The 72,089-nt window shown below is 34.9% G+C and overlaps 6 protein-coding genes across 12 annotated transcripts; 4 read left to right on the top strand and 2 right to left on the bottom strand.

Moving 5' to 3' along the window:
- The first annotated feature begins 15,597 nt into the window (after positions 1-15,597).
- Positions 15,598-19,956, top strand: LOC145031646 (structural maintenance of chromosomes protein). Its single transcript, XM_078980246.1, has 18 exons — positions 15,598-15,906; positions 16,464-16,685; positions 16,758-16,853; positions 16,935-16,987; positions 17,079-17,175; positions 17,250-17,323; positions 17,425-17,542; positions 17,623-17,733; positions 17,815-17,891; positions 17,967-18,033; positions 18,126-18,191; positions 18,279-18,386; positions 18,476-18,606; positions 18,722-18,788; positions 18,930-18,997; positions 19,083-19,182; positions 19,268-19,338; positions 19,411-19,956. The coding sequence occupies exons 1-18, from the start codon at positions 15,757-15,759 to the stop codon at positions 19,781-19,783; spliced, it is 2,049 nt and encodes a 682-aa protein (XP_078836372.1). The 5' UTR covers positions 15,598-15,756; the 3' UTR covers positions 19,784-19,956.
- A 3,557-nt stretch (positions 19,957-23,513) lies between these two features.
- LOC145031645 (ATP-dependent RNA helicase) lies at positions 23,514-26,583 on the bottom strand. Its single transcript, XM_078980244.1, has 2 exons — positions 24,101-26,583; positions 23,514-23,851 (listed from the first exon to the last, which is right to left on the bottom strand). The coding sequence occupies exons 1-2, from the start codon at positions 26,353-26,355 to the stop codon at positions 23,800-23,802; spliced, it is 2,307 nt and encodes a 768-aa protein (XP_078836370.1). The 5' UTR covers positions 26,356-26,583; the 3' UTR covers positions 23,514-23,799.
- A 2,137-nt stretch (positions 26,584-28,720) lies between these two features.
- On the bottom strand, positions 28,721-29,797 carry LOC145031644 (carbon-sulfur lyase). The gene is made up of 2 exons (XM_078980243.1): positions 29,663-29,797; positions 28,721-29,560 (listed from the first exon to the last, which is right to left on the bottom strand). Exon 2 carries the CDS (start codon positions 29,368-29,370, stop codon positions 28,963-28,965), a length of 408 nt encoding a protein of 135 aa, XP_078836369.1. The 5' UTR covers positions 29,371-29,560; positions 29,663-29,797; the 3' UTR covers positions 28,721-28,962.
- A 10,274-nt stretch (positions 29,798-40,071) lies between these two features.
- LOC145031642 (uridine kinase-like protein 4) lies at positions 40,072-41,803 on the top strand. 5 transcript variants are annotated; one of them, XM_078980240.1, is made up of 7 exons: positions 40,078-40,211; positions 40,299-40,392; positions 40,729-40,798; positions 40,911-41,003; positions 41,095-41,191; positions 41,274-41,347; positions 41,565-41,803. In XM_078980240.1, the coding sequence occupies exons 1-7, from the start codon at positions 40,106-40,108 to the stop codon at positions 41,673-41,675; spliced, it is 645 nt and encodes a 214-aa protein (XP_078836366.1). In that variant the 5' UTR covers positions 40,078-40,105; the 3' UTR covers positions 41,676-41,803. The 5 variants fall into 5 exon arrangements, with proteins under 5 accessions (XP_078836365.1, XP_078836368.1, XP_078836366.1 ...); XM_078980239.1 differs by having other exon boundaries at positions 40,072-40,392; positions 41,095-41,151; positions 41,274-41,330; XM_078980242.1 differs by having other exon boundaries at positions 40,072-40,392; positions 41,095-41,151; positions 41,565-41,622.
- Positions 41,804-43,310: 1,507 nt separating this feature from the next.
- Positions 43,311-49,957, top strand: LOC145031641 (potassium channel SKOR-like). The gene is made up of 13 exons (XM_078980237.1): positions 43,311-43,921; positions 45,883-46,107; positions 46,257-46,320; positions 46,480-46,819; positions 46,920-47,215; positions 47,299-47,379; positions 47,473-47,571; positions 47,656-47,877; positions 47,987-48,175; positions 48,261-48,336; positions 48,436-48,730; positions 48,841-48,962; positions 49,479-49,957. Exons 1-13 carry the CDS (start codon positions 43,674-43,676, stop codon positions 49,730-49,732), a joined length of 2,511 nt encoding a protein of 836 aa, XP_078836363.1. The 5' UTR covers positions 43,311-43,673; the 3' UTR covers positions 49,733-49,957.
- Positions 49,958-57,119: 7,162 nt separating this feature from the next.
- On the top strand, positions 57,120-61,849 carry LOC145031640 (potassium channel SKOR-like). Of its 3 annotated transcripts, none has more exons than XM_078980234.1 (11): positions 57,120-57,750; positions 58,795-59,019; positions 59,093-59,156; positions 59,257-59,596; positions 59,675-59,970; positions 60,053-60,232; positions 60,306-60,527; positions 60,600-60,788; positions 60,870-60,945; positions 61,021-61,315; positions 61,403-61,849. In XM_078980234.1, the coding sequence occupies exons 1-11, from the start codon at positions 57,461-57,463 to the stop codon at positions 61,770-61,772; spliced, it is 2,547 nt and encodes an 848-aa protein (XP_078836360.1). In that variant the 5' UTR covers positions 57,120-57,460; the 3' UTR covers positions 61,773-61,849. The 3 variants fall into 3 exon arrangements, with proteins under 3 accessions (XP_078836360.1, XP_078836361.1, XP_078836362.1); XM_078980236.1 differs by having other exon boundaries at positions 57,612-57,750; positions 58,780-59,019; XM_078980235.1 differs by lacking the exon at positions 58,795-59,019.
- The last annotated feature ends 10,240 nt before the right edge of the window (positions 61,850-72,089 follow it).

The raw sequence follows: 72,089 nt of genomic DNA, 5'->3' as shown, positions 1-72,089 counted from the left end.
CCTAAAGTGGGGAGAATTGTAACGCCTGTGTTTCTGGGCTTGCCATTTTTAGCAATGTAATAGTCTAGGTTAACCTTTGTAACCCGTTTTGAAATAATAGAAGTGTATTATTTGAGTATTATGTGTTTTGTGCTTAATTGCTTAATTATGTGGTTTGATTAATTAAAAATAAAAATAAGCGTCAAAATTTAAGCGTAAAATAAACTTGATATCTTTAGATAATGTTGTAGTAGTTGAAACAAGGTTTCCGAAGATATAAAGAATGCCGAAATCCGAGTTATAACGAGGAAGTTATGACCTGTCGAAGTTTCGCGACAGAACCGGCAACGCTGAATAACGTAAAAAGTGAAATTTACATTGGAGCGATATTTAGCCTTAGTGATCTAAACGATAAAAAGTTAGGCGAGAACGGACGTCAAACGAAGAAGTTATGAATTTATAACGAAATTTTATGTCCCGGACTATTAAAAATAAATAATAAAAATAAAGTCAAAATTAGCCGACGGAGTCTAAACGAAAGTTCTAGAGCGTAGTCTCACCTTCGCGTGGATATAAATAACATCGAAAACGGAGTTGGTATGAAGAAGATATGAATTTCCGAAGTTTATTAAATAATTAATAATTAAATTTAATTATTAAATCCGACCTTATCCGAAGGCGAGTCACCGGGCTCATCCGGAGTACGCCCCGCCTACAGCGAAGAGTGTCGACACTTCGGATGACGCATGCAGTGACGATTTCGGAGGCATGTACGCCCCGCGTCCTGGGAGGTTCCAGCCTCTTATAAATAAGATGCGAGGGGTCCGGGCATAATTGCTCATTTCTCCTCCATTTCGTGCCGAAGCTCTGCATTTTTACCCCCGAAGCCCCGGTAATGTTCCTGAGTCCCGAAGCAAGTCCCGAGATCCCGAAGATCCCGAGAGGTGCGGTTTCCGAGTCGAAGCTCTGCCCGCGAGAAGTTCGATTTTTGTAGAGATCTTCCAGATCTGCTGACGATTACACTTTTGCAAGTCGTAGTGCTGTCCGATCATCTTCTGATCAAGTGAGTGTATACTATCTTTCATAAACACGATAATAATACAAGTATGGTTTGAGTGTATTAAGTATATTGCTGTTTATATGTGTGAATGTGTTGTTACTTTCTTCTAACGCATAATTATGAAGTATTTTATACGAGATACGTGTTATGTGTATATTTTGTTGTTATGTGTGTGAATGTATATTCACTTTCTTTTATCTTATAGATTTGATTATTTCTCTATGAAATACGTATTATGTGTGTGTGTCTCATCTGTTATGTGGAAAATTTATTGATTTAGCATGCTATACATGTTTTGAAACTATGTATAAAAATGTATGTTTTATCTACTAATATGTTGGGTAGAACATGGGTAGATAGTTGGTGTGTAATAAACAGATGAGAGGTCTCGATGTTGTTTTGATCCAGTCATCTAGCGGAATTTAGATGACGACCACAGACTTTTCTAGACAGTCCCGTGGAACGCTAGCAGACTCATAACTTGTAGGTGTTAATGAACTTGGGTGTTCATTCGCTATATTGCATCCCCCTCATGGTTGCCTTATTTGACTTATATTGCTGAGGAACCCCCGAAGCATGTGTTGTCACCCCGATGAAATATTCTTAGACTAGGTCCCTTGTGTTAGTTATTTTAGGGACATAAAGTGAGAATAACGGGAACGGGTAATTGGGTTATTGTTGGTTGATAATAATAAATTTAATTATTTATTGTGGGTTGAAAATCCTATACGTTCACCAAGCTCCCAAGCCTGACCCACTCAGTTTTATTTGTATTATAGGAAGTGGCGCAAGGGCGTAAGATGGATGAACCATCAAGTTGTTTGTTTACAAGTTTGTATATGTATATATTTGTTGAATGACTTGTAATGTTATCGTTTATGCTTATTGGTCTATATCGGAACATGACACCCCGAGTTTTGATTATATAATGAAAATACATTTCTTTTATGAAATGCTTTGGTAAACATTGTTTTATCATGTTTTGTTTTTGGGAACAAATTCCGCAACCCTTTCAAATCAAAAGGATTTACTCTGAAATTACTTTAAAAACATAAATGAAAATCGGTCTTTTCTGGCCGAGATTTTGGGGATGTCACAGGTGGAAGGAACATGATATGAATACATCTGAGACCTTCAAAAATAAGCAAATCGGACGATCATATCGGTGTTGATCTTAATGATGATCATGATGACATTGAAGAAATTGAAGCTCCTCGTCATCCCATGAGAAGGGACGAAGCAAAAGCAAGAGGAAAAGGAAAATCAAAAGCGATGTCTTTGAATTCGTCGGTCGGAACTGGGCGGTCAACAAAATGAGGAAATTATGGCACAAATGGCACAATTACATACAACTTTGGAGAAACATATGGCGGAAATCGTTCGACCCACGAAATATTTGTTGGTAATGCAAGACGTTAGACACCTCAACCCCAAAGATCAAGAAGCGGTGAAGGCGGTCAAGGTGTCGATTTGGGAAAAGTGGAATCTTAAATGCAACTGAAATTTTGATGTTTTATTTTTCTAATTATTTTTAATTTTATGTTTTTTCTAGATTTTCCGGAATGCAGTTTTTTAAATTTCATGTTGTTTTAATTTTCTAGGATTTCAAATGAAATTTATATTTTATTTAACTAACATGATTGTAGTTTTTTTTAAATCTTTTTTTTTTAAATTAAAAAAAAAATCATAGGCAAATTCATCACCTCACCATGGCTATTGGCAAAATTTAGCAAAAATGATAAAATCTTACGTGACACCTATATGACATTCCTTTACCATTGGCAAAAAAATCATCATACCCTTTAGTCTAAGAGGGAAATACCTTCTACCTAGGGAAGGAGCCTCACAATTGTTCATTGGGAAGGTGTAACATCCGAAAAATACAACCAATTTAAATTTTTCAAAACAACCCGATTTTCATTAAAATGTTTACAAAAAGGTTTTCAATACAAATCATTAGAGTATTCCCAGAATCACATTGCTACAAAATCATGAGGAGCGGTACGATCGCGCCTTCGCCTTGCCACGGTCTCCTGAAGAACCTGAAAAACATTAAACCACAACTGTAAGCCCGAAAGCTTAGTGAGATACCCCCAAGATACCAACCACGCATACGCCCTTCCAAGCTGCGACCTTCCGGTCCAAAACATATAAAACATACATAACAGAACAGAACATAGAACAGTCATGCATATCGGGTCTACCGTGTGACTGGTCCGCTGTATCGGGCCTTCAGTCCATCGGATCCATCCTCCAGGTCTAGTTATGTCCTTCGAGTCTACAGTGGGGTTGGTCCGCCCGCATCGGGCCTTCAACCCACCTGGTCCACTCTCTGAGTCTACAGTGTGACTGGTCCGCCCGCATCGGGCCTTCAGTCGGCCTGGTCCACTCTCCGAGCATCAGCACGTTTGGTCCGCCCTTGTGGGGCCTACAGCGTATTTGGACCGCTCGCTGGGCCTTCGGAACAACCGGTCCGCCCTGGGTATCTTGGCCTACAGCACAAAGCAGGACCCGCCTCAACCCATCTCCAGTCCAAACAACCATGTGCACAAAACATACAATCATATAACAGTCATAGTCAACAAACCGAGCAAGCAGATCACCTAGCATATCATTACCCTAACCAGGTTACCGACCTAACCGGTCACTAGCATAGCATCACTCTGTATATCGGGAAACTGACCTTAACAAGGTCTCCTAGCATGTACCATCCTAGCTACCAGGATGCAGACACATCGATCAATAACATAATAACCATATCCGAATCTCAATCCAATAAAGGGCCGGCCTTGGTGCCTTAGACCCTGTTGATAAAGTGAGGATAACTCACCTCGAAACTGTCGGCTGAAAGGATGAGATCCCGCTGCTCCGAACTCTGACACGAACTCCTCCCCTGAACATCAAAACATACAACTCAATAAATACCCTTAATTACCAAAATACCCCTGGAAGACAACTGGTCAACCTTGGATAAGTCAAAGTCAACCCCTGACTGACCCTACTCGCCGAGTCAACCTGATGACTCGCCGAGTCCACATGCTCAGAACTTCCTTCACTCAGCGACCCAACTCGCCGAGTCACCCCAAGACTCGTCGAGTCCAAGGCTATCTTCAACCTACTCGCCGAGTTGTTCTTCCAACTCGTCGAGTTCCAGGCCATCTTCAAGCAACTCGTCGAGTCGCCCCATGTGACTCGACGAGTACCACCGGTCTGAATCCATACAGAAGCATCTCAGGCCATGCAATTTATCCAAAACGTAGATCCAACCTCCTACAATCCATCCATCACGTAAAGTGGCAAACTTTACGTGAATCTAAAGAGATCTAAGCCTTATTCACCTTAGAACCAAGGTTTGGGACATGGTGGCTTTACTAAGCACTCAAACACAGGAACTTTAATGCACTCTAGGCCTTCAATATTCCAGATCTGAGGTAGAAACCTCAGATCTATCCTCCAAACTCCAAAACATTCCAAGACATACTCCCCACAAACCCCAAAATGATGAAACTAGGAATGCACAGCCTAAGGACGAAGGTATTACCTCCAAAAGATGCCTCAATAGCAGCCAAACTCGAATCCAAGCAAAGCCCTTTGATCCAAGCCACTTCTCCTTCAAGAATTTCTTCAACCAACACCTTTCCAAGCTCTAATTTGCTCCACAAATGAACTCTCCACGGATTTAGGGTTTCTGGAACTCAAGGGGGGAATAAGGGAGGCTGTGGAGGGGTATTATGCTCTTTATATAGGGCTCAACCCCGAAAATTAGGGTTTTCTCCATACAGCACCTACTCGCTGAGTCCATCTTTGGACTCGCCGAGTAGGCCACTTGACACGCGACCATAGCCGCGACCTGACTAGCCGAGTCTATCCATAGACTCGCCGAGTCACCCTCTAAAACTTACATTTTTAGCCCTTCAACTCTACTCTTGCGATTCCGGGATGTTACAGAAGGAACACAAAGTTGAAACTTTTGTCTTAGGAAGGAACGAACATCCTCAATAGAATAAATCAGATCGGTTGGACCGAATGGTATTGGTTGAACTGAGTCGATATGACATGACCGAATAGTATTGTTTGGACCTAGTTGGTATGACATGACCAAACTATATTAGCAATAGCATCTGACATGACGGGACCGAAAGTGTTGGATTAGTGTTAGAGTGATTCAGCAAGATTGCAGGAGCGAAGGGCTAGGTCATAAATACCCGTGTTTTGGCAGCTCTTGGAATGTCCAGATTTAATAATATGACAGGCAATGACTTTGGATCTTCAAAGCGGGTCAATTCGATTAAGATTTGTTTAACCGTACCCGTCATATATGTAGTTACGAAGTGTTCATCATTTGACTTCTAAATGTAATATTTTTAAATGTAATATTTAATTTTTATATACATAATTAAAGAACATAACAATTGATCCTTTGACCAATTATTTATATATAGTAAAAGCCATTAATATTTTTTAAAATGAACATGAATTTCAAAATATTATACAGTTTTGAGAATCTAAAACTATTTTATTTGAAAAGTAGTTCCAAAATGTATGGATATTTTCGAAATGACAGTATTTCTGAATACCATTTGTAATGGTTTCTCGATAATCCAGAAAATATTTTTGAAATATTAGTATTTTTGAAGTACTATAATCTATAATTTTCGAGTGTTCTATTATTTATTTAAATAGGTAAACCTAAATTGTGATAGAAAAATAATTTTAAGGTAGTGTCTTTAAGACAAAAGTACTTAAACATAAGGAAATACAAGCATTACTTAAAAAATGATACGTAAGAGCAATCACTTGTCATCTAATTTTTCCCTCTATAATTATGGATATCCATACGATAATTTTGTTTTTTCCCCATGCCATAACTGTGTGGTGCGTTTTTTTACTGACGGCAAACCGACATGGACACTATTACCGGCGGTGAACACGGCCTTTTTTTTTTTTTTTTTTTCCCGACGGTTGATACCACTGGTATGTTTGCACTACTAGGCTTACCATTAAAATGAAATAATGAATTAATTAGGCGGTTTTATTTGAAATTCATGTCTATTATGCTGAAAGTAAAACAATGCCATTGCAATATACTTATACATTTCTTTTACAATTCTATAGAATATATACATAAAAACAATCGGATATCTCAATATATTATTATTATGGAATCTTAAATGAAATTTTGAGTAAAACTAAATATGTATACATTATTATTTGGAATAATTAAATTTTATATATTAATACAATATAAAAGCTATTATTTAGGATAAATACTTAATATTTATGTTTACAAGTATTAAAAGTAATTGAAATTTATTTTTTTGTTTTATGTGATATTAATATTTTTGAATTTAAAAAAAAAAAAGGAAAAAATCATAGGTAAAACCATCACCGTACCTTAGTTCATAGGTAAAAATTATAAAAAATGTAAAAGTGTAACACCCCAACTTCCGGGTATAAAGTTTAAAGTTTTTATATTCATTATTAGAGACTTACTCGACGAGTTGGTTGCCCTAACTCGTCGAGTAGAGACCGATCAAGCCGTGTGGTTGGAACCTACTCAACGAGTTGGAGGACCCAACTTAACGAGTAGAGGTTTTGCATGAAAACCCTAATTTTTAGGGTTTGCACACTATTTAAAGGACCTTAAGTCCTTTCCCCCAGCCACCCTTGCCACTTTCACGTCTAGAGAGCAAACCCTAAGCGAACTAAACCCTATTTGAGTGTGTGTAAGGCTAAAAGAGTGTGTTTGTTGCATTTCTTAAAGGAGGCTTGAAGATTTGGAGGCTTGGAACGGGAAGAAGCTTATAGATCCAACATCTACATCAGGTTGGCACTCATTTGGAGGTAAAAAGTTTTTACCTTCACTTTCCATTTGTAATATACACGTTCAGTTATCGTGTTTTATAATGAATAATAATATGAAATATTTTATGAATTCGAGTATTAAGTTCTAACAGATAGTTTTTACTCGAAATGAAGTAAAATTATGTTTAAAATCATTCAGAATGTTTTGGAAGTCTTATGAAATTCCGAACAAAAGTCAAATATTGAAATTTAATGAAAATAAAAATTTTGAAATAAGTATAATTTTATAATTGAAAGTTGTAAAGAATCTCGTTAGAAATATTTAGGCGAAAACCTCATTGAAATCCGAGTTATAACGAAGAAGTTATGACCAATTTAAGATCCGCGACAAAACCGACAAACACTATTTAGCGTAAAAAGTGAGTTTTCGATAAACTACTTTTTGGCTTTAGTGATCTAAACGAAAGTCATATTATTCGTTAAACCGATAATTTTCATAAAAATAACGTCTAAATCTGACTTCGTATGAGAAAGTTATGATTTTTCTAAGTTTCAAAATAGCAGTAGACAACTAAAAACTTGAAATAAAGATCGAGTATTTTTAGCCGACACAACCTAAACGAGAATTGAAGGTCTTATCAATAGTAGTACAACGGTAAAAAGACAGACGAAAACGGACGTCGGATGAAGAAGCTATGAATTTTTAACGGATTTTCATATCCCGGTCTGTTAAAAATAATAATATTAAAAATAAAGTCAAAATTAGCCTACGAAGTCTAAACGAAAGTTGTAGAGCATAATTCCACCTACGCGTGCAAATAAAGAACGTAAAAAATGGATCTCGTATGCGAAAGTTATGCATTTTTGACGACAGGGGAACAACAAAACCGAGAAATCTCGCATAGATAAGGTCAAAATTCGGACACGTCACTCGGGTCCTCGCAGCTTGCCGCGTGTCGCAACCCCTCGCACCCGAAGGCATGGCCCAATCCGAGACTACCGCATGTCCAACGTGTGTTGCATCCGAGACTCCGACGCGTGTAGCTTGCGAACGTCCGATGCCTGGCCCTTCCCTCCTCGCATGCGAGCCACGTGCTCCCCCCTTCGGCCGAACCTTGCACTATAAATAGGGATGTGCGAACCCTCCCAGCTAATGTTAGAAATTCTCACATTTTTCACCCCTAAACCTTTATTTTTGCTATTTCAACTTCCCTAAAGCCCCAAGATCATACCAAACACCCGAAAAACATTCCAAAGTACCCGAAGACCCCGCAAAATTTATCTTTTCGGTTTTGAAGCTCAACCCTCGCAAGGCCCGGTTTTCAATAAAGCTTCCGGTTTTCATCAAAGAAACTTATTTATTAGAACGCAATGCTGCCCAAATTACTATTTTAACCTCCGGTTAATTCACGGTGAGTTCAATATATAGGAACAATTGTATGTTATGTGTTATATGTGCTATGTGCTTTTCCGTGTTATTATATCGTGTTATTATTTCATGCTATTATGGTAGCAAAGTTGTACCTCTGACCATGTGATCAGTGAAAGAACTTAGATTCACGATGGTATTAGTATGTAGCCTCTGGCCGTGTAGAGCATGCCTCATAAGAGAATGACTTCTACCCCTATGGCATTGGCAGAAGGTTAGATAGGGCTAAAATCCTGAAATCTACCAAAATGTTTAATCATAAATTGTATGTTTTCTGTGCCACTTGGGCTGAAGTCTTATTGATGTATATCAATTTGAAATTGTTGTATCTCATTGATTGTATATCTTTGAATCAAATCATTGATTGATATGGAAAAGTTTGTCACATGATTCACATATGCCTTTGTTGTTCCTTGTTCCTCTTTGCTTCTTCCATATTGAAGTATATATATGGCATAACGTTACATTATATCTACTATTGAACTCACTAAGCATCACCACTTATCCCTTTCAGTGTTTAACACTTGCAGGTAATAAGGATCAAGTATAGGCCAATAAGGATCCAATATAGGCATATACTATTAGAAGATTTTGAATAGATAATACTAATACTTTTGTAATAAGTGTTCATGTATGTATAAAACTATAATATCTTGGGTAGTTATGTAATAAATATAATATTTTGTAATAGTCTTAATAGTCTGTTTGTATCCAGTCTTTGTAATCAAACTATCAATGTATAAATTATTGTTTATAGATATGCATGTAGCATGTTTTGGAGTAATATGATGTAGATCAATTTTAGAGAGGGGTTCTCTCAATCATATGAAAGTGTGGGTCTTTCAATCATGGTATCAGAGCAGTAGTTTAAGTGAACTAAATTCCACTGATTGGTATTTAGACTTAAATCGTCAGAAGTTCAATATATGAACAGATTCATTGTAAGTATATGGATACAAACCATAGGAAAGACTTAAGTAAAGTATTAGGTAATTATAAATATAATATTTTGTAATAGTTTTGTTGCAATGAATTCGAAAATGATCCAGTATGGGCGGTCTGTCAGGGAGCCAGACCATCTCAAGACTTTAGACTTTAGATTTGTGATCATATTGCAAGGAGTTCGTTTATCTTCTAGTTTCAGGACCCTGCGAAGGTTGGATACGGTTTCCTTGGAAAGAGTTGGGGTATGCTGGTAGTTGTGGCCATGTAGTTCAAGTTGTCTGCCGTGTAAGGAATGATAAGAAACGATTTTGAGGACGAAATCAAATTTAAGTGGGGGAGAGTTGTAACATCCCGTTTTAAATAAATGATTAAATAATAAACCCGAAACCCTAAGAAGTAATTATTATTATTATTTTATATTATTATTGTCCAAAATCAAATAATAATTAGTGGGATGTTGGTTTTGGGAAACCAAATGACAAGATTTGAATCTCCGGGGGTGAAAGTGTAATGTCGGGATTTATTTTGAAAAGGATTTCAGAAATCGGGATGTATTTGGTATCATTCGGACTTAGTTTGTAAGGATTTTTAAAAGACAGGGAATAAAGGAGTAAATTTCAGAATCAAGTTGAAAAGACTCTTATGGGGAGGGACCAAATGTGTTAATATACACATGTTTGATGGTGGACACGGGTTGAACCCGTCACCTTCTTTCAGCTTACATATATATTCATAATACACCCCATACAAACCCTAACCCTAATTGAGATGGCAACCGCCACCACCCTCCTTCTCCAACTCTGGCGCCGCACCACCATCCGTTCCTCTTGTGTTTCTGACCAATGAAGATAAACGGTGCCGCCCATCGAATCCAACCGCCGGTGCAACCACGGCAGCGACGAAGAGTCTCACGTGACGTCAGTTTTGTGGGTCGCCTGACCATTTAGCGTCGCTGCTATCGTCGCGGTCAACCTTTCTCCATCTCCTTCTTTCTGTCACCGTCTGTAGCCGCTTGTGACATCGTCGGTGCTGTTTCAGCGATCCTTGTCTTCAACTATATTCCACAGCAGGTGGTTGCCACTTTTGCGTCGAAACCATTGAAGAGGTGACTGTTACCATCGTCGTCGGTCGTAGCGTCGTTGTTGCTGTCGTGGCTGACTGTTCTAACGAGATGGCGGCAACACTTGTGCCTTGTGATGCAGATGCTCTGGCGTGTGGGTTTTCGGTTGAGTAAAAAGCCATGAAGAACTACCATGGCAGTCGACCAAGGTGGCAGCCTCCGAAGACGAAGTTATTACCGCTGTTGCCCACCTTATTGTGTCACCATTCGCCGTCGTATGCCACCAGGTGGGTGGCTGGACTCCTTCTACGAATAGAAGAGTGTGTGTGTGGGTGATGCATGGCCGGAAAGCACAAGAGGGCCACCACAACCACCGTGAGGTGGTGGATAGCACCTCCGACCACCACCTGTCGCCACAGAGCGGCTGTATGTGTAGCTTAGCTTAGTGTGTGTGTTATTTGAGATTTACATTGTAAAATTGTAATAGGGTAGGAATAATCAAAAGAAAAACTCAAAAACCACCACCATAGGGTGGTGGCTGCCGCCTCCATGTTGGGTGGTGGTGTGCTTAGTTGTGTTTGGATTACTTTTGGAGTACTTGGACACAATTGGACTAGAACCCTAACCACCACCACGAGGTGGTGGCCGCCGTTGACCACCACTACTCGAGGTGGTAGTGGGTGGTGCCCGACTAATGAAACCCTAATAGGCCCAATAAATCCCTAATTGATCTAAAAGCCTAACCATGTGACTAATTGACTAGTATTGGGTAGGGAACCCTAATTAGGGTTTGGAAAACCCTAATTTTGGGGATTGATCGGGGCATGCACGAGAATTATTTAATAAACCTAAAATATTAATTAATAATTATTTGCAATTAACCTAAGGCAATATTGGACTTAATGGATTAAGTCCTTAATAGTTTAAGTAGGAACACTTAACCCTAATCGTTATTTCATGTGAAAACACTAATTTCACTTAGGCCTTCCTATTGGGATTTGGTGATTGGACTATTGATGGGCTATCCAAGAACAAGTAAACAAACCAAAATAATTGGATGAGCTTTAGGATAAGGTCCATGTGAAGGACTTGGGCCTAATTTGGAAAATTGGGCCATAGATGGGCCATAATTTGGGCCTTGATGATTATGAAATATTGGGCCATTTGAATACCAAGAGTTTGGACACGGATGGGCCTTGGGGAAAAACCATGTAGATGTTTGGGCCCAATTTGGAAAATTAGGCCATATGATGGGCTTTGACTCATAGTTGACCATTGGGTCTTTGGAGTGTGAGTTGGACCGTGGGATTGGGACCCAATTATTAATTGGGTATTGTTTAATGTTGGTAGTTCGGGAATCTGTCAACCAACAGCTGGAGTTTTATCCGCAGGACTTTCAGCAGTGTCGGGTGAGTTACCCTCATCGTACTAAGGGGTCTAAGGCACCAATGTCGGCCCATTAGGTATGATATCCTAGTAGTAGGTGATATGTTGAGTATGGGTTAGTTATACATGCTAGTGCTATGCTAGTTTGGTAGATTTGTAGGACTACCTGTGTTACTATCTGATTACCTGTATGTGCATTAGTTATGGTATATATCGACATATTATGTGGGTTGGGTTGAGGTTATACTGCTCTGTGTGGTAGCCAACAAACCCTAGAGTATTACAAATACGAGTTGAGGGCAGGGCGGGGCATGCCAAACTCATACTAGGACTTGGGAGCATTCCAGATATGAGCTGAGGGCTGGGTAGGGAATGTCAGATTCTTACTGTGGGCTCGAGAGCATTCCACATACGAGTTGAGGGCCAAGTAGGGCATACTAGACTCGTACTGTAGGCTCGGTGGCAATCTAGATGTGACATGTGGGCCCGGAAGGCAAGCCAGACTCACACTATGGGCCTAGGGGTAATCCAGTCTGTAAAGCTATGGACCTAGTACATGTTGTTATTCGTATATATGTTGTTTTTAGTGTATTGATATTTTGGGGGAACTCACTAAGCTTTGTGCTTACAGTTTCACTTTTGGTTTTAGGTACCTCAGAGGATCGCGGGAAGGCAAAGGCGTGATCGTACAACTCCTCACATTTTATTACTATTTTTCTAGGAGAATCTGATATTAAACTATTTTGAAAACATTTTGTAATAACTAATGGCTTTTGAATGTTTGAAATTTTTTTAAATTGGCCTGATTTTTATGGGTGTTACAAAAACTGATGGTTTGGGCCTTTCATAAATTAAGGATTTAAGTTTGGAAGGTTTTAAGGCAAAGGATAGTTGATAAGAGTGTAGTGCTTCTCAGTACCTTTCCGAGCAAATAAAGAATGTTTAAAACGATTTGGGATGTGGAAGTTATGGCCAGAAGAAGTTATGAATACTTTAGGTTAAGCTGAGTATGTTGGGTGTACTGGGCATTTACTAGGCGTATTGGGCAGGAGTGATCGTGGATGACCAGCCTGGTACGGTGGGCATACCAGGAGTACGCTGACGTACACGACCCAGACTCAAACCCTAATTTTGGGTCTTGGACCTTATTTAAAGTCCTTAACTCATTCCTAATCCTTCTTATCTTCAGCCTCCATCCTCTCTAACCTTAAATTCGAAACTTTAGCCTCATTTGAAAGATTATTGAGCCTTTGAGGGATTTTGGTGGGTTTTTGATGCATTTGAAAGACGAAGAAATCATTGGAGAAGTGTTGGTTGTCTTGGAGCTTGTAGATCCAGGCCTTGTTCACCTTGATCTAGCTTCTGTAGGTATAAAGTTTTAATCTTGAGATTCTCTCATGTAGATCTAGTTTAGGTTATAATTTGTCATGTTTTGGTCCCATGGTTGTGGTTCTTGTGAGTAGAAGTTGCTCCAAAGCCTTTGAGCCTCATTTTTGTTCTTATTGAGGCCATTAACTCATAAAAAATAGATCTTGATGAGTATTATCCTTCCATGCATGAGCTAGTGACCTTTTGATGAAGTTATGAATCTAGGGCTTTGGTTTGGACCCCATTAATCCATGAAAAGTCATAAAGTCAGTAACTTTATAACTTAAGACATCCCTTAGAGGTTAGATTTGTGTTTTGAACGATTTGGTCTGAAGCATTAAGAGCTTGGAGTATAGATTGGACATCAACATTGTATGTTTGGCGTACCAGGTTAGTAGGCGGGGCGTACGCACCTGAATGGATTTCGGGCCATTTTTGGGCCTTAAGTCATTTTGGGGTTGGGTCTTACTTTATTGGGCCAAATATAAGAAGGGTAAAATAGTCTTTTACCCATTTGTATGAGAAGATATGAATTAGACATTAGATTTGGAAATTATCTTAATCATTGATTAAGGATATTTTGGATGTGTTCAATGTGAGGATCCCGGTAGCAGTAGCGTGTGTGTGTTTCGGTTATCTCAGATTGAGGTGAGTCTCCTCACTATATCCATGGGTCGAAGGCACCAATGTCGGCCTACTAGGATCTGTTATATGTTAGTTGTCTTTGTGACTCTTGCATGGTATGTTGGGCTAAGCCCATTATATGTTGGGCTAGGCCAATTGTATGACGAGCTAGGCCCATGGTAGGAAGGTTTAGGCCCAAATGTATGTTAGGCTAGGCCCATTGGTTAGGAAAGGCTAGGCCCATTATTATAGGTTGGGCCCAATGTGAGGGTCAGGCCCAATGATATGCATGGTATGCATGTATGCCTGTTTGCTATATGTATATGAGGTAAAATAGACTCGGAGGTAAAATAGACCCAGTACGGCCTTGAGTTGACGTATATGTATGGTATGTTGTATTTTGGGGAACTCACTAAGCTTTGTGCTTACAGTTTTATGGTTATGGTTTCAGGTACTTCTAGTACGAAAGGGAAGAGCCTAGCTTGATTACAACACATCCACCCATGTTTCCGCACTTTATGATTTTAGGATTGTACTCTGATAATTATTTTTACTTTGACGTACTTCTGAATGGTTGATAAGAAGAAATGATGTTTTGGGTTGAATTAAAAATGAAACTTATACCTTGTGAAGAGTGGGATGTTACACTAACATAACAGGCAACCAATCCTAGTCTCTACAGTCAATACAATATTGTCGAAAAAAGAGTACACCATGGTATCTTCTTGGATATCTTGACAAATCTCCTCCATGATCACAACAAATATGTAAGGGCTAAGCGTCGATCCATGGTAAACATGATTTCCAAAGGGAATGACTATGTTGCCTACTTTAGTATGTACATGTATCTTCAGACTGGAAATACATGTTGCAAATAGATATTCCATAACTCTCATATACCTATCTAGCTTCCAAATTCCTCCATACTGCATCATTTGGGACACTATCATGTACGTTCTCCAAGTCAATGAACAATATTTGGAGCTCCTTATTTATTTCTCTATATTTATCCAAAAGGCATAAATGTAGTCATTTTGTCGTGAGTTGTCGACCTCCTATGCATGAAGTCAGTTGGTTTTCATATACTGTTGTTTCCTTCCTTACACTACCTTCCATTATTCTCTCTCTCTCTCTCTCTCTCTCTCTCTCTCTCTCTCTCTCAGCTTCATGTCATAAACTAAGTAGTTTAATACCTCTATAGTTGTTGCAACATTATACATCATCTTTGTTCTTATATATCGATATCACACATTTTGATATTTATTTGTATGGAATCTTGGATACCTTTAGGATGATGTTAAAAGATTCGCCAACCACTGTACGCTTTTGTTCGATAAACACAACCACATTATGACAAGGATTTGATATGGACCAACGACTTTGTCTTTACCTATCCTCCTTAATGCCCTTTTCACTTCCTTGCTTTTAATCTCCAAGTTGGGACAATCATTGAACAATTGTCAACACCTTTAAATCTCCTCCATATTTCAATCCTTCACCAAGGTAGCCTCATTAAGTATAGAATGTAATTAATAAATCTCATTTCCTTTACTATCCCTATATGTCACTAGAACTCAACAATTCTCATCCTTAATAAACATCATGTTATTTATGTATGTTTTCAAAGTCTTTATGGCTTTAGAAAGCTTCAGTCCCCTTATTTTGTATCCCATCTATTCTACATCTCTATGTCCCTCTCGTTTGACCTCATTGTATATTTCCTTCGCTCCCTCTTTTCCCGTATCCTCACTACTCAATATAAACTCCTTAAAAGATACTCTTTCTTCTACCCTTTAAGTTATGTCCAATTCATTACATATCGACATGAATGAACTAAAAGTGTAAAGGAAAAAAATCAATAGGTCAAAAGTGAGACAAAATTATAGTTAAGGGACTGAACCTGTATTTTACTGTTTCTCACTCCCCCAATTCAAGTCTTCACCGACGGCCTGGTTGCGTTCCATAGTCGTTGATCACGAAACACAAACAACTGTCCGAAACCAAAACCCTTCACACCCTAGAAATCGACACTCTACCAGTTCCAATCTCAGCATCTCCCAAACGCTCTGTGGCAGTGAAAACGAATCGCCGTCATTAGCAATGTCCTGGTTGAGATCTGCCGTCAACAAGGCCGTGGAGGTCGGGAACAAGAACAACCTTACTCGCACCGTCAAGAATTACGCTGATACGGTGGTCCAACATGCCGGTCAAGCGGTTGCCGAGGGCGCTAAAATCTTCCAAGACCGAATCGTAACGCTCTTCCTTAGCTTCTAAATCTCCCTTTGGTATTTTTAGCAATTTCTCGGTTTTTAATATCTTTGCATTTAAAGAACTTGGCAATCGGAGTGTTTGTTTGCCGAATTGGTATAGACTTATTGTCATCTAGTTGCTGAAATAAGTCAAATTTTGGATAGTCAAAACTGTTCTATTTAAAGCTAATTTGATTAGGTTTCAAATTTGTTTTGTATGCGATTAAGATGGAATCACATTTGGTAAACATCTATCGCATGTCATTGTAGAATCATGCTACAACAAAATGAAATCGTAATCATTTCCAGGGACATTTGAAAATACTCTTGGATTAAAGTTTCTTAAGTTGGCTAAAGAGGAAACAGGGTTTTCTTTACTGTGTTGGATGCTTTAAGAAAGTGAATAAATTGGAATCAATTATCAAATAGAAAACTGATTGGCTGGACCCATTGAGTTCCATTTGGGCTTAAATAGTGGTATATAAGCCATTAAGCATATAAGGACCTGTTATTCTCTAGCTACTTCTTTCAATTTTATGATGAAGCTAAGCATTACAGGGAGCTCGAAGTTTCAAAAGCTTTAAACTGACTGTTAAAAGATTGGAAGAAGCATCGATTTCTGTCAGAGGTCCAGAAAGGATACACTTAATGAGAAGATGGCTTGCTGCTCTGAAAGAAACTGATAAACTATCAGGTGGTTCTTTTGAAGATGATGAGAAGAATCTTGAACAAAATCATCATCCTGAAGAACTAAAAGACAATCAGAAAAAGCCATCTCTAGTGAGTAAATTTACCTTTTTTTTTGTACCTTTCCCTCTTGTCACCATAACATTAACACCTTCCAATTTACAGGTTCTGTATTATGACTCTGATATGGTGGGAGATCCAATGAACTTTCGCGATGTTTTTCTCTATAGTCAAGCTTTGGAGGGCATCACAATATCTATGGTAACAACAAATGTTTTCTGTTATATCTATTGACATTTGTTTGTCTTTCTCATGAACTAAAATCAAGATTCCAATTCATAGATTCTTGAACCACCAAGTGAGGAAGAGGTTTCTCTACTTCTGGAATTTTTCGGGTGAGATATTACATATTTTATATATTATATTTTACATAATCTCTTAGCTTTACTTCAAATTTACAACTTATGCTCATTCCCATGTTTGTAGTTGCTGTCTTACTGGAGGAAAAGAAGTTCATAATGCCATAGTCAGCAGCATTCAAGATTTGGCAAAAGCTTTTTCAAGCTACAAAGATGAAGTTTTGGTACTACATGTATAAAATATCTTCAACTTTTATAAGCTTAAGGTTGACTTTTTTTTTCACTTTTTTCCTTGTAGGTCAAACGTGAGGAGTTACTGCAGTTTGCACAAGGTGCAATCACTGGGCTAAAAGTCAATGCTGAGCTTCGAAGGTAATAAGTCAAAATGTTTGTTTTATGATTTATCACATAGTTGCATATATGGTGAGTTATATAATTATATTCCCTTATTGCCCTTCATATGGAATTCACAGAATAGATGCTGAAGCCTCTATACTGAAGGAGAAGCTTGAAGGAATGGAAGCAGGTGGAGAACTTATTGGTGATGGATATGAAACAGCCTCCAAAGAAGCAACCATTGCTACAATAGAGGTGAAGAACCTTGTCTTTTTTTGTTAAAGATTTATAATTTATAATCAAAATCTAATTTTTTTTAATTTTTGTATTAGTAGGCTTTGAAGAAGGCTCTAGCCCATATTCGAGTTTGTTCTAAACTAGAAGGCCTTCTACTGAAAAAGAAGTTGCTTTATGGTGGAGAAACTCCTGAAATCCATGATCAAAAAGTAGCTTTTTTTTTTAATCATTTGATTCTTATTTTTTTTTTTCAGAAATGTTTTGGCTAAAATTTTTTGATTCCAAACAAGGTGGATAAATTGAAAGTGTTAGCTGAGTCTCTTGTTAGCTCCTCCACAAAAGCTGAGAAGCGTATTTCTGATAACAGGTATTTATTTATTTATTTATTTTTTTATACATTAATATGTTCTTAATTATGTTATTTTGATTACAACTTTTGCAGAGTTCAGAAAGAGGAGGCTTTAAATTTCCGTGTGTCTAAAGCTGGTGAAGTTAGTGAATTGGAGAAGGTATTTTTCAGTTGAAAATATTTTCTTCATTTTATATAATATAAATATATTGTTTAATATCTGTTTCTCTCACTATTTTGATTCTGTTGTAGGAGTTAGCTGCTGAGGTGGCAGGTCTTGAGAAACAAAGAAACGATCTTGAAGCTGAATTAAAAAGGGTTTGTATATCTATTTAATCTATATGAATGATTTGTTATGGTAATTAAAATAAGTAATAAATATAATAAGTTTGACTTATGTTTTAGGTCAACATATCATTGGCAGCTGCTAATGGACGCCTCCAAAATGTCAGGGAAGAAAGGGATCAATTTTATGAAGCTAATGATCAGCTTGTTGCTCACTTGAAAACAAAGGTTGTTTTTTTGTTTTTTATTTCCATTGTCATTTTAATCAATTCTACATTTTTTTTCTCTTAAATAAACTTTATTTTCTTATTATATAGGAAGATGAGCTAGTGAAATCCATAGGATCATGTAAACAAGAAGTCAATGTTCTAAACACTTGGGTCAACTTTTTAGAAGACACATGGGTTCTTCAACGTGCAAATACAGAAACTAAAGAGAAGCAAATCAGGTACATTTTTTGATTTTCCATCATTGAAAAATGAAAATCTTTATTTATATTTTATAAATATTATTTCTTGAAACATTTTATAATGATGTGTACTTTTTCAATCTAATTTCTCAAGCGATGATTTGGAAAAACATGAGAGTTATTTTGTGGATTTGGTCACTAAGTTGCTTTCGGCTTATGAGGTATATATATTTTTTTATGTATATATATATATATATATATATATATATATATATATATATATATATATATATATAATTTTTTAGTTTTAACAATTGTGAAATTTATCACTAATATTTTTTGTTTATTTTTGTTGTGTGCAGGAAGGATTGAAGCCTTCTGTTGATCGTATCGAGAAATATGTCAAAAACTTGAAGAGCTTAAGTGAAGGGTAAATTATAAATTAATAATTATATATATAGTTTTTAAATTTTTTATGATATGGTTATTCAATTATTTTAATTTTCTTTTTACAGGTCAAATAAAGATAAACCATCTAATGTGGATAAAGAAGATTCCAAAGTTATAAATCCTCGAAGAAGTCTAGAGGAGGAATACCTGGACTATGAAGCCAAGGTATCGAAAAATAATAATTTGTTTTTTTTTTTTTTTTAAAGAATTAATACGATTTATATTTTTCGTGATATTATTTTTATTTCAGATAATTACAACATTTAGTGTGGTGGATAACATGAAAGAACAATTCTATACTCAACAAGGGAAAACTTCAAGGTATAATATTAATAAAGTTCCCAATCCCATTTAAATTGTAATAAGATAGTAAGTATATTAATTTTGTTGCAGGATAGAAAATGCAAAAGTTAAGGAACTTTTTGACAATATTGAAAAGTTGAGGGTGAAATTTGATTCAATTGAGAGACCCAATCTAGAAATGGAGAATCCAGAGGAGATATTAGAAGAAGCTGAAACAAGCAGCAAGGAAACTGAAAGTACATTGCCTTCAAAGGAAAAAACTGAACCACAGACACAGACGAATGAGAAGGTGAAGGTGAAGTCGCCAAGTGGAAAGAGTGATTCCGGAAGTGGTGAGGGGATGGACGCACAGTCGGAATTGGAAAGGTTGGAATCGGAATTCGGGAAGGTGAATCGGGAGTACACGGAGGAAGAGATAGGTGATTGGGAATTTGATGAGCTTGAAAAGGAATTAAGCAAATAGAATGTTTTTAGGTTTACAATAATAATAATAAAAGCATACAGTTAAAAGAAAGATTTGAGTTTGTTTTTGTTTTTGTTTTGTTTGTATATACATAACTGGAATTTGGATTACGTTGGTTGCATCTTTTTCCATGTAATTTATGAATTGACTAAAGAAGCTTTTGTACAGTGTAACATAGCGTCAGTCATAGCTTATATATGTCATGGTTGATTAATGCTTATAAGTAGATAAAATGTGTAAAGTTTTACACAAATATAAGGGAAAACGATACTCAATAGTAACAAACATTGACAATCGCTCTGTTTATGTGCACTAAACTATATTTCAATGCCGAGGTAGATCAATCAAGTTGTGTACCCATACCCATGAAGCTAAGTGAGAGAGGGAGACCTAATGATTCTGCATTTTTGAAACACTCGATTTCCATTTTGGTTATAGGTGTAACCAACTCACTATTAAAGATATGCTAGAAATAAGAAAAATGATAACGACTTAAAAAAATAACATATTTTTCGATTTGTACACATTTGGTCGCTGAGTTTTTATTTTTGTTCATATTTGCTCCTTCAATTTGTTTAATTGTACACATTCAGTCCTTATGACCGGTTAATCTTTGCAAACAGAAAAAAATGACTTAATAGGGTAATATATTTTTCTCTTTGTACATATTTAGTCATTAATATTTTTTTTTGCACATTTAGTCATTAATATTTTTTTATTGCAAAATTAGTCTGTTTAAAGATATGACAAAAATAAGAAAAACGATAATAACTTAAAAGAATAATATACTTTTTGATTGTACACACTTGATCGCTGAGTTTTTTTTGTCCGCATTTGCCCCTTCAACTTGTTTAATTGTACACATTCAATCATTATGACCGACTACTTTTTGCAAGCAGGAAAAAATAACTTAATATGGTAATATATTTTTCTCTTTGTACAGATTTAGTCATTAATATTTTTTTTTGCACATTTAGTCATTAATATTTTTTTGTTGCAAAATAAGTATGCTTTTGTACATATTCAATACTTTTGACTAGTTTCTTTAAGTTTTTTCTCACAGTATCCTACGTGGGATAATCATTAATGATTTGTTCATGACTGTTGATGCTTATTGCCACCATGTCCTCAACCGCTTCGTTTGCTCTTGATGTAATTTGTTACTACTTCACTTGATAAAAATGGCAAACTGCAGAGAATAGCAACATACTTTTCTCTTGCTTCCAATATGGACAATGTATTTTATTTTGATCCATAATAACATGAATATACTATTTTACCCATAATGACAATGTGCTTATATATTTTTACCCATAATAATGCTACTTTATCCTTTACCAATAATGATAGGGAAAATGTTACTGTGGCACATATAAGTTTCGTCAATTGTACGATTTGGTCACTAAAGTAATTTTCTTGCGTAATAGGTCCCTAAAATATCATTTTACCAGGGGAATTATGAGATTTGATTCCGGTTTCATCGGTTATATTTAATTTATGTGGCTTTTTTTTTTTTAAATAAAAAATTAAAACGTGGCTTTTTTTATTTTCTCTTAAATATTGAACCCTGTATTAAAAAGTTCCATGGTCAACGAATTAAAAATTTCCATGGTCAACGAATTAGTTCGTCATTGTTGTGGTCTCTAGGATTCCAGTACAGATTAAATTCATCGGTGTTGCTTTGTTTAGGGATTTTGCTTCCATTTTTACTTGAAGTGTCTGTACTTTCCAATGAGTGAACAGGTCACCATTAGTTTGAGATCTTCGGAAAGCCTTGATTCATGTGATAAATTGAATTGTAATTCATGAGAATTGTGATACTCATCATATCCATTCGTGTACTTCATCCTAAGCTCCATAGTTATCTCCAGTGAAAAAAAAAGTTTCTCACGTTTGCATCTTTGTCTCTGTCTACAAACTACATTCATAAAAAAGGAATGTCAAGTGTGCATCTTTAACTCTGTCTAAGACCTACACCCACAAAAAAACCATATCATTTTTTCAATGCGTGGACGGTATTCTTTTAGATGAGGGTGGTTTGGAGTTTCTAGAATAAAGGGAAAGTCAAAATAGGAAACAATGCTACAATCGAAAGTAGGAGGAGGAACAGTGGGAGTCTACCTGTGGGTTGGTAGTGTTCATCGAGAAATCAGAAGAGGAAGAGTTAGACGGGTGAGGGTTATCAGAGGAAAGGGAGCTACATATACTTATGGTTAGTAAGGGGAAGATGAAGGAAAGAGATCAACCACAAACATAGAAGTCCCCTTATGGATTGAGCCACCGACAATCGAGATAGGAAGGGCTAGTAGCTCACGAAGAAGAGAGGATGAGATGTAAAAGAATAGGCGTACGATAGGTCGTTGAACGACCAAATATATAATTTTATTAGAAGTGTAAAGATGACGTGGAATATATTTCTCTCAAAAAGTAATTATTAAATGACACGTACTCAAAACAACCGGCAAACCTTTTAAAATTGGGAAAAATGGCTTCATTAACAGGTCAAATATGACTTTAGTGTGCTATTGCGCAAGAAAATTACTTTAGTTATCAAATCGGACAATTGACGAAACTTTAGTCTGCTACAGTGTCATTTTCCCATAATGATAACATACTAACATTTCACTACCAATATGAGTAACTTATTTTGTTTCTTACATATGGCTATTATTGATAAAGAAATGTAAGTGTGTTGCTATTATGGGTTATATATATATATATATATATATATATATATATATATATATATATATATATATATATATATATATATATATATATATATATATATATATATATATATATATCTTTACTATCTTATAAAAGAAATCTAACTATTTCTAAAAATAGATTGATTATAATAATAATATTTTTTTAAGACGTCCAAATGATGAAGCTGATAGTACAACTAGCCATTAATAAAATAATATTAAATTTTAACCACATTTTGAATTCAAATATTTATCATCAAATCTCCTTATATTTCTCAGCAATTTGATATGGTTCCCTCAAATCCCGGATTCATTCAAATTTTGAACCCTTTTCGATATCCTTAAATTTAGCATGTTAATTTAAATATCCCTCCAATCACAGATACCTCTTTGTTCCCTCGTCTGCTATAAAGCCCACCGTCTAGGAATAAAAAATGACTTCATCTCCCAAATAACACCATAGTTTGATTATTTTGTCTTCGACATGTACTTTCTTTTGTAACATAACATTTTTGTAGAGGAAACATATCACCGAAAAAATTTACACACCCCGCCGCTTTGCGCGGGTACGCTGCTAGTGTGTGTATATATATATATATATATATATATATATATATATATATATATATATATATATATATATATATATATATATATATATATATATATATATACACACATTGCTATTATAGATTTATGGGTAAAGAAATGTAGATAGATTGCCATCATCTGACACAAATAAAGTACCTTGCCAGCATTGGTAAGAGTAAAACACATTTCTTTTTTAGCAATCTGCTGCATTAAAAATAGAATGCAACTTAAATTAACTCATTCAGATAAATGGATCAAATATCACCCCTTCTAAATATTGCTGTAAATATGAATTGCATTGTCAAGGAGCCAAAATATCATATTCAAGAACTGCATTTCATTCGTTATATTTTTAGAGCAAACTATAACAAACGGAAAGGCAACATTTTTACATGCTTTTCCTGATCAATTTAACTTTTGAATTACCATTTAGTGTAAAAAATTGCAATTCTATACCCATTCAAGATTTGTAATTGCTTTCATAGCACAAAGTATTCTTGATAACTTTTCGCATTTTGGGGTGTTACAAACAAATATCTAAATCTACCAAAATTTAACAAGAATAACTATAAAATTGTAAACATCACATCATATCTCATTTTAACACTAAGCCCATTCCAATAACTAATTTCACAATAACTAACACTACAAGAAAATAAAAAATAAAGTTTTAGATCTTATATGAATCATCACCTCACTTCTTTTGTCCATATCTTATACAGTTACCTTCTCTACAGACCCTGAATTTTCTTTTTCTTGTCTTTTCCTGCACCAAAATCACACAAGTTACAAATTAAACCCAAAAGCAATCATGATAACAAAAAACAGTAAGTTACACTTTTGGTCCCTGGGTATAACTGATTTTTTCAATCTTGGTCCCAAACTATAGTCAAGAAACTTGAAACCGGGACTAAAAAGAGGACGAATATTGCAAAAGAAAACTTTCCGGTACCAAACTTTAGTAAATCAACAAAACCCAGGGACTAAAAACGTAATTTACTCCAAAACAACTTACTTCTCTTGCATCTTAACCATAGATCTCGGCCTCTGATACCCCTCCTCCCTATCCTCCCCTTTCTTCCCTTGATTCCTTGATTCCGGTTTCCAATCCGCCTTAATCAGCGATTCCCCCAACAACTCCGCAATATCCGATGCCATTCCTTCCGCCTTCTTCACATACGGAAAACTCTCCTCCTTAAAATGATTCGATAACCACAAATACATTGACACAACTTGATGCTTACTTTCCAAATCCAACAACTCCATATCATTTCTAGCAGAAAACTTAGGAACCCCCATAGCCAAACTCACAGGAACATTCATAGCATACGATTGAGCAAATCTCAACAAATGATACATCGCTTTCGGGTCCCGTATATTCACAGGGGCAAAACAGAAATTAAACCGATCTTCCAAAGATAACCCTTCAACTTTCTCCAACATGTTAGCAACTTTCTTTATATGATCATGTTTACATAAAAAGTAACACCCATCTAATCGACAATTCTCACTGAATTTTTGTAAAAGTTGTGAAAAGGTGATGTCGGAAATTTGTCCTGCGAATAATTCGACTTGTTCGAAAAACGGGAAGAGGCCTACTTTGGTAATTTCATCGAAATTTTTTTGTAAACATTCGATTAAGTAATCTAAATCATCTAAATGTAGAGTTGTTGTAAGTCCATCTGGATATATACTTCCTCTTCGACCCGCCCGCCCGGCTATTTGCTTCACTTGTGAAGGTGGGACCGGGACGATTTTGTCCCCGTTGTATTTTGAAAGAGAGTAGAAAACGATTCTTCTTATGTTTAAATTTAACCCCATTCCAACTGCATCACTTGCTACTAATATATCATACTCATTACCTTGTTCATTGAAAAGATTAGCTTGATGTCTACGTGTCTCTGGTGGCAATGCTCCGTAAATAACACAACATTTATGGGTTGTATGTTTTTCGATTGCTAATTTCACTTCGAAAATCTCACGTCTTGAAAATGCAACTACACAATCACCTGAACGAACGTTTTTTATGTCGCCTAATAAGGTTTTGGCTTCAACTACTAATGGTTTGAATCTTTCATAATGGTTTTCGATTAATTCGTCTCCTGTTTCTTTACAGATTTTTCTTACAATTGATAGAACACTTGGGTCTCCACATAGATGGATTTCATCAGCTTGTAAACCTAATAAAGCGCGTGTCCATGCGTATCCTCTGTATAAATCCGACATCATTTGGATTTCATCTATCACTGCTACTTCGTATAATTCTTCTGTGGACACCATTTCTACAGTGCAAGCAGTGTGATTTCCAAATGGGACATACTTCTTTTCTTGACCTGTGAGAAGGCTACAGTAGACACCTAGTGAGTTTACTTTATCGAAAACTTCCATGGCTAGAAGGCGTAGAGGGCTACAATAGATACCCTTTTTTGCTTCCATGAATCTTTGTAATGCGTTGTAGGTTTTACCACTGTTGGTTGGGCCACAATGGTAGATGATTTTGCGTTTGATGGCTCTAGCGAATGGGAACCAGGTTTCGGGTTTTGTTAAGTCTGCAGAGGCAATCATGCTTCTGAACTTTTTGATTTCATCTGGATGCTGTTCTAGAGCGTATTCAACGAAGATTGGGAAAAGAAATTTGTCGGATTCAGTACCAGGGCCCAGAGATAACAAGTGATCGACGATATCACGATCACATTTCTTGAAGAAAAAGTTTCGGAATTGATGAGCTGCTGTTGGGAAAAAGGATGCACCGATGTAGATAGCTAGAGCTTGGTTTGAAGCCCAACCAGATCTTGCAAAGCAGCGGAAGATTTCTGAAAGTTCCTCGCATTCTTCTAGCCCTAACTTTATCGAAATGGGGGCATCACAAAGCCGACGGTAAATTTCTTCAGGATCGAGAGCTGAAACATGTTTAGATCCCTCGTTTGTTGACGGAGATACTTGATCTTTGATTTTGTTGTCGTCACCATGTTCTGATGCAATAGGCTCTGTAGATTGTAAACTAGAACTAGAATTTACAAATTCATTGGGTGTACAATACAATCTCTTGTTGAAATTAAGAACCCTAAAATCTAAACCGGAAGAGGAAGAGGAACATTTATTGAGCTGGGTTCTTTCAGGGTGAGTGAAACCAACCGATTGGTGCATTTGCATCGATGGATTATGAAATTCATTGCAAGATAAAGTAAACCGATTAGAAGATGAGATATATCTGACCTTAAATTGTGAAGAACAATTGCGGAGAAGGCGTGTTGCAGGATTTCTTGCCATTGCGATTAAAGAGCAATAGCATTACATAATAAGCACAACCGAAGAATGAAGATAGATACTGAGATACATAATATACGAAGATAATGAGAAATCAAAATTGTGGTGAATTGAGAAAGAAGTGAAATGGAGGGAAAGGAATGGTTACTACTAGAACCCTAGAAGGATGTAAATGGGTCGGTTAACTAAAACCCTAATGCAACCACAACCGTTGGCGTATCGGCAATAGTGGTGATGTGATGACTGTTTTCTAAAATTGAAACTACACATTCTTTTTTAAGGATTAAAATTTGTTAATGTTTTTAAATTTAATTGAATTTAGTTTTATTATGCATTTAATAAAAGATTATATAGATAATAGATTCTTCTTATGAGTTTCTTGAGCCCTTCAATTTTTGTTTCTGGTTATTTGTATTCCTTCTATTGTTTTATTTGGCTATGTTTTGGATATTTTGATGAAATAATCGGAGAAATTAGTGGATCTATATTATAATGGTATTTTTCCAAGTGAGAAACTTGAAACAAATTACAAAAAGTAGTTTAACATTATGGAGTTATACCAGTCAGACCAAGTAATGTAATTGAACTTAGAACTATTTCTAATCCAATCGAAAGTATTAGGGTTGATACCATTCATCGTGAGCATAACAGCCCATATTTCATTTATGAATACAATAGAATTACGTGATTTTCAAATCAATCATAAGGCTGTGTAAGCTAAGGACAACTTTAACTTCAGAATAATTTTACTGCCATCATTCGAATACAACAAATCCGTTAGCTCACTACAAGAACTAGGTTGTCTTGGAAGATCGAGGACAACGACACCAACCACTTCCAGATCATCAAGGCAAAGTGACATGAAAAGAAAATGTGATTGATGCATTCCTCCACAACTCGACAAAAGGGAAAAAAAGTGGATGAGACTGTGATACCACGTATAATCAGATTTGAAAAAATAGAGATCGTGTTCTTGAAAGTATGTCAAACAAAACATTTAGTTTTGATCGATAACACCCCACTGACATCATAAATACGTCTCCACCTTTCTGAACCTACTGCACAAGTGGAAGCATTCAAGCTATTGACCAGGGCCGACAACCAGTTAGATTCATGACCTCTTCTTGGTTGTTCCGTCCACTCAACTATATTGATCCACTAAATCAACCCATATCTTGTATAATTCACTTGCATTGTTGTTGGTTTTTAAGTAACAAATACTTCTCCTAAATTGATCTCACATGAAATATAAATAATACCAAATGACTTATAACCGAGTGGTATCTAATGTTGCATGATATCTAGGGTTGTAAACGAACTGGACGTTCAACGAATTATTCGTGAACCGTTCGACGGGAACTTCATTTATGTTTGTTTATTTAATAAATGAACAAACATGAATACAAATTCTCGTTCGTTTAGTTAAACGAACGAACATGAACAATTGTCTCGTTCGTTTAATTATGTTCGTGAACGTTCGTTTATGTTCGTTCATATAAGTTCATTTTATCTTCATATATGTTTAATTGTGTTTTATATTACTATATTATATGTCAATTTATGTTAATATATGTTTGTTTATCTTTGTTCGTTTATTATGTTCACGAACATAAACGAACGAACATGAACAATGTAATTTGTTAAACAAACGAACATAAACAAGAAAACTCATTCGTTTAACCATTCATGTTCATTCATTTGTTTGGTTAACTTAAATGAACGAACATAAATAAACCTCGTTCGTATTCATTCAGGTCGTTTACATGGTATCCCTCAATCAAACGGTTGTGATAAAAAAAAAAAAGAGATATAAATCCTCCTTAATAAATGAAGGTTTTTTTGAAACATGTTAATCTTTCATGAGTTTTGTGATATTTTTGAAATAAATATTATCCAGTTATCAATTTTTTATTTGTTTTAATTTTTAAATTTAAAGTCATAATACAAATATCATATATATGATATTAATTGTATTAAATACGTTTCTTCCTTTCATATTTTAAAGTTATACATTAAAAAAATATTTTCTGTTTATATTTTAATTTAATATTTTTTTTTTAAATCAACCTATGTAATACACAGATCTCACACCTAGTAGATTGAATCAATACCCGATATATTTAAGGTACAATACAAAGAACTCTAGATTTATATATATTGAAATTTAATTATCCTTTATACATATCCAAAATTACGAGTATCCAATTTAAAACAACTTCTATTATACTTTTGTAGTTAACAAAAAGAAAAAGAAAAAAAAAAAAACAATTTAAACAAAAACGTATTATGGTATTATCATTATTCTTGTTCCATTGTTTTCGTAATGCATTTGATATTCGATGATGTCTATTGTTTTCAAGCATAAACATCACATGAAACCTTAATGTATTTCCATTTAATATATCAAAAACATAATAGCTTTTGGTAATAAAATAGTTTTGATAGGGAAAACAAGTAATCAAAATTAATACATTCAAAGTTAACCATAAGAGAGATTTTAACAACATTCATCGAGTGATTAACATGATAACACACTGTGCTTGATCCATATGCATCAACCACAACTCATATTTCAAAAAGATACTAATTAAGTCTCTTTAGATTTCAATCTTACTCCTTAGAACACGAAGAAATGCCAGTTGACTTGTGTGAATTCTCCCAATTAAGTCCATCAAAAAGCTTAATCTCCACATGAATTAGGGTTCCAGGATCAACACACTTGTATGTTATCGCTATTCCATCTGGGTTTGACCTTGGCCTATAAAACGAAGTTATGCCACACACTTTACAAAACATGTGTTTTGCTGTGTGTGTCCCAAAAGTGTATGTCGTAAGAAACTTTTCAGAGTCCCCCAAAAGCTCAAATCTTTCAGAAGGAACAATGAAGTGAGTGTTTCCTCTCATGGCACAATCGGAGCAGTTGCACTGCCACGCTACAACAGTCGCCGGAGATTGAACTCTCCACCTCACATTTCTACAGTGGCATCCACCATTGTGTGTCACCATCTCCGGATTCATCCTGTTGCAGGTTATATCTCTGTTCTCTACTATTTAGGCGATTTAATCTGCAATTATAGAGAAGAACTAGGAACGAAGGTAGTCGTTTACAGATCTTCAATCAAGATATGTGCTGCGATTGGTGATTGTCGATCAATTAGGGTTTCGATTCTGATGCCCTTTGTATCAACTGAAACCCTTATTGTGAATACTTGTAGAAAGATAAAAAGGAATTTCGGTGTTCAATATGTAGTGATTATTCTTCAAAATAGATCGATGCAGAACTGGAGGTGAAGGTTTAAAAGAAAGTTACCAGATTTTCTTCTAGCAGACAAATCCCAAAGAGACGTGTTCAACATCGACCAGATTGAGATGGCATGTCTTGGATGTCTTAAACAATTAAAATCAAAAGCAAAAACAAAATTCCATTTTTGAGCAAAATATTATTGAAGGCTTTGTTGTTTTTTGGGTTGATTATTAAAATACCACATGTTTTTGTTCTATGTTGAAAAATGATTAAATTTTTATAAGTTTAATGAAATGATATATTATTTCCAAATGATACCATTTTAAAGCAAAGAGGTATATGAAATGTAATTATTTTATTTTGCATCAGAAATATAGGAATAATAATTCTTTCTCCTGGCTCATTAGCATATATATATATATATATATATATATATATATATACTAGCAACGTTTTAGGGTCATGCTAAGCACGGCCCACGAAGGGTAATTTGGGAATTTCCTGATTTTCTAAATGTTGTGGAGCAAAAAAGTGAAAGCTAATTCCAATACTCTAAGCTCATTAATATATATATATATATATATATATATATATATATATATATATATATATATATATATATATATATATATATACTAGCAACGTTTTAGGGTCATGCTAAGCACGACCCACGAAGGGTAATTTGGGAATTTCCTGATTTTCTAAATGTCGTGGAGCAAAAAAGTGAAAGCTAATTCCAATACTCTAATAGAACGAATGAAAGAAGAATGTTATAAAAAAAAGACAAAATTGCAAAAATGGTCCCTGTGGTATGCAATTTTTTGGGGTTTTAGTCCAAACCATGACTTTTTTGGATTGGTGGTTCTTTTGAGGTAGTTTGCTTGTGATTTTGGTCCTTCAATAAATTGAAAAGACTAAATTGCCCTTATTATATTTATTTTCCACTTTTTTTTTTCTATAAATATTTATATATAAAAAATAAAAATAGGGGGCCCACTCTCTCTCTCTCTCTCCCCCCTTGATCTTGCAGCTATAACAAAAGCAGCTTCATCAGGGATTCAGCTTCATAAGTAACTCTCCCTGTTTCTTCATCAACATCAGGAATCGCTGTCCCTGTTTCTTCATCAACATCAGGAATCGCTGTGTGACAAATCGCAAGTAATCTAAAGAACTTCTGAATAACATCAGAACGTGGTTCAAGAAGCCAATAACCATTGAGGAATCCTTTCATCTTCAAAATTATACCCTTTTACAAATAACCCAGAATCATCGTCTTCATCATCATTATCGTCATCAAGAACTCTTCCATTAACAACCAATGGTGATCCTGTCTTTTTCGCCATAGCTCTTTCAACTTCTGTAACACCACGTCCGTATGTTGTTCCTGCTATTGAACACTTGATGAACTCCATTGAATTGCAGGTTAAAGTCCCAGTTTTGTCTGATAAAATCGTGTTGATTTGGCTGAGTTCTTCGGTGATATTTGAAGTTCGCGTGTGTGCGGGTTTATCAGCTTCTTCGTAGTACATATGAATGTTGTTGTTGATGAAAATCGTTTGTAGAACTTTCACGATTTCTATTGAAACGTATAGAGAAATCGGGATTAAATATGTGTATAACAATAAAGTTGTGAGAAAATGGAAAATCGCTGCAGCTGGAGCGCGTTTCGGGTCGAAAAAGATCTCTGAATCGTCGGGTCTCAAATACCATCGTTTCATTCTGTGATTGTGAAGATAAGGGGGATGGAGACTGTTGGTGGCGAATGATGGTGGCTTATGTATTTATGAATCTTGATTGCGTTTTTTACATGTAGGAATTGAGCATTTTTGATGGGAGAAATTAGGTTTTTTGGAAGCAGAGAATATGGTGAAAGGGGGAAGAAGATGAAGAACAAAGTAGTATGTGTTTTTGGTTGTAATCCATCGAGAGAGAGAGAGAGAGAGAGGTGGGCCCCAAATTAGGTAATTATTTTATTTTTCATATAAATTAAATAGAAAAAGAATAAAAATATATATCAGAAGGGCATAATAGTCTTTTCAGTTTACTGAGGGACCAAAAACGCAAAGAAAGTAGCTCAAAAGGACCACCAATCCAAAAAAATCGTGGTTTGGACTAAAACCCCAAAAATTTGCATACCACAGGGACCATTTTTGCAGTTTTGTCTAAAAAAAAAGTAAGGTGTTTCTTATAAATATCTTCATTTGCCTTTACAAGAATACAAATGAGAGTAAAAATACAAAATATGTGATTGTAATAAAAAAGAAGGGACAAGCTCACCATTCTTTGATATTATGAAGCTAATGGCCAATTGGTGGACCTAAACTTCACATACCTATTCCTTGTCCATCTTCTTATTCCATGACCAACATCCTAATGGGCTACGTTAGACTTGATATAGTTAGACTTCATATAAGAGGCTTAAAACTAAGAAAAAATAACTCATTAGGTACATATAACTCATATTTAGAATCAAATCATATGAAAATGGAAGTAAAAATCGGCATTGCAGTGATAATGGATGACAAAGATCGAGGATACTGGTGAACCGAGATACCGACCAACAAAACTGAACAAGTTTCATCAGCCTACATCAAAACAAGTTGTTATTATCCAGCGACCAAAAACTTAACCACAAACATCAAAATTAGAGATAAATAGGGATAATTTGGTATTAACCTTTCAAGTTTCTTCTTATATGTGGTAGCAACATACATTTCATTATCAACATGGTCATAACCCCACAAAGGGGTGTCATTTTATTCATTCATTAGGTGCATAAGAATCCAAAAAAAAAAAAAAAAACAATATTGTAAGTACGAAAGTTATATGAGAAAATGGTTTGCATTTGAAGCTGAGTATTGTAAAAAATTGCAAAAAGAACCTATGTGCTTTTTCCCATTTCAATATCATATATTTTTTATATTTGAGGGTAAAATTATCAAAAAAAAAAAGTCAACCATTATTCATGCGTGTGTGCTTCTTCCTTAAAGTTAAAATCATTGAAACTAAACCTAGAATGACCTTTACAATTTACATATATGGAGTAACTACCAAAAATATATAGGGGTAAAAAATTTATTCTTAGTTAAAATTTTAGGAGCTTCAAAGACATTATCATTCTACGAAGAAGCTAAAAATATCAATCTACATTGACAAAGTCTTCAATCCACAGCAACCTTAGTCTTGGCCATATTGAATTTGAGAAACCAGGAACATAACATTAAACTTTAAGGATCATTGATGAAGAAATAATCCACCCCACAAGGAACAGGAGGTAGCAATGTACTTTCCGAATGGAATTGCAACTATACTACATCGGCTTCTACTACCATTAAAACCTTTGAAAGTTGAGTGTCATGAAATGCATTATCGATCATGAAAACCAATAAGGCAAAATAGTTTGCGTATGAAGTGGCAATAAGCATAAAATAGCAACATACTTTGTAAAAAAAATTCATCCAACTTTTCTTTTGTTTTTATTTTTTGTCAATTACATGTGTCCCACTAAGCTTTTGAAACTTCTCATGTCCATCGACCTACGTAAAGGAGAAATCTAAACATTTATTATGTGGAACTGAGCACAATTTAAAAAAAAATTAGAAAAAGAAAAAAGTAGTATCTTTATCATTTTAATAGAAAAGACTTTAGCCTAAAATTTTATGTCGTTGCTAGTCGGCCCTACCGAAAAAACAATTGAAATGGACATTAACAAGTTAATAATTTTCTATACACGTACCCGTACAGTAGAACAAAATCATTAAATTACAAATTTGGATTCTAAATAGAAAAAAACAATTATTTTACTACCAACTACAACATGGAACATTAAAAAATGAAACAAAAACAAAGTATCTCACCATCCACTACATGAAAGAAGTAGTCTTTAAAAAAAAATTAGCTTAATTATCTTTATCATACAAGAAGCCTTAACGATATAGTTTGTTGTCCGTTTGCAATCACACTCATTATACGATGATAATTAAAGTAAATCATAGTTTTCAAAAAAAAAAAAGTTGCTAACTGCACATGGTTTCTTTTGATATCCACAAACATTGTATCTAAATCTTCATCTTTAAAAGTAAAATACAAAAGATATTGTACAATAAAAAATAAATAGGGTACCTGGTTAAGAAGATGAAAGCACAAATACTTCAATTAACAAATGAGTAAATTATTGAAATGGTCCCTATAGTTTGGTCAAAATTACACGTTTGGTCTCTAACTTTTTTTTAGCACCTGGATCATCCCAGTGGTTTGATTTTGTTGCGTTTTTCGTCCCTTACATACATAAAATTAGGGACCAAACGTGCAATTTTGACCAAACCATATGGACGAAAAATACAATAAAATCAAACCACAGGGACAATCCAAGTGCAAAAAAAAAAAAAAAAAAAGTTAGAAACCAAACGTCTAATTTTGACAAAACTATAGGGACAATTCTAGTAATTTACTCTTAACAAATATAACAACTTAATAACCTATATTGCAGCAAAAAATCAATTAAAAATGGAAGTGTCAGATGGAACTTCTCATCTCCATCAACCATTGCACGCCATCACCAAATACTATTTTGACTTTATAGTATTCTGATTAAGTTATATTAAACTCTATTGACAGGAACCGATAAAAAAGAGCTTCATCGTACAAAACACACACCAATATTTGATGGAAACTAAAACGTGTTGACATCGCAACTTACCATTTTTCTTTAAAGGCTAAACATGAATCAATTTTGATTCTCCTTTCGCTAATACAAACAGAGTGGCAGAAATAGTTTAGGGAAGGTGAACGATGGTATCATAGTGGAGCGTTTTTTGCCATGGACAAATAACACAGATAAAGGAAAGAAAATTTGGTGTGCAATTGTTGGAAAGGAAATTGATTTTAGGGTTGTTATAATCTTGAATACCCGATGCTGTGTATTCACCTATAAACTCGATTATGATGAATTGGGATCGAGAAAGAGAAAATTTTTAAACCATATGCATCAATATGCAGAATCATCATTTAAACAAGCATGAGGCGTCCTGGTTTTTTCAGCCTCTAATATTGGTGAGGAAGAAGTAGGCATGTTGTTAGAGAAAAAGAAAGTGATGGTATGGTGAAGATAGAAATATCTAGTTAGGTCTGGTGTCTAAAAAAGAGGAAAATAAGGAACGATGGAATGGGGAATGGTAGTATACTGAGGAAGAAATGTCTTCGTGGTTGGAGAGAGGAAACGATGAAGTAAATGGGGATTGGATAGAGGTTGAGAAATGAAGCGTCTAAGGCCTTCTGGTATGGTCATCACGAGAGCTTCCGTGGTCTATGTTGCCACTAACCACAAATGTGAACACCATCCCTTAGTGTTAGTGATGACTAGTGGTGGAACACTTTCGTGGTCATGTGTGGCGAGGAGCACGGATCACCATACCCAATCAACTTCATTCTCTCTCTATTACTCTCCATCTCTCTTTACCTTTTTCCATCTCTCTCTACAATTTAATTAATTAAAAAAAATATTTTTTATTTTAATAATGAAAAAATAAAAGGGATATAGTTGTGAGTATCCCATCCTTTTAGTGGTAGCTAGTGGTGATGATGTGGCACCCATCACTATAATGGTTAGTGATGGGTATAACAGATGACCTAATGGAAAAAACATGAATATAGGAGTAACAAACCTGGAAAACACATATCCCGAGAGAAAGGGAGAAGGAAGCATGTGTCACAAGCTTTGGAAGATGAGCGGATGGTGGAATACAGTTGTTAAGAAGATAGAGAAGCGTCGGTTGTAGACCTACAGATAACATCACGCACCCAAGACTTATGGTTGAAAAAAGGCCTAATGATTGTGCTTCACGCGCTCACGAGAATCCTCTTCATTTCAAATGGAGAGCTCTCAATGTAGAGGCTTTACATATATAATATGATATATATATATATATATATATATATATATATATATATATATATATATATATATATATATATATATATATATATATATATATATAGGGAAGGGTTATTAGAAAACGAAAAACCCTAAAAATCATAAAAATGCATAAAAAAATATATTTAGATATCACAAAACTTTTTTTTTTGAATTTTTTTAATAAAAATTCACAGGTTTATATACAAATTCGCTAAAGAATAGTTTGAAATTTTTTTTTATATAAAAAAACAAAAAAAAAATGATTTTTTTTTCTGTGAATTTAAAGAAAAAGCTGCGATTTTTTATAAAAAAAAAATTCAAAAAAAGTATTGTGATCTCTAAGTATTTTTTTATGCATTTTTATGATTTTAAGGGTTTTTTTAGAGTTTTTTGTTTTCCATAGAACCTAAACATATATATATATATATATATATATATATATATATATATATATATATATATATATACATATACATATACATATATATATATATATATATATATATATATATATATATATATATATATATATATATATATATATATATATATATATATAGTGTGAGAACGTAAAAACATTATTTTTATGTTATTATTCTATAATGAATTTTGTATTCATAGCTTTATATCATTATTCAGCAATGAATAAATAAATAATCACATGCTAAAACTAAAATTAGAATTTACTACAAAAATGAACATGCATAAATTTATAATAGAAAAATAACATTTTAATGAATATATGAATAATTAAACATTAATAGTCATATTTGAATTACTTCAACAATACAAATATACAACATTCATTAAAGAATAATAACATAAACATAGTGTTTTTACGTTCTCACACTATTTACTGTTTTTATTTGAACTTACTTCTACGTGTGTGAATATATATATATATATATATATATATATATATATATATATATATATATATATATATATATATATATATATATATATTGGAGGGTTCACTTGAGATTAAAAAAAATTAGAGATCTTGAGATTAAACTTCAGCTACATATTTTTAACATGTCGTTCTAACGCTCCAACGTACCAACAATAGCAGTGGGGTAGGCCTAATTATAAATGATTATATATATATATATATATATATATATATATATATATATATATATATATATATATATATATATATATATATATATGTCCACTCACAAATTGATTAATCATATATAATTATGACAGTTAGCAGTAGAAAATAAGGTGATGACAGAGGTGGTGGTGATATAAGCGGTGAAGGTGGCAGTTGTGAGATCGAATGGTGGCAGAGGTGGTAGTGATGGTGATAGTAAAGGCGGTGGGGATGGTGACAAAAGAGAAAGGAACGGACAACACTATATAATCATTTATGATTATAACAGACTCGTCGCACCGGTATGCCGGATGGTTAGAACGACAGATGTGAAATATGTGTCTAAGGTTGAATCTTAAGATCTCTATTTTATTTTGAATTTCAACGAAAAACACACACACACACACACACACACACACATATATATATATATATATATATATATATATATATAAATATAGACACAACAATATTTAAGAATCTCGTGAAGTGTTGGTACTGTCAGTAATCCAACATTGTAACATTAATACTACCATATGACTCGACTTTTCGAAGTGCGCACATCCAATCAATATGTGTGGAGTCGAAATCAAGGACTCTCCAAGATGTTATGTCCTTTACAGTTGATATCTCACATAGTGATACCACTCATCTTAGACCTGCATCAATAACACTCAACTATTGTCTCTCCTATTACTCGATCCTCCCATGATTGTAAAATTAACCAAAATAATAAACACTATCCATATAATTTTACTTTTGTTCCCTATAATAATAATAATAATATTTATGTGTGTGTATAATAATATTATTTATTTATTTACTTACTTATTTTTTATGTGTGTGTATAATCACTAATAAACACCTTTCCAAAACCAAAAACAGATTTATAATAGGCTCACTCCGACCCTTTGTATCTCTAATGCGTGAGTCACTTAATAAGAAATAAAGATTATAAACACTATACACACACACACACACACACACATATATATATATAATAGTTCATTAGAGAACCATTATCAATGGTTGTCCAAGGAACCAAATATTTTTTCAAAATTTAGAGCTTAGTCTTTATCGAAAAAACTAAAAATATTAAATTCATAACTTCACATTGTGAATGCTTATATATTTTTTCGAATTCACCGAGTGAATTCAGATTCACATTGTGAATTTTACAAGTACTAATTCTCATACTTGATAGTATCTGAATTATTGAGGATTGCCTTAATATGATACTATTGAAAATTTAAGTTTTTAAAAAGTATATCAATGTACTTTGGATTGTGTTATATCTATCTCTGAATTTAAGCTCTATTGTTTGGTTATTTTGATAAGGTACGAGTTTTATATGTAGATATGATTTAAGTGTTCAATCATATTAAAGATTTATAATGTTAAACCATAGGATTGTGCCCGCTAGGCTCCCCAAAATCTAACTCACTTGTTGATAAACTTTTGTAGGTTAGTCGATCTTGTCAAAATAAAAAAAGACTTATAAGTTTGGACATTTAGAAGACTTTTGGTTGTATTGACTTCTTAAACCTTTGTTTTGATATATGTTGAGACATTCTCGTATGTTTTGATTTTTCCAACTTAACTTTATCTTAGAACTTGTGTTTTGAGACCGTAATCTACATTTGAACTCTGAAAAATAGTATTATTTAATTTTTGGGATCGTTTCCCATAAACTTAAAAATCCAAAAATATTTTTAAAAGATTTTATTAAAGGTTATTTCAAATGGGACCATGCGATGAGTGTTTCATTAAAAGAGTTTGGTGATCATATAAGAGTATTTTAGTCATTTTAGTAACCTATATTATATCTTATAGGTGGGGATTAAAGAAGGGTTTCACTAAGGATGGGAGTTACTTCTTAAGCTGAGGATTGATGTGATGTTATCAAGACTGCACATCCCTAAATCTTACTTTATGTGTTTTGATGCGTTTTGTTTGCTTTTCATTATATGATATTATATTTAAACCTTGATTACAATGTGGATTATATGTGCACTCATGGAATCATAATTTATGAAATGCTTTTGGTTAATATAAACTAAACTGCTTATTTTTGTAAAAAGAGTTTTAGCATCCTACTTGTTGCATTCATGTTAGGGTGGGTGACTTGAGTGAACACAAGACCCTAGGACCCCACAAACGAGAAATGAATACCCAACTTGAGGGTTGTAAGTATATTTCTAGATAATCCTCATGTACACATGTGAACTTGCTACCACTTATGTGGTATATGATGATGGCTCCTTAACCGCCTACCGTCGTATGACTGGACAACAGTTGGGTGGTGGTTTCATGCAATATGACACCATTCATGAGTCTTGACTCTTGATTATTAACCATCAATATTAGTGAGTTGGACTTATGAGATGGACAAGGGTGGGTGTAGTTGCATACATTGCATATCTTTTGGAAATCATTCCTTATTTTTGTTTGACGATCTGCTAGCAGTAACTTAGCCTTTTGGTAAACTAGGAACTTGGGTGGTCTCAAACCCCTTTGACTTGATTTGGATCATTGAATTCCAATACTTTGAGATGGGTTTTTAAATACTTTTAAAACTTATTTTTGGAAGTTCGATTCGAGTAAGATGGGTTGTTATCATCACTTTAAATGGATCAACCTTGGGTAACTGAGTAACTCATTAGGCAATTCCATTACCTAACTTATTTTGATGCGTGATTATATGCTTAGATTGAAGACCTATAAACTTGAGGATGACAAAGACTTTTAAAAGGCCACACCTTGTGTGGTATTTAAATTATCATGTTGTGATATCTTATACTGATACCTCATAATTTTTTTAATAACCAAATCATTGAGGTATTTTGGGACAGCTTGTTATGCACAAAACTTTTAAACTTTGAAACTTCGAATTTTAGAACTAAAAGTATTTAAAAAAAATATTTTCAAACTAACCGGGGGGAAGTGTTCACTACAAGGATCTAACCCTTTGCAGACGACACATGTCGTCGGTAAAAGTCGATCTATAGAGACGACATGTCGTCTGGATAGAGTTTTCAAACATTGACCATATGTCATTGACCAGAAAAGCTATACAGACGACAAGTCGTCTGCATAGGCTTGGCGGGAAGGAGCAAAATATTGGCGGTATATTGAATTTCTATACAGACGACATGTCGTCGGGTGGAGGAATTAAAAAAATATTTTCGATTTATTTTAATTCTTTGTCGCAGAAAAGCAAGACGATGCCGTTTTGGCCAGCCTATGCAGACGACATGTCGTTGCAATAGGGTGCTTAAAAATTAATTTCGATTTATTTTTTATCCGTTTGGTAGAAATGTAATACGATGTCGTTTTGGTAAAGCTATCCAGACGACATGTTGTCTGGAAAAGGTAAGACCGATCCGCGTGAAAACTCTTTTTTATTTTATTTTATTTTTTAATGACGTGAAGTGGAACGACCCCGTTTTCGTTTACCTACGACATATCGTCTCTGTAGGGTTTCACTGTAACAAAAATGCTTTCAGTCTTCATTTTCCAGTCGACTGCCCCTTCCATTTTCCTCTCAAGCTTCGGCGATCTCAGACATTTTCCGACATTCCACTTCATCGGTCAGGTAAAAGGTAAGGTTTTAGTCCTTGATTTCTTCTTAATTAGTAAGGGCTTCCGTTTTTATTCCGATTTTGGGAGATTTGTTTCCGGTTTTGGAGCCCTAAAACACTGCCACCGGCCGGACAAGAACAGTGAACACCGCCATAGAAAACGATTTCCGGTGATATACCTATCTTCACCACCGATTTTAAGGTTGGTTTTTTGATTTTTCCCCTGCTTAAGGATACGTGAATGCAGTGCAGTTCATCTTTTTTCTTTTTCCTTCAATACACCATGATATATATACTTTCTTAGATATTTTTTTGGTTAATTGCTTATATACATATGCATTGTATACATGTATGATCAGCGTGTAGTACCTGTCAATCATGTATCTTTTTCTTTGCTGATATAATCCTTATTCCTCTCTATTTATAGTCTTGTTAATCTGTTCTTTTGTCTATGATATGAATCGACACATTTTACTATATTTTGTTTGAAGAAAAGCTGGTTTGTTTAGCTGATAGGTATCTATGGTTTTGTTTTCAGGACTCATGTTATCATAATTTGTTTCCTGAAGAACTTACAAGGGTCGATGAGTACAACTTTGATCATCCTGGCAAGTTTTGTTACTTTAACTTGCTATTTTTTTGATATTTTTTTTGTTTCTAATCTGGTTTTGTTTTCTTGTTTCTTATTGTACTTTTCCAAATGCTTTTGATAATGAGAAGTTACTCTCAGTTGTGGAGATGTTGAAGCAGTGGAAAGCAGTGGATATTCCAAAATATGATTTCAAAAGTTACACGAACAACATCTCTCGAAGGGTTAGTTAGTTCATTTAAAATACACATTTCAAAATGTCATTTTTGTAGTGTTTTGAGCATCTGATTGTATCTTTTATTGAACGTATGGCAGGTGAATCCTTTAGATGTGATAATTTTGGAAGGCATACTGATTTTTCATGATCCCCATGTACGTGATTTGATGAACATGAAGATCTTTGTTCATACAGGTTCTATATATATAACATTAGCCCAATGCTCAATGCTTTAATGGATTTATCTTTTTTTACTTAATTGTTATTTTCAATGCAGATGTACGACTGGCATGGAGAATTAGGCGTAACACAAGTGAAAAGGGAAGAGATATTGGTATGGTTCTTGATCAGGTCAATTCAAGATCCAAAATTTATATATCTCTACATAAAAATTTATAGTTTCTTTTGGACAACATGATCTTTGTAAAATATATCCTAATTTATATGTCATTCACTCAACTTTTCAGGTACCATTTTCTTAAAAAATATATATATAATATAACATTATTTGTATCTTTTTGTTTTCTTGATTGTTATATCTCTATATATTTTTTTTGTTGTGATGCAGATACGTGGCATGCATACATTGATATGTGATGCTGAAACAACAAAACATGGTTTTTTTTTGTTTTATACAGATCGTTTGATCCGTTTGGTGAGTTGTATTTTTCAGGGATAGAAATGTCATTTTGTGTTTTATCATTAAGATGATGATTTGTGTAAAAAAAATGTTGTACACAAATGTAGATTTTTGTAAGAGATTGTGGTATTTCTGTTATTAGAAGGTATTTATCTTCAAAACCATAATCATTTCAGATCATATTGTATTTATCTTATCTCAATTTGGAAGTGTTTTTGGATTTTAATGGTATGTTATGTTATGTTTATATTATTGTGCAAATATCCCTTTTGGATTTGTTTTAAATGATATATATAACAAAACCTATGGAAATTATTTTAAAAAAAGGTCTATAGAGACGACATGTCGTCTGTATAGCTTTATAAATGTAAAAACGGTTTTCCCATTCCTGACGACGTGTCATCTGTATTGATTAACTTTTCCAAACGACAAGTCGTCTCTACAGACTCACACTTTTACCAACTACAAGTCGTCGATATAGGGTCCGAATAAAACTTTTTCTTATTTCCTCGAAAATCAATCCCAATGACCTTTTAAAGACGACATGTCGTCTGGACTGGATATGCTATACAGACGACACCTGTCCCGACGATATTTTTGACTTTTAGCGACGGACCTATACCTACGACTTTTTACAGACCACATGTCGTCTGTATAAGTTTTAGAGACGACAAGTCGTCTGGATAGAATCCAAAATTGTCGTCTGCATCGGGCTCGATCCTTGTAGTGGTTTCATATATTTTCTTTATTAACTATTCTTATAAAGCTTTATCATTTTATGTTTTAACAAATTACACTTAGTAAAAGTATCCAGTTATATTCTTTATTTACTGTGATTTGGTTCAGCAAAATACTTTTTATTTTGTAACATATATATAAGCTTTCAAAAATATGATGTTACGGGTGTAACTGTAACTTTCTAAAAATGAAAAAGATTGATAAAGAAAATTAAATATAACAGGACAATAATTGTATGTATAATTCGACTTTGCCGGCAATCAATAGGTACGAGAGTCATGGGCAAATTATAAGGAGCTTTTTAAGGCACCATTCTTTTATGTAAATTTTGAATTAATTCTTTGTATTACTTTTTGATTTCGATAATTTCAGAAATGCAATATTAAATTCAGAAAAAATATAAAAGAAGACAAAAAAATATTGGTATATTAATAAATTAAAATTTTTTTTTTATCATAAAAGATTTTATTTTTAAAAATATGGCATAGTTAAATATTTTTTTTAGAAAATGATTAAAATGTAAGAAGTTGATTGTTGATGTAAATAAATAACTGATTTAAATTACAAAGAATAAAAGTAAAATGATTATTATTAAACTTTATTTTCTCCATGATTTCCACCGTATTAAAGATATGGTTTTAGACTTCAAAAATGGTTTTTGCCCACTTGCCCACTTGAAAAGAAACTCAAAGTAACATTCAACTTTCCTACCAATTTATGTTATAAATGACCTTGTTTTTTACAACCTCATAAGCTTAGAAATTTTAACTATAGCTTTCTAGATATGTATAAAAAGAGGGTTGTTAGAGAAATTAATGTTTTTAAGAAGATTTAAAATAATATCATAGGTAGGAGATAACTTGACATTTTCAACAAACCCAATTTAAAATTTTCCATATAGAAGATCAAGCGAGTCATATTGTTATTCTAAGACAGCTATCAACTAAACATGATTGATTACGAATTTATATTTCCTCATTTTGACTTATAAATTGTACTCTCATTGTCATGGCTCTCTCCGATCATATCTTCCATTGATCACAACATCAAATTTCTCTTTTATTTTCATGATTTGAGTAAAGGTAAACAACTCTTAGATCGATTGCCATGTTACATGGCATTCTGCAAGCATCTCCTTCTACTCTTTCTACATAAACATGAATATTCTTCGATTGCTCCAAATAACTTCATCTCGTGATCAATCAGTTAATCAAACGGATTTGATCTAGGATACAAGTGATCCTGATTGATTTAAGTGATCAATCCATTGATTATTTTCACCCTTATCGATTATATCAAATGAGTAGCGAAATCCAGCAGAAGACTGAATTGGAGGAGAGAGAAGACGAGAGGCTGAGGAAGGCGGCGGCGGAGGAGGATGAAGTGGAAGTGGAGGATGTCAGTGATCATGGGATGTTGGGAAAACGACGTCGGAGTGTGTTCAAATTATTGGCATGGGACATAGGATTCGACTCGAGTACGCACAGGGGTTTCAACAGAGAAAAAGATGGCATCCCTCAAGGTTTTTACATCCATCCACGAGACAGGTTTCTCTCTCTCTCTCTCTCTCTCTCTCTCTCTCTCTCTCTCTCTCTCTCTCTCTCTCTCTCTCTCTCTCTCTCTCTCTCTCTCTCTCTCTACAGTTTTCATCATATAAAATTATAACTTAAATATTTTAATGTGCGAAATAATTTATGCTTGAAACAAGCTACATATGAAGGAAGAAAGAAACAAGAAGTTAACAAAACCTGCAAACTGCAACACAAAAAAGTCAAATCTGTAGATATTGAACATGAAGTTCTAAAGTCAAATGTACAAAACGTGATGATAATTAATGCCACGTTTTATCATCTAATCATCTTCAGATATAAACAAAAAATAGAGTAGATTATATTGTTTATCATATGTATAAGTTTAATAAAAAGATAATTACAATATATCAATAGGAAGCTAGCTGTTTAGTAACTGACAACTTATATATATTATAATTATAATTAAAGCATGCATTAATTTATTACGGGTTTTAATTTTTATATATTTAGACAATAAGTTTAAATGAAATGTACTTCTTATTACATTATAAACACTATATATACGTTTTTATTTGCCGCTAGCTTTTCATGAACTTTTGATTTTATGTGTTATTAATATATGAAAATTATTTGGTCGTTAAATTAAAAGTATCATAAATATTTTTTGGAAACCATATCAACGTTATCAACGTACGTAATATGTATGATTTAATTAATTTATGGGATACACGTACCAGATAAATTAAAACAAAAACAAACATTTAATAGATATTAATTATATTACAAGGCACGCACAAAGACGGCTGTTGTTCCAGATCGATATATGGTTGCATTATTGGTTTAGCATGTTTCAAGCTTGTATAAAAAACATAATAACATGTTAGATTTGACCTTTAGAAGGCACACCACCTTCCAATACGTTGAGAATGTATATATCCAATTCAGAAGTTATGACTACTAAAAGTTCATAAGGGAAACTTCGTAACGTTCTATATAAGGTGCTTAATTAACAGGTTGACTTGGACAAATTTTACCTAAGTCAAAATTCATCTTCTTATAATGATCAACTACTTTTTGTCTATGTTTTACCACTATATATACTTGACTACTTGTAGCCCAAAACTCTATATAGGTCTTCAGGCACTTCCCCTTAACCCACAAACCTTTGGAGTCATATATATACTTTACTATCATGGTAAAAAGTGACCCCAAAAACCTAGAGAGGCGGTTGCTTCTTCAAAAGGACACTACCTAGCTATAAGGAATGAGATAGAATATTTTTGCAAAACCGTACTTAAGAGCTAGTGGATCTTTCTTCATATAATAAACTATTAGGCTATCGATGGATCTTCAAGAAGAAGATGAAAGAACAAATACAAATCAAGATTCGTGATCAAAGCTTACACACAACAAGATGATCTGGATTTCTTTGACACTTATCGGCCCATGATGATATAAATAACCTCCATTAGGATGATATATACAATTGCCATTGTGGCCTAGTAGATTTCGAAGCACACCAAGTTAATATGGATGTAAAAATGTCATAGAAGGTGATACATGAGGAACTTGAAAGAAAATAAATTGTGGAAAAACTAAAGACCAAAATTCACTTTACGATCATCTAAATTAAATATGGTATAGATCGTCACCTTTGACTTTTCCTAATTTTACACTCTCAACCTTAAACTATAGTATGTATGTCGCAAAAGGACCCTACAATATCATTAAATAATTATCTATCATCCTACTTCATATACGGCATTTTCTTTTATTTTCAATATATAATTCCATATCTAAAATATCTTTACGTGGTCTTCTATCATATGACATTATAGTGCATGCATGCTCTCTATAATATCATTTTATTTCCCAATCTTCGTTTCATGAACCAATCGTTTCATATATTATAAAAGAAAAATGGAAGCTTTTTAGTGCAAGAATGTATAACTTGCAATAAAACTCCGATGATGCAGATGGTATCGAGCATGGGAGAAATTCATATTGTTATGGGCAGTGTACTCTTCTTTTTTCACACCAATGGAATTTGGGTTCTTTAGGGGATTGCCTAATCATCTCTATTTCTTAGACATATTTGGTCAAGTGGCTTTCTTTGTAGACGTTTTCCTCCAGTTTTTCGTTGCTTTCAGAGACAACCAGACCTACAAGATGGTCTCTAACCGAGACCTCATTGCAATTCGGTTAGTTTTCACTTTTTATCCTCTTTTTCGGGTCATAAAATGAAACCCTCAAAATAGAAAATACGTAAATAACATAATGATAGAGTCTTGTTATTGTTTTGTATTTCACTCCATAACTTTAGGCGTTCCATTCAACTTTCTTGTTACAGGTACTTGAAATCTCATTTCATCTTTGATTTACTTGCATGTATGCCGTGGGATAATATTTATCGGGTATCACTCTAAACTCCATATAAACTCCAAAACACTTTTACTTAAGAAGATCACGTAACCACATTACTCCATATAAACTCCATATAATTAATAGAATGCATTTTCAAGTTCATATTAATTCTTTTCGTCATCACAAAGAAGTTATATGTTGTTCATTAGGCATCTGGAGAAAAAGAAGAAGTGAGATGCCTTATACTCATTAGGTTGGTGAGGGCGCGAAAAGTTCTAGAGTTTTTCTCCAAATTGGAAAAGGACATACGTGTCAACTATTTGTTTTCAAGGATTCTAAAGCTAATTGTAGTTGAGCTCTATTGCACACATACAGCAGCATGTATATTCTACTATTTGGCTACAACACTACCAGCCGCTGAAGAAGGATACACGTGGATTGGAAGCCTAACACTTGGTGATTATAGCTACACAAACTTCAGAGAAATCGATCTTTGGAAGCGCTATATAACATCTTTATATTTTTCAATCGTTACTATGGCAACCGTAGGTAATTAGTTTCTTCACCCCATGCATGGAAATCTTTTTGCATATAAAATTACTTTGATAATTAATGTGAAGGTTGAATGAATGTGGGTTTCGTTGTACAGGTTATGGTGATATTCATCCAGTGAATTTAAGAGAGATGATATTCGTAATGTTTTATGTCTCTTTTGACATGGTTCTTGGTGCTTATTTGATCGGTAACATAACAGCTTTAATCGTCAAAGGATCAAAGACAGAAAGATACAGGGATAGAATGAAAGACTTGCTTAAGTATATTGATAGAAACGGATTAGGGAGAAACATATCAAATGAAATCAAAAATCACCTACGATTACAATATGATAGCAACTATGAGGATTCTTCCATTATTCAAAACCTTCCAAGCTCTATCCGTGCTAAGGTTTGGAAAAAAAGAATTATGTTTATTATCATGATGTCAATCATGTCATCTATATTAAACAATGTCATGATCATTTCTTGCAGATATCAGAAACTCTATATAAGTCGTATATTGAAAACGTTTCTCTTTTTAGGGGATGCTCTTTGGAATTCATCAATCATATTGTAAGCTCTTTTTACGACATTTTGGAACACTAGTCGCTTCTTCTTCATATTTCGTTAGCATATGCATCTTAATGAGCCACTCCTCTCTTGAAGGTAACTAGAGTGCAAGAAGAATTTTTTCTTCCAGGAGAAGTCATAATGGAACATGGGATTGTTGCTGATCAACTTTATTTCGTTTGTCATGGAAATCTGGTATGACGTCACTACATAGTTATTAGGTTATATATACTATAATATTTGGGACTCTATAAGATTGATGAATCAAAATTGGTACAGGAAGAGGTAGTTATATGTGAAGATGGATCTGAAGAAATAGTATCAGTTCTAAAACCTCATGACTCTTTTGGAGATGTTTCCATTCTATGCAACGTTCCTCAATCATACACAGTGCGAGTTCGTGACCTTAGTCGACTTTTGCGGATTGATAAACAATCTTTCTCTAATATCCTTGATATATATTTTCATGATGCGCAAAAGATTCTGAACAACCTACGAGAGGTGATAATTAACTTAGTTAAACGTGAATAGCATTTTAAGATTTAGCTAACATCTACATTGTTTCTTTACATTTATGTCGAGTGCTATCTAAACTAATATATGTCACCAGGGAAAAGAAAGTGATGCTCAAATGAAGCATTTGGTGAAAGATATCACATCTCATATTCGAATGCAAGAGGCAGAACTTGCACTCAAGGTCAATAATTCAGCTTATAATGGAGATTTATCTCAGCTTAAAAGTTTAATTCGAGCTGGAGCTGATCCAAACAAGAAAGATTATGATGGGAGGTCACCACTGGTACTTTTTTTTTTTTCATTTAACAACCCTCAAAAGCATAAAGAAACATGTAAAACGCTAGCTAACAAGTTTTTGGCATGAATAGCATCTTGCTGCATCAAAAGGACATGAAAATATCACTAATTTCCTCATTCAACAAGAAGTGGAAGTTAACATTTCAGGTAAACTTAACTCCCTAGCTTGCATTTTGATTTTTTATTCTTGTGTTTGAGGTTTTCCACTAATTTGAACTAGTCTACTTCATTTCATCTTACCTATAGATAATTACGGAAACACGCCTTTATTAGAAGCTATCAAGAAGGGACATGATAAGATTGCTTCCTTACTAATCAATCATGGGGCCTCATTAAAGATAGATGATGCTGGTAGTTTCTTGTGTTTATCTGTGGCAAGAGGAGACATAGATTTGATCAGAAGGATGTTGTCAAATGGTATTGACCCAAACTCGAAAGACTATGACTTTAGAACTCCACTTCATGTAGCCACCTCACAAGGATCTTACATTATAGCAAAGTTGCTAGTCGAAGCAGGGGCCAATGTTCTATCAAAGGACAGGTAGAACTTTGTGATTGTATCCACCATTTGTTTTATATAAACTGATCGATAATACTAATTAAAGATAGAATATAGTATATCATACATTTATGATCTATGTGAATGTGCAGATGGGGTAACACTCCACTTGATGAAGCTAGATTAACTGGAAACAAAGTATTGATGAAATTATTAAAAGAAGCCAAATCTTTTCGGTTGTCAGAATTCCCATCAAGCTCTCAGGAACCAACAGGTATTCAAAATCATTGATTTCCTTGAGTGATAAACTTTCTCAAAACATCAATTTGTGCTAAAGATTGTTACTTGTCCAATACTCATGTTTTTCAAACATGCAAGTAAAATACGAGAGAAAAAATGTCGCCAAACAAATTGTAAGAATGAATAAAGTTTGGACAAACTGTGGAAATGTAAATAGAAAAGAAACAGAAGGCATCATACTTGACAGTTTGTCTAAAATCATCTATTTTTTTGAAGCTCTTTAGAGTTCTTTTGTTTTCGCAAAAATTATAAATATATGATATATGTTCCCAAAAAATATAAATTATGATGGTTTGATAAATTAGTCACCCACATCGTACAATTAGAAAGTTGTGTATGCTATAGTTCGCATGTTTGCCCATTTTAACTTCTCATTTCTCTTTGATATATCAATCATGCTATGGACGTTGTCATTTCTCTTAACTTTTTGCTTCAAGTTTTGTTTAATCTGGACAATGAGCTAACTAACTATGAGTTTATTGGCGTTCAGTGATAGATAAAACTACACAAAAGAAATGTACAATATACCCATTTCAGCCATGGGAACCTCGGGATCAAAACAAGCATGGAGTTGTATTATGGGTTCCACACACCATTGATGAACTCATGAAAACAGCAGCCGATCATTTGAAGTTGGACCTTCCTCCCACTTCTTGTATCATAACAGAAGATGCAGGTAAAATTCTTGATGTGAACATGATTACAGATGGACAGAAGCTGTACTTAATCACTATTGAAGCATGAGTAATTATGTATCGTTTTCTTCATGCTATGTTGCAAATTTTGCCATTCTTGCCATACAAATAAAATATAGGAGTGTTTGTGATAGATCACTAGGTAAGATAAGGCTTGTATATCTTTTTTTTCATGGCTCTCCATTTCTATTTTATAGTTCTCATGGTATAAGTTGTGTACAATTGGTTTGTGATACTGAATTATATGAACAATCTTTCATATAATTGACATAAATATTATTAAAAAGAAATCAAATAATTTTTTGAGATGCTTTTTTGTGCATTATAATAAAAATAAATAATTATGTAGTTTCTACAAGTCTCAAATCTATCTTCTTCTATAATTGCAATTTTCTTTAAAGGATAAAGCTATATATTGATATGGAATGTAGGTAGAGAAATTAAATATTCTTGTACATTTCTTTCTATACATCCTCCTACTCATCTTAAATAATTACATGTGTCACACAAGTGTATTAAAATTTATTATTTTTATTAAATACGATACATGTCATCATTTAAGATGGATAGTAGCATACGTAGGTGCATCTACCAATATTATTTCTAAGCGCATCTGCTAGCATTATGGCATGCTTGTTTAGGTTCATCTACCAATACTATGCTTAAGTGCATCTACTAGTATTATGTCATTCTCTATTTGGTGCATCTACCAATACTATGCTTAAGCGCATCTGCTAGCATTATGACATTCTCTAATTGGTGCATCTGCCAATATCATTCTTAATCATCTTTCATACCTCATCATTTTATCACATACTAACTATCTCATCTACCCATGTTCTACCCAACATATTTGTAGATATAAGTGCATATACAGTTTAACTCATTTAAAAACTATATAAAACATCAATTCGACACTCATCTCAAATAAACAACAATATATAAAACCATAGCACGTGTTTTATAACAAATACTTCATAATTATGTGTTAGAAGAAAGTAACCACACACTCACCCAAACATATACTTAATACATTCATACAATACTTGTATTATACCCGTGTTTATGAAAGAGACTATACACCCACACATATAAACAACTTTATATTATACACATAGCACGTATTTCATAGTAAATACTTAATATTTCTATGTTAGAAAAAAGTAACCACACATTCACTTGATTAGAAGATGATCGGACAACACTACGACTTTTAGAAGTAGTATTCTTTGGTAGATCTGGAAGATCTTCACAAAAACCGGGCTCCTCGCGGGCAGAGCTTCGGCTCGGGAATCGCACTTCTCGGGATCTTCGGGTTCTCGGGACTTTCTTCGGGGCTCGGGAATGATACCGGGGCTTCGGTATATTTCTTGCACGAAAAACGATGCAAAAACGCGAGAAAATTGAAGAAATGAGCAAAGAAGTCGGTTGCCCTTGACACCCTTTTATAGGGGGCTGGAACACGAATTACGCTGGGTGTAATTCTAAATTACGCTGGGCGTAACAGGGATAAGAACGCTAACTCCCCCCCTTCCGGATAATATCGAATTTATATTTAAATTAAATATCGAAAATATTTAATAAACTTCAAAAATTCATATCTTCCTCATACGAACTCCGTTTTCGACGTTCTTTATATCCCCGCGTAGGTGAGACTACGCTCTACAACTTTTGTTTAGACTCTGTCGGCTAATTTTGACTTTATTTTTATTATTTATTTTTAGTAGGCCGGGACAGGAAAACTCCGTTATAAAATCATAACTTCTTTATCCGACGTCCGTTTTCGCCTATCTTTTTATCGTTTTACTCCTATTAACGAGACCTTCGACTCTCATTTAGATTGTTTCGGCTAAAAACCGCTCGGTCTCAAATCGAGTATTCGGGTTGCATACCGCTAAGTCGAAACTTAGAAAAATCATAACTTCCTCATACGAAGTCAGATTTGGACGTTCTTTTTATGCACGCTCATGGTTTAACGAACTCTACAACTTTAGTTTAGATTGATAAGGCTGAATATCACTCTAACGTAAATTCAATTTTTACGTCATTCTGCGTCGTGCCGGTTCTGTCGCGAAACTTCGACAGGTCATAACTTCTTCGTTTTAACTCGGATTTCGGCGTTCTTTATATGCACAGAAACCTTGTAATATCTACTATAACTTAGTTAAGATTATTCATTCTAAATAATCTTTCATCAAAAGTTCATTTTTGACCCCTATCGTCTCTAAATTGACTAGCCCGGATCTACGGGCGTTACAATTATCTCCCCCTTAGGATTATTACGTCCCGGAATCATCAACGAAAATAGGACTTGCATAATGATTCCATACATCATTTATTCATCCTAGGTAATAACCGTAACTTCTATGTTTCCTCAAAAGAGTATTTAACTCTATGGCTTTCTTGATCGTAGAAGATGCCTAATCTTGCATCTGCTTATCGTACTATGTTGTACTTTCAATCATAACCTTCAAGTTACCAGATAAGTCTTTATTGTGGACTCCTTCTTCTTCTTAGGATAAATACTTTCCTTTATCTATTGTAACAAACCGATGGGTCGTGCTCTATTGACCTCTCATCGCACGATGCGACGCTTAGACTCGGTTTTTTTTTTTTAATGAAGTTAAATTCCAGAATGGAATATACCTTTCTTCATATTCTAACGTGATATAATCACATTTCAGCATGTAGCATTTCTACCTGCAAACTTCTTTTAACAACGAGCGCGATACTATCAATCGCATTAACTTCAACCTTCTGATTTAAGCCAGATGTTACATCTAACTTGGTCCTCTAGATCACGTAACATACTCCTCGTAGTCGAACTCAAATTTAAACATGACCACTAGGGTCGGAACAAGAATTATATTACTAGTCATTACCGAAACAATGGTAATGACATACCAGAATAAAATGGAATCAATCACTAGCTTCTTGGTAACCTTGTGACTTTCTCTGATCCAAGTGTGAGTCCTGTGCTTCCGGTAGTATATGCATCTACTATCTTTCACACCTACTCATACTCGTCCCAAGTATTGTCCCGCAGTCGACCAAGTCACCATACAAGAAAATCACAAAACAGTTTAACACACACGAATGTGTCCTAGTAATCATAAACAATTTCCCTAGACTCTACTAGGACTTCTTCATTGCTCAATCTTCAATCATCAACTCTACTTCAACTCGATTAGTGATGAAAATATCAGACGATGAGACAACTTCAAGAATTTCACCAATTGTTCCATCATCCTGCCAATCGAAGGTGTACTTTAGACGTACCGTACTCCTCTAAACATACTTTTATTTCATAAGACATACTCTAAAGGCAAGATACCACTCTTACGATATCTTCTGATAGGTGTCATCCACTATCATAAGCCTTCTTCATTTCCTCCATTTACTCAATTTCTCTACGAGTCTTCACCATGACCTCTTGTACATCCAAGCAGACATTCGATGTACCTGGCGAGAATTTTAAGATAAGAAAGCTTTAATTACGATAAACGTATAAATCTCCTTATCACCCCGAAACGTTTACATGCTAGTTCTAATATCGTAGACATACGCTTAGAATCCGAAACACATAAAGTTTCCAGATCCGGTCGGCAACAGACCATAGATCCGAACAAATAATAGCATCAATATAGCTATCACACAAAACATTTAGCACATAAAAGTATTTTAGGCATCATTCCTAAAATAAACTAGTGCTTGTGTCAATTTAGGTGTACTACCTAACATATTTTAGACACACTGTTCACAATCATTACTTAGCATTCTAAGTTTAAGTCTAGAAATTTCCTACAGATTCCTAGTTCGCTTAAACTAATGCTCTGATACCAACTGTGACATCCCCATTTTCACAGCTAGAAAAGACCGATTTGTTTATGCTTTGTTTTTAAAATCAGAGTAATCTTTTAAAGAAAATAGTTGCGGAATTTGTTCCAAAACAAAATATGATAAAAATTATCCAAGCATTTCTTTAAAGAAATGTATTTTCATTATTTAACAAAATCTCGGGATGTTATGTTCCGATACAAACACATAAGCATAAACAGAACTTACATTATTTACACTAAAGATTTTACATCTCCTTTAATCTCTCCGTGAAATATATCTTTGTACCGATATCTGTGATACAAAGAAAACTGAGTGGGTCAGGCTTGGGAGCCTGGTGAGCATATAGGGTTTTCAACCCACAATAATATAATTATTATATTCAACCATCAAACAATCAACTCAATTACCCATCCCTATTATCTTTCTTAGGATTTTACCCTAGGAATTCAACTACCCGTCATTCATTCATTCCTAAGGATTGACTTAAGGAATTAGCACAAACTTCCATTGCTACATAAGGCGCATCTGCCAACATTATCCTTTAAGCGCCTCTGCCAGGATTACGACATTCACTATTAGGTGCATCTGCCAATATTATCTTTAAGCGCATCTGCTAATATTATGACATTCTCTATTTGGTGCATCTACCAATATTATTCCTAAGCGCATCTGCTAGCATTATGGCATGCTCTTTTAGGTTCATCTACCAATACTATGCTTAAGTGCATGTACTAGTATTATGTCATTCTCTATTTGGTGCATCTACCAATACTATGCTTAAGCGCATCTGCTAGCATTATGACATTCTCTAATTGGTGCATCTGCCAATATCATTCTTAATCATCTTTCATACCTCATCATTTTATCACATACTAACTATCTCATCTACCCATGTTCTACCCAACATATTTGTAGATATAAGTGCATATACAGTTTAACTCATTTAAAAACTATATAAAACATCAATTCGACACTCATCTCAAATAAACAACAATATATAAAACCATAGCACGTGTTTTATAACAAATACTTCATATTTATGTGTTAGAAGAAAGTAACCACACACTCACCCAAACATATACTTAATACATTCATACAATACTTGTATTATACACGTGTTTATGAAAGGGACTATACACCCACACATATAAACAACTTTATATTATACACATAGCACGTATTTCATAGCAAATACTTAATATTTATGCGTTAGAAGAAAGTAACCACACACTCACTTGATTAGAAGATGATCGGACAACACTACGACTTTTAGAAGTAGTATTCTTCAGTAGATCTGGAAGATCTTCACAAAAACTGGGCTCCTCGCGGGCAGAGCTTCAGCTCGGGAATCACACTTCTCGGGATCTTCGGGGCCTCGGGACTTTCTTCGGGGCTCGGGAATGATACCGGGGCTTCGGGATATTTCTTGCACAAAAAACGATGCAAAAACGCGAGAAAAATGGAAGAAATGAGCAAAGAATTCGGTTGCCCTCGACACCCTTTTATAGGGGGTTGGAACACGAACTACGTTGGGCATAACGAGGATAAGAACGCTGACTCCCCCCCTTCCGGATAATATCGAATTTATATTTAAATTAAATATCGAAAATATTTAATAAACTTCAAAAATTCATATCTTCCTCATACGAACTCCGTTTTCGACGTTCTTTATATCCCCGCGTAGGTGAGACTACGCTCTACAACTTTTGTTTAGACTCCATCGGCTAATTTTGAATTTATTTTTATTATTCATTTTTAGTAGGCCGGGACAGGAAAACTCCGTTATAAAATCATAACTTCTTTATCCGACGTCCGTTTTCGCCTATCTTTTTATCGTTTTACTCCTATTAACGAGACCTTCGACTCTCATTTAGATTGTTTTGGCTAAAAACCGCTCGGTCTCAAATCGAGTATTCGAGTTGCATACCGCTAAGTCGAAACTTAGAAAAATCATAATTTCCTCATACGAAGTCAGATTTGGACGTTCTTTTTATGCACGCTCATGGTTTAACGAACTCTACAATTTTCGTTTAGATTGATAAGCCTGAATATCACTCTAACGTAAATTCACTTTTTACATCATTCTGCGTCGTGCCGGTTCTGTCGCGAAACTTCGACAGGTCATAACTTCTTCGTTATAACTCGGATTTCGGCGTTCTTTATATGCACGGAAACCTTGTAACATATACTATAACTTAGTTAATATTATTCGTTCTAAATATTCTTTCATCAATAATTCATTTTTGATGCCTATCGTCTCTAAATTGACTAGCCCAGATCTACGGGCGTTACATTAAAGCACAACATCATTAGGTAGACTTTTTAAAGTACGTTGTCTTAGTTAATAGCTCAATAAATAAAAGTGGGTCATATTTATAGTGTTACGATGACATTGTTATACTGCTACATTGACATAAATGGCTTATTGTCAACAACAATGCGCTTATTAGTCTTTTTGGCTCTTAAACATAATAGTATACTTCAAAAAAAAAATAATGATACTAAAAGTTGTTTTCCACTAATTTAAGTCTCTTTATTGTGTGAAAATAATGTTTATTTGTGTGATAACAATGCCACAACATGAATGACCTATTGTTAGCACTATGTAACTGTCGTTTTTATGTAAATTATTATATTTTCTACCTAAATTCATAGTACACTTCAAAAATAATAGAAGATAAAGACAAGTATAAAAATAACTAAAACTATGATGAATTCATAATAAAATTCTAAAATTTGGGCCAAAGGGTATATTTTTGACCAAATTTGTAAAAAAAAAAAAAAAATCTGGGCCAAAAGTGTAAATTTTGGACCAAATTTGTAATAAAATTTGAAATCTGGGCCAAAAATGTAATTTTCAAAAGTTGGATGACCTGTTGACCGGGTCAAAAGGTTAAATTGAATACGATTATCGGTTTTTGGGACTTAATTGAATAAAAAAATATATATAGGGACTAAATCGATTATTATGCCAATATGTAGAAACTTTTTTACAGTTTTCCTAAAAACTAAATATAAAATTTTAAACATTTGAGAAGTTTAAATTTATAAGAAAAATAAAAAAAATATATTAAATTATAAAAATTAAATTATTTTTTCTCTAAATTAAAAAAAATAATTTAGATAAATAAATAAAGGAAATTAATTAAGTTTAAATTTAGTAATTTTGAAATTAAAAAGAAAATTCATTAAGGAAATTAATATGTATTTATTATTGCATTGAAAGTTAAATACTATATGGAATTAATAAAATTAAAAAACTATAAAATAACATATGAAATAAAAATAATTCAAAATAATTACAAAATAATATTTAAAAAACTAAATAATAGTTCGATACGTAGAAAAAAAACTTTATTAGAGTAGATTACATGTTATCAAATTTGGATAAAGTTGTATCAATAAAGATATGGTTAGAATATTTGATAAAAAAAATAGTATCAGCGATTTTACAAGAATGAACATAAATATCGTTTTTCACTTTTGTGGGTGTGAGATAACTCCAAATTTTCATGAAACTCATTTTAAAAATCCATATAAAATATTAATGTTATTATAAAACAGCTATGAGCTATGATTGATTACGAATTTTTATTGTCCGATTTAATATTTTTTGAACAGCTTTATAACTTTATTGTCCCATTTTGAATTATAATTTATAAACAGTATTCTCCTGCTCTCTCTAGTCTCTACTCATCTCTTCTATTCACAACACATATTCTATCTGTTCTTTCTCGTGATTCGAGCAAATCTCAGCAACTTTTCGACAGCTAAACAAATATGAGTCTTCATCGATTGATTCATATAACTTTACCTCTTCATATCTGCAGAAATTGAATTCAAGCAAGTATTCAAGCAGATTTGATCTACGATACAGATGGACCAGATTTATTAAAGTGAATCAACCGACTAGTATAGTCCTGATCGATTATATCAAATGAGGAGCGAGATCGGGCGGAAGACTACGGTGGAGGAGAGAGAAGACGAGAGGCTGAGGAAGGCAGCGGCGGCGACGGCGACGGCGACTGAGGACGATGAAGTCGGAGATAAGGAGTACGAAATGGTAGATGTTAGGAATCACGGGAGGTTTGGAATACGACGTCGGAGCGTGTTCACATTGTTGGCGTGGGACTCAGGGGAGCTGGACTCGACTCACAGGGGTTTCAATTTCAATAGAGACACAGTCATCGATGGCATCAAAGATCTCTGCATCCATCCACAAAACAGGTTTTTCTTCTTGCTTTCTCTTTCTAAAGGTTTTTGCCTTTTTGTGATGACACGTGGCAGTAGGAGAGTGATTGAGATAGGGGCATTCTACTATTGTCGACAATAGGGAAAATCGTGGCCGTCCGTTCTAACATATGATCGGACGATTCTAAATTAACTATAGGGATGTATGGGTGAGCTGTATTATTTTGTTACATGTACATCTTGAAATTAAATACTACTTTTATTATAAGTTTTAATTTGGGAAAGTTCTATCGGCATAATGGCCCTAGTCCCTATGTTTAAAACAAAAGAAAACAAGAGAGGAAATTAAATAGAGAAATTAAATATCCTCCTAAAGAGCAAACATAGAACAACCTAAAAATTTCTATATTTAAATAATCAAATATATACAGAACGTGTTATGCGACGTTTTATTAGTTATTATCCACATTTTTTAATAATTTTATTAAACGATACAAAAAACGGAGCTGATACTTCCATTTGGCTTTTTTATAAATCCACTTAATAAAATTATATTTTTATTTTTATTCTCTTTGGAAACCATATCACCAAAACCTTGATTTCAACTAATTCTGTATGGTGTTATTATCATAATGAGTTAAATATTTTTGTTTGATTTATTAAGTATCAAATCATAAGCTAATAAAAAATTAACATATGGTGTTATTATCATAATCGATTAAATATCTTTATTTGATTTTTCTAAGCATCAAACCAGAAGCTAATAAAAAATTAATTAAATCAAACGATTATCTTTAACTGATTCTAATAATACTATATATGTGCGGTGTGGGTATCACATCTGTATGATTTTTTATTAAATTTTTGTTACAAAAATTAATTATTATTGTTATTTCTATATACTTTATTTTAATACTTAATATATAATTAAAAGCAAACTTAGAGTAAACAAAAAGGGTAAAACCAATGAAAGGGAAACCAAAATCAAGGACATGAAGATAAATAATAAACAAAAGGAATATTTCCATTGCTTTCTGTTATCAAACAATAACATGCAATTATAAGACTTTGCTGATGCAGATGGTATCGCACTTGGGAGAAATTCATATTACTATGGGCAATTTACTCTTCTTTCTTCACACCCATGGAATTTGGCTTCTTCAGAGGATTACCAAATCACTTCTATTTACTCGACATATTTGGTCAAACAGCTTTCTTCATCGACATTGTCCTTCTCTTCTTTGTTCCTTACAGAGACACTCGAACCCACAAATTAATCTGTAATCGAAACCTAATAGCTCTTCGGTCAGTTTTTTTTTCTTTTTTTTTTCTCCAATCCAAATACTATTCTTAAAATAGAATACATGTTTCCATTCAGGTACTTGAAATCTCATTTCATCTTCGATTTACTTGCATGCATGCCTTGGGATAATATTTACACGGTATATATCACATTATCACTCCAAATTTCTTATATAAATCCCAAAAGAAGACGATAACGAACATATATAGATCGATTTAAGTTTCAATTATGTCAATCAGGCATTTGGGAAAAAAGAAGAAGTGAGATACCTTTTGCTGATTAGACTAGTGAGAGCTCGGAAGGTTCTAGATTTCTTTTCCAAATTGGAAAAGGACATACGCGTCAAGTATCTGTTTTCTAGGGTTCTAAAACTCATTGCTGTTGAACTCTACTGCACACATACAGCAGCTTGCATCTTCTACTATTTAGCTACAACTCTTCCAGCTAATGAAGAAGAATACACATGGATTGGAAGCCTTAAACTCGGTGACTACAGCTACTCCAACTTCAGACACATTGATCTTTGGACGCGATATATCACATCCTTATATTTTGCAATTGTTACCATGGCAACAGTCGGTAATTAAAATTAAGCTCTGATTGCTCGTTATTGTTTCGATTTTTGACTTAATTGACTTTGAATTAATGATTCTACAGGTTATGGTGATATACATGCGGTGAATTTAAGGGAGATGATATTCGTAATGGTGTATGTCTCATTTGACATGGTTTTGGGTGCTTATTTGATTGGTAACATGACAGCTTTAATCGTGAAAGGATCGAACACAGAAAGATACAGAGATCGAATGGCGGATCTTCTTAAATATATGGATCGAAATAAATTAGGAAAAGATATTCGTAATCAAATCAAAGATCATATGCGATTACAATACGATAGCAACTACACTGATTCTGCTGTTATTCAAGATCTTCCGACTTCTATTCGTGCTAAAGTATACACAAAACTAAATTCCAATTTTCTTAACTTCGTTATATTCTATAGTACTAAAGAAATTAAGTCATGATTTCTTGCAGATATCGGCAACTCTGTATAAGTCATATATTGAAAAGGTTTCTCTTTTCAAGGAATGCTCTTTGGAATTCATCAATCATATCGTAACACGAGTGCATGAAGAGTTTTTTCTTCCTGGAGAAGTGATTATGGAACAAGGGATTGTTGTTGATCAACTTTATTTCGTCTGCCATGGAAACCTGGTATATACATATATTTAATTTTTTATTGTTTTTTTTTATTATTATAAAAAATGATGAATGAAATTTAATACAGGAAGAGGTAGTTATACATGAAGATGGATCAGAAGAAATAGTATCAATTCTAAAACCTCATGATTCTTTTGGAGATGTTTCAATTATATGCAACATTGCCCAATTATACACAGTTCGAGTTCTTGACCTTTCTCGACTTTTGAGAATTGATAAACAATCTTTTTCCAATATCCTTGACATATATTTTCATGATGGAAGAAAAATTCTCAACAATTTACTAGAGGTAATCAATTAATCAATTGTTTTTTTTATATTTACATTAAATGCCATTACTTAAATTAAAAAATAATTGTAGGGTAAACAAGGTGATAATCACATGAAAGATATGGTAACAGATATCAAAATTCATATTGGAATGCAAGAAGCAGAACTTGCATTAAGAGTCAATAGTTCAGCTTATAGTGGAGATTTATCTCATTTAAAAAGTTTAATTCGAGCTGGAGCTGATCCAAATAAAAAAGATTATGATGGAAGAACACCACTGGTATTTTATTTTATTTTCATATAAAATAAAAACATAAATAATAAAAAATACTTACACATTTGTTTATTTTGACATGAACAGCATCTCGCTGCATCAAAAGGGCACGAAAATATAACTCTTTTCCTAATTCAACAAGGCGTAGAAGTCAACGTTTTCGGTAAATAAACTTACATTCTAGTCCTTCGACATTTTGAATTGACATTCTAGTCCTTATGTTTTATCTAAATGGCAGATAATTTTGGGAACACGCCGTTATTTGAAGCGATTAAGAATGGGCATGATAAGATTGCTTCGTTATTAGTGAAACATGGTGCTTCATTCAAAATAGAAGATGCTGGAAGTTTCTTGTGTTCATCAGTATCAAGAGGAGATATAGATTTTATCAGAAGGGTTTTGTCAAATGGTGTTGACCCAAATTCAAAAGATTACGACTTTAGAACTCCACTTCATGTTGCCACGTCACAAGGATCTTATGTAATAGCGAAGATGCTAGTTGAAGCGGGGGCTAATGTTTTATCAAAGGACAGGTGGATTTTTGTTGAATTATTAATTTAGGGTTAACGATAAAATTTATGAAATATGTAACAACGTTTATGATTTATGTGAATGTGTAGATGGGGGAATACTCCAGTTGATGAAGCGAGATTATCTGGAAACAAAATATTGATGAAATTATTAGAAGAAAGAATGTCTTTTCAGATGTCTGAATTTCCTTCATGTTCTCAAGAAACAAGAGATAAAATGTCACGAAAGAAATGTACTGTATACGCCTTTCAGCCATGGGAATTAAAAGATGAAAGAAAATATGGAGTTGTGTTGTGGGTCCCGGACACCATTGATGAACTCATGAAAACAGCAGCTGAGCATTTGAAGTTGGAGCTTTCTACTGGTTTTTGTATTGTAACGGAAGATGTAGGAAAAATTCTTGATGTGAATATGATTACAGATGGACAGAAGATATACTTAATCACTATTGACACATGAGTTTTGTATCATTTGCAAAGTTTTGTCATTGTTGCAATATAAAAACATATGGTTTCCTTGGGGATTAAAAGATAAAACCTACTTTATGTCTAGTTCATAGTCATATTTCTAACTAAATTCGTTTATAAAGTTGGTAAAGCTTTATTTTTATACCTTCTATACACTCGCAAGTGTACTCATCATTCTTGATTTGTTGTTTTACGTATTCGTTACATGATTAGATGATTAAAAGAACCAAAACAATCTACAAAACTTTAGAATTTAGATATATAATGTGATTTGTAAATTTTTCTTTGCGAAACAAATTACTCTTCACTAGGTCTTACTTTTATATTTTTGTCATATCTAACCTTGTTTATTTTGAAAGGTCTACAGAAAACAAACAATTAGCTTGAAAAAAACCCAAAGGAAATTGTAGAGGAAAATAAGGAATCTAAAGAGTTTAATTAATAATGTCGGAAATGACGTAAACAAAAAACTTATGAAGTTTAATGTCTATGTAGTCAAAACACGATTATGTACAAGATGGTCATAACTGCAATATTACGGAGGATCTTCTGTGACCATGCTTTTTTTTTTTTTTTTTTTTTTTCTTCTAATGGGGTCACTTATAGAATTAGCATCATAACACTAAGTTAGAAAACCAAGACTTTTTTTAAGAAGTCTTAGTCTTCTAAGAAGGCACCCATGATATTCGTGCATTATAATGATTAAAATTTATGTAGTTGTTTGTTTGTTCTATAGTAAGTGGTGAAATGACTTGTGTTTTTATCTTCTCTTAAGTATTTTTACTATTTATTAGGATTTTTTTTTTGATAAAACTGCAAATTTGGTACTTGTGGTTTGCAAAAAAATTTGAATGGGGTACAAAAAAATTTGAATGGGGTACAAAAAGTTTTCAGCTTGCACAGAAGGTCTAAAATCAAAGTTTTTCTAGATTTTTGATCCAAAAAAATTTGAAATTAACAATTTACCATTTTAATTTCTGTTTTGTATTTTATTTTCTTATTTAATTTAATAATTTATGAAATAAAAGTAAAAAACAAAAAAGATAAACACCCACTCCATCCCTACCAGTCCCTCTCTCTCTCTCTCTCTCCAAAACCGATCTTCATCATTCTTATTTTTAGAAAAATTGAAAGTCACCATTACCATCTAAACAATATGAAGATCTGGGAACCAGATGAAGATGAAGAAATTAGGGGAAAGATGAAGATGAAGATGTTGTGTTCATCTTATAGCTAATACACAAATTCCAGAATTTAGGGGTTAGAAATTGTTTTCTTGCCTTCAAACACGAATAGGCACATACACTCCAGAAATCGAGAACCCTTTCAAATTCTCTCAAAATTTCATCTATTTCTTCGATCACTCTTCCAATAAGATCAAAAATTTCATATGGAAGAGCAATAGATGATAAAAAAAAATCATAAACACCCATCTTGGGTTTATTCTGTGATTGAACAACAGGAGGGAACTCACACACATTGTGTGTCTATATCTGTTTGTGTGATAATGATAACAAAAAGACGAATGTTGGGATTAAGTAAGGTCTAACACCAATCCCACATCACTGCTCCTCAATTGCTAACCAAATCGATTTCCTAAACTTGATCTTTGTTTGGATCGATCATCAGGAGGTTGAGCAAAAGGGATGTCGTCGGTGGAGGCAAGGAATAGGAATCTGAAACACAAACTCAAAACAAATCTCTTTAATCTAGTATATGTAAATTAGTGGAATTAGGAACTCATGAATGTGAAGGTGATAAGTCATTCCAAGATCTGGGTTTATTCCACCATTGTAAGAACTCATACAGAGGGTCGATGATGGTTTCGTTGGGGTTGTTGACGGATAAATCATGGAGATTGGGTATCTATTTATGGCCTCAGGCGTTGTGAAGGATGCAGTCGAATGTAGCTTGATCTATGGGTGATTCTAAAATGTCGATTGGGTGGTTGAGGATTGTAACGACCAAAATTTCAATAAAATTTAAACTTTTCAAAAACAACCCAATTCATTAAGTTATTAAAAAAAGGTTTTCAATACATTTATTATCAGAGTATTCCCAGGTCCATTTCATAAAACATAAACACGAGGAGCGGTACGATCACGCCTTTGCCTTGCCACAGTCTCCTGAAGAACCTGAAAAACATTAAACCACAACTGTAAGCCCGAAAGCTTAGTGAGATACCCCCAAAATACCAACCACATATACCATACACATAACATGCTATATCATAACGAATCACAGAACAGCCATGCATATCGGGTCTACCGTGAGACTGGTCCGCCGTGTCGGGCCTTCAGTCCACCTGGTCCACCCTCCGAGTCCAATCATATCCCTCGAGTCTGCAGTGTGGTTGGTCCGCCCGCGTCGGGCCTTCAACCCACCTGGTCCACTCTCTGAGTCTACAGTATGACTGGTCCGCCCGCATCGGGACTTCAGTCGGCTTGGTCCACTCTCCGAGCCTCGGCACGTCTGGTCCGCCCTCGTGGGGCCTACAGCCTATCCGGACCGCTCGTTGGGCCTTCGGAACAACCGGTCCGCCCTGGGTATCTTGGCCTACAGCACGAAGCAGGACCCGCCTCAACCCAACTCCAGTCCAAACAACCATGTGCACATAAACATACAATCACATAACAATTCATATTCAGTCAAAACGATCTAGCAGATCACGTAACACAACATACTTTAACAGGATACCGACATAACCGGTCACTAGCATAGCATCATCCTATATACCAGGAGACCGACCTTAACCAGGTCTTTTACGAGTACCATCCTAACTATCCGGATGCAAACATATCAAAGCAATAACATAACAACAGATACCCGGATCTCAATCCGATAAAGGGCCGGCCTTGGTGCCTTAGACCCTGATGATATAGTGAGGATAACTCACCTCGCAACTGCTGACTGAAAGGATAAGATCACGCTGCTGCAGCCTCCGACCCGAACTCCAACACTGTCAATACCCAAAAGACTGAATCCAATAAATACCAATAATTACCAAACTACCGCTGGAAATTAACTGGTCAACCCTTGGTCAAAGTCAAAGTCAAAGTCTACCCCTAACTGACTCTACTCACCGAGTCAACCCGATGACTCACCGAGTCCTCATACACGAAACCTCCTTCAATTCGCGACCCAACTCGCCGAGTCACCCCGAGACTCGCCCAGTCCAACAACTCTGAGCCCACTCACACATAACTCACCGAGTCATAGCACTTCCAAAAGAAACTTGGACCCTACGACCAGACTCGCCGAGTCCAAGAACAGACTCGCCGAGTCTACGACTATCTTCAACCTACTCGCCGATTTGTTCTTCCAACTCGCCGAGTTCCAGCCTTTCTTCAAGCAACTCGCCGAGTCCACCCATGTGACTCGCCGAGTACGACCGGGTCTAAATCCATACAGAGGCTTTCCAAGCCATGCAGATGATCCAAATCATAGATCTACCCCTCCTAAGGCCATCCATCACGTAAAGTGGCAAACTTTACGTGAATTCAAAGAGATCTAGGCATTTTACCCTCTAGGGCTAGGGTTTGGGATATGATGGCTTCACCAATTACACAAGAACATGGACTTTAATGCACTTAAGTCCTCCTCCACTCCAGATATGAGGTAGCAACCTCAGATCTATCCTTCAAACTCAAGATACCACAATCTAAGCTTCCCACACAACCCCAAAATGATGAATCTAGAAGAACACAGCCCAAGAACGAGATATTACCTCAAGATGAAGCCCCAACAGCAATGGAATCTGAATCCAAGCAATGCCCATTGCTCCAAGCCTCCTAACTCCCCAAGATCTTCCTTCAAATCTCTTTTCCAAGGTTCAAATGCACTCCAATCCTTCACACTCACGTTTCTAGAGTTTTCTGGTCTCAAGGGAAGGGAAGGAGACTAGTAAGAGGGCATAATGTCCTTTATATAGGGCTCATCCACCGAAATTAGGGTTTTCTCCACTCAGCACCTACTCGTTGAGTCAATCTTTGGACTCGCCGAGTAGGCCACTTAACACGCGACCAAAGTCGTGACCCTACTCGCCGAGTCCATCCATGGACTCGCCGAGTTGCCCTTCAAATTTACACTTTTAGCCCTTCAACTCTACTCTTGATATTCCGGGATGTTACAAGGATGACGATTTACAGATGACGGTGGTTATGAAGAAGATGAGATTGAGAAGAAGATCTAAGTATTGTGTTGGGAGAAAAAGTCGTATGTGTGTGTGTGTGAGAGAGAGAGATAAAGAGAAAGAGAGAAGAGATGGGATATTATTTTTTATTTTTTAAATTAAAAAATTATCAAAATATAAACAAAAAAAATACAAAAACTAAATTAAAAGGGAAAACCCGTCATTTTGGGTGTTCCAAGGACCAAAACCACATAAAAGTTTTGATTTTGGACCTTCCATGCAAGTCGAAACCTTTTTGGATCCTATCCAAAGTTTTTTACAAACCACAAGGACCAAATTTGCAGTTTTGTCGGATTTTTTTACTAGCTATTTGGCTGTTTTACTGGGTTGTTGATATGGTGTGGTAACATGTCCTGTACTATGTATTTTGTGATGTATTTTAAGATGTAACTTTATCAACTATTCTTAATATTTATTTTATTGATTTATCATAAATAAATAAATAAATATTGACATATATCATAAAGACATATCTATACAGTCGTCAGTCGTCACTTGTGCAAGTGTTAAAAAACACGTTTGATATATATTTTCAAAAACTAACTCTGACCGTCTTTCGTTTTTTTAAACCTTGCATTCTTCATTCCTGAAATGGTATTCCGAAGATAGAAAAACTGTTTTGCCCTTATCTTGTTTGGAATAATCAAATGCTTCATGTTCTTGCTTATCAGAAGTTGTTTGGCAATGTAAATAGCACGATTGTTGCACTACCCAAAACAAATATATCATAGTTACAAGCGGATCAACATGCTTAAATCATCCTTCAAGCCTCCTAAAAAGAGACTTCCATGATTAAATCTCTCGGTTTAATAACTACTCATGATGTTGGGTGATCCCTTGAACTTGCATTTAGTCATGATTCTTGGGAGCATATGAAAACCCTAAAGGATACCCTTCGACGACTTAAGAAAAGTTCTTCCACTGTTTATGAATTTAGCTCCAAATTCAAAGTAGTATGTGCTAACCTTTTGCCCTAATGACGAGTCTAACCGATCTAATTTATAAATAAAACCACTAATTCAGATGACTAGGGAGTGACCCATTCAATTGATAATATTAATGCATTTCATCTTATAATTGTTATAGATACCACTCAAGATGATGTAGCATATATATGCCTTAGGTTGGTGAGGATGTTCCCCTTACATCGAAGCTGACTTAAGACAATGATGGATTTTACATATTTTAAAATCATATTTTTTTGGCAGAAAAAATTAACCCTAAGTTTGCATATACCCCAAGGATCTATGTTCTCACTATGATTTGCAAACAACAATTTAAATCTAAGAACCCTAAAGTACATTGTTATTTTCAAAATTGGAGAAGGGTTAGTAGAAAACATACAATTTAGTTTATTCTTGTAAATAAACTTTAATTCCTTCTTTATAGAACTTCAGAAAGCCAACACTAGAAATCTAATGCATCAGATGGCACACACCTAAACCCTAGAAGTTGGAGGCTATTGAAGAGAGAGGAGAGGACAGAGGATTTTCAGAATTCCATTAGGGAATATCGGGAAAACCCAAGTTGAGTCGCCGAGTCACCCCTCTGACTCATCGAGTCCCAGAATAAGTCCATGCACGACAATCTTCATCGGACTCGCCGAGTTGACCATCCAACTCGCTGAGTCCATTCAGTTCATTAACCAATTAAATGCTTTTTAAGCCATTCTATCGCCCCATATTGCAGATCCAGCTTTCCAAGGCATGTTTATCACATAAAGTTGCAAACTTTACGTGCATGTAAAGCTCAGAATGTCAAAACCAAGCTTGCAAGGGAGTTTTACACTTAAGGGGAGGCTTATACATGATAAAGTTGAAAGCTTTATGGGTTAGAGACTAAAGATAGCTCAGATCTGAAGTTACAACTTCAGATCTTAGCTCACACCCAAGAATAGCTTCTTAATATGCTAGAAAAGCCCAAATCTTTAACCCGAAGAGATCTAGAATGAAATGAGGCCAAGGAAACAACTTAATACCTTCCAAAAGATGCTAACTGAGGTAGATTTTAGATCTTCACACGTTCCTTGCATCCAACCACTTGTTCTCCAAGCTTTTCTCACTAATATCCACCTTCCAACACTTGAAACACACAAATAAGAGACACACACATGTATTAGGGTTTTGCTGGACTCTCAAGGGGCTGTAAGGAGGCTGAAGGAGGTTTATGAATCCTTAAATAGGGTGAAAATCCCCAAAACTTAAGGTTTCATCCTCCAGCTCCTACTCGTCGAGTCCCAAATTGGACTCAGCGAGTCGGTCACTTAAATACGTGGCCGAGAACGCTTCTACTCGACGAGTCAGGGCTTCCAACTCGTCGAGTAGATCTTGCAATTTATGGAAATTAAAGCTATAAAATTATCACCTGAGAGTCAGAGCGTTACAATTCTCCCCCACGTGAACTAGACTTCGGCTTCAAAGTCTGCCGCTGTAAACAATCCTGGATAGTGCTCCCGGATTTCGGCCTCCGGCTCCCACGTCCACTCGGACCCCCTTCGGTGCTCCCATTGTACCTTTCCCAAATGTATCACTTTGTTCCATAGATGCTTCACCTTCCTCTCCAGAATGGCCACTAGCGTCTCAACATAATTCAGGCGCTCATCGACCTGAATATCATCCAACAACACCACTACCTCCTGATCCATAATGCACTTTCGCAATTGCGAAATGTGGAAAGTGCTATGGATTCAGCTATGTTTCTCTAGTAGCTCTAGGCTATACGCCACCTTGCCAACCCTAACAACAATCCTGAACGTCCCAATGAAGTGGTGATCCAATTTCCCCCTCTTCCTGAAGCGGATCACACCCTTCCGGGGTGAGACCTTCAGGAGTACCATATCACCCACCTGGAACTCTAACTCAGATCGGTGTCCGTCGGCGTAACTCTTCTGCCAACTCTGAGCAGTCTACAGTCGCTGCCTAATATGTTGTATCTTCTCGGTTGTCTGCAAGACTAGCTCCATCCTTCCCATAACCTTGTGTCCGAATTCACCCCAAGAAACCAGGGTGCGACATCTCCGCCTATACAACTTCTCGAAAGGCGGAGCGCCAATGCTGGAATGATAATTGTTGTTGTAGGAGAACTCTGCAAGGGGTAGGTGGGAATCCCAACTGCCACCTAAGTCAATGACACACACCCTCAACATATCCTCGAAGGTCTGAACGGTCCGCTCACTCTGACTGTCAGTCTGCGGATGAAATGTTGTGCTAAAGTGCAGTCACATGCCTAGTTCCTCATGGAACTTTTGCCAGAAAAGGGAGGTAAATCTAACATCTCAGTCGGAAACAATGGAGATCTGAACCCCATGGCGAGCGACGATCTCGTGAACATATACGTTGGCCAACTTCTCGGCCGAAGAACTCTCCTGTATAGCCAAGAAGTGGGCACTCTTGGTCAATCGATCTACGATGAACCATATAATATCAAACCCCTTCCCGTCCTCGACTGTTTGGTAATGAAATCCATCGTGATTTGCTCCCATTTCCAGATAGGAATCTCCAGGGGCTGCATCATACCATGTAGCCTCTGATGCTTGGCCTTGACCATCCTACAGGTCAAGCACCTATCGAAGTACCAAGTGATATCTCGCTTCATACATGGCCACTAGTAACTCAAACTCAGGTCTCTGTACATCTTGGTGGCCCCCGGGTGAATAGAGAAGTGAGACTTATGAGCCTCCTCCATGACTGTCAGGATGACCCCACTAGTCATCGGAACCAATACCTAAATGCATCTGGTTAATAATCCCCGACTATCCTGCACAAACCGGGTGTTCTCACCCCTAATCCTCTCTAGCTTCCAGTTCTCTGGTCGTATGCCCTCAACCTGAGCATCTCTGATCAAACTCAGAAGCGGAAAATCCACTGATATCCTCATACATATCGCTAGGGTGGAAGAACCAGTTGACTTGTGGCTTAAAGAGTCCGCCACCACATTTGCTTTACCAGGGTGGTAAAGGATCTCACAATCATAGCCCTTAACTACATCCGGCCACCTACGCTGCCTCATGTTCAGGTTCGGCTGATCTATGATGTGTCTCAAGCTCTTGTGATCCGTGTATATGGTACAATAGAACCCATATAGGTAATGTCTCCATATCTTGAGAGCGAACACAACCGCTCCCAGCTCTAAATCATGCGTAGGGTATCTCGTCTCATGCGACTTCAGCTACCATGATGCGTAGACTATCACTCATCCTCTCTGCATGAGGAGCGCCCCTAAGCCTATGATGGATGCATCACATAAGACCAAGATGTGCCCTGTAACTGATGAAAGAGGTCATCTATCCTCGAGAAAGTATAATGGTTCTTCATCGTCAACTTATTCAACTCCCTATAATCAATGCACATCCGGTGCGAACCGTCCTTCTTCCTGACGAAGAGGATCGGTGCTCCTTACGGAGAACTGCTAGGTCGAATGAACTGCTTGTCTAGCAGTTCCTGCAACTGTGACGATGGCTCCTACATCTCGGGTGGTGCCAACCGGTATGGCGCCTTGGCAATAAGAGCCGCATCGGATACCAGGTCGATCCGGAACTCGACCTGCCTCTCCGGAGGTACCCCTGGTAGCTCCTCCTGGAACACGTCAACAAATTCTCTAACCATAGGAACCTCTGAAACTGGAGTCTGATCTCTGACTCGTGTATCTACCACATATGCTAGATAACCCTCACACCCGTACTGTATATATTGTCGAGCCCTGGCAGCTGAACAGAACCCTGATCCTACTCTGGTGCCCTCGCCATATACGAACAATTCTCCCCACTTGGAGTGCAAACTACCACCCTTTGGCCCTCGCAATCTATCATTGCACCAAATTAACTAAGTCAGTCCATCTCTACAATCACGCACACATCTCCCTTAGGAATCGGAATCAAATTTATCGGAAACGACACCCCGAAGATCTCCAACTCACATCCTCGGTAGACCGAAGAAGCAAAAACTCCATGTTCATTGGTGATAGAGACTCGCAACAAACACTCTAGCTCGCCCACTGGAACACTGAACTCCCTACTAAATGTATGAGAAACGAAAGACCAATGTGCCCCCGAGTCAAACAAAACCAATACAGGTAAGGAGTTCACTAAAAACGTACCTAATCACAAGTACAACGGATAAGCATAAAACATATATAATAAAATAAGTAAAGGATAGAAATATACCAGCAACCACATCCGGTGTTGCTCTGGCCTCCTCGGCTGTAAGCTGGAAGGCACGTCCCTGAGCCTTTGGAGGCTCTACCTTAACTGGCCTCCCATCCGCAATCCTCAATGTAGCCATTGTTGGAGCCTGCTGGTGGTTGTCGAGGCCAACTCAAATAATAACCCTAAATATTACACACTAAAATAGTGTATAGTGGTAAAGAGATCGAATCCACGGAGATTGGTTCAATTTATAACTCTATGAAAAATCTCTTTGTAAAAATACTTGTAAAATGACAATAAAAATAAAATTGGGGGTTTTGGTGTTTTGAAATACTTGAAACAAACTAGAGTTAACTATGATTTAAATAGACAAATGCAACAAAAATAAGAGTTTGATGTAAAATCAATAAGGGAGAGATGGTGACTTAAAGTTTCCTCACTTTGACTTTTGATGAACATATCATTAGAATCCAATAGTGCAATACTTTGATTTAAATCCTTAATTTGGTTATAGTAATCCAAGGAGCTTGAGATTACCTAGACTTTTCTTAATTGTTGAAATGGCTAGAGATGCTCATAACAATTTCCTTAGTCAAAGTCACTAATTCCAAATAGCATGTAATTAGTGAAAGTCAACTAGCATTAAGAACCAAAAAATCACCAAATCCAAGAGGAGTCAATTGCTTTCACTACCATGTTGGAGGAATTGTTTTTATGATTGTGTGAAGCAAAAACAACACAAAAATCACTTGTTGCTTGCTAATTTGAGGATCATTTACTTAATCAAGAAATTAGCCAACTAATCACCACAAACATATTTAAACTCATGAATAAAAACATACTAGTAATGATAATATGATGAAACACAAAACATTTCCATAAAGATTCAAGAACAAGTTCATAGATTCTTCAACATCCAACAAAAGTTCAAAGGATTCAACAAAAAAGTCAACCAAGATTTGTTTAGCCAAGCA

The sequence above is a fragment of the Lactuca saligna genome, chromosome 2 (assembly GCF_052625555.1).
Source record: "Lactuca saligna cultivar CGN05327 chromosome 2, ASM5262555v1, whole genome shotgun sequence".
In the NCBI taxonomy this organism is placed as follows: domain Eukaryota; kingdom Viridiplantae; phylum Streptophyta; class Magnoliopsida; order Asterales; family Asteraceae; genus Lactuca; species Lactuca saligna.
Note: the sequence above shows the minus strand (reverse complement) of the source record. Positions and strands in the feature narration are given on the sequence as shown.

Excerpts from the sequence above, each read along its gene's own strand:
- LOC145031646 (XM_078980246.1), top strand. The coding sequence starts at position 15,757 with ATGTCCTGGTTGAGATCTGCCGTCAACAAGGCCGTGGAGGTCGGGAAC. Across the intron at positions 18,192-18,278 it reads TTGAAGCTGAATTAAAAAGG|GTCAACATATCATTGGCAGC; the intron begins GTTTGTATATCT and ends CTTATGTTTTAG. Across the intron at positions 18,789-18,929 it reads AGTTGCTTTCGGCTTATGAG|GAAGGATTGAAGCCTTCTGT; the intron begins GTATATATATTT and ends TGTTGTGTGCAG.
- LOC145031645 (XM_078980244.1), bottom strand. The coding sequence starts at position 26,355 with ATGGCAAGAAATCCTGCAACACGCCTTCTCCGCAATTGTTCTTCACAA. Across the intron at positions 23,852-24,100 it reads ATGGTTAAGATGCAAGAGAA|GAAAAGACAAGAAAAAGAAA; the intron begins GTAAGTTGTTTT and ends ATTTTGGTGCAG.
- LOC145031644 (XM_078980243.1), bottom strand. The coding sequence starts at position 29,370 with ATGAATCCGGAGATGGTGACACACAATGGTGGATGCCACTGTAGAAAT.
- LOC145031642 (XM_078980238.1), top strand. The coding sequence starts at position 40,106 with ATGCTTTCAGTCTTCATTTTCCAGTCGACTGCCCCTTCCATTTTCCTC. Across the intron at positions 41,192-41,273 it reads GAAGATCTTTGTTCATACAG|ATGTACGACTGGCATGGAGA; the intron begins GTTCTATATATA and ends TTTTCAATGCAG. Across the intron at positions 41,348-41,564 it reads TTGGTATGGTTCTTGATCAG|ATACGTGGCATGCATACATT; the intron begins GTCAATTCAAGA and ends GTTGTGATGCAG.
- LOC145031641 (XM_078980237.1), top strand. The coding sequence starts at position 43,674 with ATGAGTAGCGAAATCCAGCAGAAGACTGAATTGGAGGAGAGAGAAGAC. Across the intron at positions 47,380-47,472 it reads TGGAATTCATCAATCATATT|GTAACTAGAGTGCAAGAAGA; the intron begins GTAAGCTCTTTT and ends CCTCTCTTGAAG. Across the intron at positions 48,963-49,478 it reads AAGCTCTCAGGAACCAACAG|TGATAGATAAAACTACACAA; the intron begins GTATTCAAAATC and ends ATTGGCGTTCAG.
- LOC145031640 (XM_078980234.1), top strand. The coding sequence starts at position 57,461 with ATGAGGAGCGAGATCGGGCGGAAGACTACGGTGGAGGAGAGAGAAGAC. Across the intron at positions 59,597-59,674 it reads TGTTACCATGGCAACAGTCG|GTTATGGTGATATACATGCG; the intron begins GTAATTAAAATT and ends ATGATTCTACAG. Across the intron at positions 60,946-61,020 it reads CGTAGAAGTCAACGTTTTCG|ATAATTTTGGGAACACGCCG; the intron begins GTAAATAAACTT and ends TCTAAATGGCAG.